General features: G+C 40.6%; 3 protein-coding genes across 11 annotated transcripts; all 3 read left to right on the forward strand.

Moving 5' to 3' along the window:
• The first annotated feature begins 2,616 nt into the window (after window positions 1-2,616).
• On the forward strand, window positions 2,617-25,545 carry hcfc1b (host cell factor C1b). Of its 7 annotated transcripts, none has more exons than XM_053625726.1 (28): window positions 2,617-2,723; window positions 5,239-5,443; window positions 8,353-8,501; window positions 8,593-8,753; window positions 8,935-9,143; window positions 9,525-9,609; window positions 9,963-10,069; window positions 10,163-10,342; window positions 10,548-10,874; window positions 11,900-12,051; window positions 12,203-12,397; window positions 13,014-13,238; window positions 13,532-13,633; window positions 13,730-13,955; window positions 14,081-14,217; window positions 14,604-14,742; window positions 14,895-15,100; window positions 15,209-16,160; window positions 16,629-16,768; window positions 17,417-17,662; window positions 18,023-18,269; window positions 18,403-18,708; window positions 18,953-19,071; window positions 19,191-19,328; window positions 19,442-19,627; window positions 19,768-20,065; window positions 20,445-20,508; window positions 23,409-25,545. In XM_053625726.1, the coding sequence occupies exons 2-28, from the start codon at window positions 5,245-5,247 to the stop codon at window positions 23,446-23,448; spliced, it is 5,535 nt and encodes a 1,844-aa protein (XP_053481701.1). In that variant the 5' UTR covers window positions 2,617-2,723; window positions 5,239-5,244; the 3' UTR covers window positions 23,449-25,545. The 7 variants fall into 7 exon arrangements, 5 of the variants coding, with proteins under 5 accessions (XP_053481701.1, XP_053481698.1, XP_053481696.1 ...); XR_008386015.1 differs by lacking the exon at window positions 2,617-2,723 and adding an exon at window positions 20,836-21,023 and having other exon boundaries at window positions 2,751-5,443; XR_008386016.1 differs by lacking the exon at window positions 2,617-2,723 and adding an exon at window positions 20,839-21,023 and having other exon boundaries at window positions 2,751-5,443.
• Window positions 25,546-25,696: 151 nt separating this feature from the next.
• Window positions 25,697-35,757, forward strand: cdk20 (cyclin-dependent kinase 20). 2 transcript variants are annotated; one of them, XM_053625727.1, is made up of 8 exons: window positions 25,697-26,156; window positions 28,035-28,148; window positions 28,502-28,690; window positions 29,446-29,567; window positions 29,775-29,837; window positions 32,182-32,305; window positions 34,601-34,756; window positions 35,272-35,757. In XM_053625727.1, the coding sequence occupies exons 1-8, from the start codon at window positions 26,082-26,084 to the stop codon at window positions 35,461-35,463; spliced, it is 1,035 nt and encodes a 344-aa protein (XP_053481702.1). In that variant the 5' UTR covers window positions 25,697-26,081; the 3' UTR covers window positions 35,464-35,757. The 2 variants fall into 2 exon arrangements, with proteins under 2 accessions (XP_053481702.1, XP_053481703.1); XM_053625728.1 differs by lacking the exon at window positions 29,775-29,837.
• A 5,320-nt stretch (window positions 35,758-41,077) lies between these two features.
• Window positions 41,078-48,072, forward strand: gata1b (GATA binding protein 1b). 2 transcript variants are annotated; one of them, XM_053625730.1, is made up of 6 exons: window positions 41,078-41,223; window positions 42,733-42,970; window positions 44,768-45,262; window positions 45,904-46,049; window positions 46,216-46,341; window positions 47,353-48,072. In XM_053625730.1, exons 2-6 carry the CDS (start codon window positions 42,763-42,765, stop codon window positions 47,632-47,634), a joined length of 1,257 nt encoding a protein of 418 aa, XP_053481705.1. In that variant the 5' UTR covers window positions 41,078-41,223; window positions 42,733-42,762; the 3' UTR covers window positions 47,635-48,072. The 2 variants fall into 2 exon arrangements, with proteins under 2 accessions (XP_053481705.1, XP_053481704.1); XM_053625729.1 differs by having other exon boundaries at window positions 41,086-41,254.
• The last annotated feature ends 2,983 nt before the right edge of the window (window positions 48,073-51,055 follow it).

Raw genomic sequence — 51,055 nt, forward strand, 5'->3', positions numbered from 1 at the left:
AAATCTTCTGTCTGAATGTGGACGCCGGTACAGAACGAGTCAGACTGCATTGCTGGCGGTAATAACCGTGAAACTGTGATATGTTGAAATTTCAGAAAAGGCAAACGGTTTTAAAGCCAGGCCTTGACTGCTGTTAGGCTCGTTTTGGCAGCCTTTATAACTGTGACTACACTGGTTTCATATGAAAAGGTTTGTTGAAGTGAATGGTTTCTACATGTCTTAGTCTGAATTATTTTAAATGTTTTTTTTTGTTTGTTTGTTTTTTTTAAGATTACATTACACTCGAACAGGAAATATAATCTTTCCCGAGTGTGCTGTGATTTCAACACCATTCCTGTCATGAATGCCGTCTTTATGATTTAGCTGGATCACAAACTGGTAGTAAGACAGTTTAGTCTTTCTTTTTCCTTCAGACACTTCACACCACAGCTCAGCCTACAAACTGAAATCATCATTATAAAGTGCTGCATTATTTCGAGGGTACATTTACGGGGTTCACAAACTACACAAGGGATTTCATTTGTCATTAATAACTCTTAGTTCAACTCAGTTCAGTGTCATTTATTCCACATCCAAGTTTCACAGATAATGCTGACTTTGTCATTTCCTGCGTGTATGTGTGTGCTAGAAGTGGGTGATATGTCAGAAATATCATGTCATAATATTTCTATAATGCACAATATGCATCACAATATTTAGGTTTGTTAAACTGCAAACATCATTTTTTATTCTTTTTTTTTTAGCGGGGGGAGTAGAGTTTAAAAATATAAAAATATTTGTATTATTAACATTGAAAATTTTACTTTTTTTTTTTTTTTTTTACAAACCATCTAATCAGCTGCTTTCCATCAGTGTTATAAAGATCCTAATTATACTAACGTTATCTTAAAAATAAAAGCATTTTGTGACACTTTAATTATCACAGTATCAAAATTATATTGTCATATCGCTCAGCCCTAGTACCTTTGTATATCATGGTACGTTCTTGTTTGACTGTTGGGTTTTAGTGGATCTTGGTGAAGGGGAAAAAATAAAATATTAATGTATTATGTAAAATATCTGTCTGTATGTGTTGTGTGTGTGTGCGCTTGTTTTATTCTGATTGTTTTCTTGTTGGGTTTTTTTTTGCTTAATTTTATTTATCCATCAACATCAGGCAAGTTAGTATATTTCATTTTAGGGATTGGCAATATGGCAAAGATGTTGTACTGTGATTCTTGAAGACATTATTATACAGGGCATGTATCACAATATTTTGTTTTGCTTATATTTTCTTAACAGTAAAAAATACATACAAGTTTAGACATTTTATAAATGTAATTTACCAAAAAAAAGAATGGGGCTAAGGCGAGGAAATTAACAGATTGCTATACAAAAAGTGTTGGCACCCTAAGTTAATGGTTGTAATGAGTAACAGTTGAGTTTATTGATTATACACATGTTTAATGGTATAATCAATGGTATTGTTATATATCACAATAACAATACCATTGTCCAACCCAGTTTCAAACCATAAATGGATTTCTGAGCATACTGTAATATATTACTTGTGTAATAGTTACTAGTGAACAGATTCACTCATTTTAAATCCAAGCATCATCGCCAAAACAAATTTTCAGACTTTTGGATATCTTCCATCTGTAACTTTAATTTTTTAACACTATGTAAAAAGAAATCCACAATTCTTGACATAATTAATTTTTATACCAAGTATACTAGTTAAGTGAAGCCCCTAGAACAAGACAAATATAACAATCAGATTAAAATGTATATCACATTTCATTCTGTCAGTTATGAACATTATATCTATCTATCTATCTATCCATCCATACTGCTTATCCTACACAGGGAACCAAATGCCTATCCCAGGGAACTTGAGGCACAGGGCGGGGGACACCCTGGACGGGGTGGCAATGACACCGACGGACAATTTGAAAATGGCAATCAGCCTACAGTGTATGTTTTTGGACTGGGGGAGGAAACCCCTGCAGCACAGGGAGAACACGCAAACTACACACATGCAGGGCCGAGGCAGGATTTGAACCACCAACCCCGGAGGAATGAGGCAAAATGCTAAATACTAAGCCACCCTGCCCCCTGAACGTTATAGAAATAAGGAATAAGGAACAGTTATAGGAAAATAATCAAGGACTTATCAAAAACAGTCACCGTTACCATCCTGAAGTTAATTTTCAAATAACTGCATGTCCTGAAGTGTTTTATTACTTTCATACCATGACAATGTGCCAACATTATTTATGTATGTATGTATGTTTTCATACTTTTTATTTTGTTACATCAATGTAACAGCCGAAAACAGTCTTCTCTAACCAGCCTTTCTTTTTTTTTTCTTTTAATCTCACGAAGAGAAAAAACCCCCAAACCATCACAGAAATTCTAATGGTTTCCACTGCAAACACCCTTACAAACCATCAGCTGTTAACCGTTTAAAACCATCACCATTAGTGTTCCTTAATGGTATCCACTAGACATAACATGCCACCAGTAGAAGGCAACAAATTACCAGTAGACACCCATTTAAACCAAGACAAATTCTATGAGGGTTCTGGAACTGGAGACTCCTTCCACAAATGTTAAAGAAAGGTCTCCTTAGAGAAAACCTCAACATAACAACGACTACAGGGATGGATGGATGGATGGACATAAACAAGCCCATATTTGATGGACATATTTCCACAAGAACGTTTTAGTTGAGTTCTGATGTGAGTAAAAGGAAACACAACTAAGGTGAAGACAGGTGTAACGGTGCTCTTCATGTGGGAAACAAAACCGGATATTTGCACTCGTTTGACGTGCAGTAGGTGCTCCACATCTGGAGAATAAATAGATGCCGTTAGTTGATTGTTGTGAGTGAAATAGTTTGCGGAGGGAAGCGGAGCGCCGCTCACCGTCCGAGCTGCCGCACTGCCGGCGCTACTGAGGCACAAGCAGCCACGGCGCTTATTTACTGAAGGGGCTTGTCAAGAAGATGGCGGCTTCCTGGGCGGCATGAAAGGATGTAGAGTTAGCAACATCTACAGAAAACAAACACACACTCGGGGTTGAATTCGTTTAACTGAGTCTCTCCCTCGATTTTTTCGGTTTTAAAATAACAACTCGGAAGTCTCGAGTAAGTATTTGTTCACGCTTCGAGATTAGCGAGCGTGAATACTTTTGCACCATTCTGATGACGGCTAACGGTACCGTCCGCCATTTTTCTTAAGGGAATGCTAGCTAGCGATAAACGAGACAAACGAATATTTGAGGGAATTGCATAAATGCCTCTCTTTCATCATGAATAAAAACCCACTACAAATGAAGCATGTAATATTTCTCTGTCGTGCCGAAAAAAATATATTTCTGCACAGCCTTTCTGCTAAAAAAAAGTAAGCTATCGCCGTTTTATGCTAACGCTATAGCTTAGCTGTCGTACTAGCCATAAAGCCTAGAACTACCTCAGCTAGTCTGCTAACGTGACTCGTTAGCTATCTTAGCCTAAGCAAGTTAGCATTCGCTGTGCTTGTATTTTTACTTGTTTAACTCGCCGCGGTTGCAGTGTTTGGTTGGTAATAAATGTCATTTTAGTTGGAATTTTTGTATATTTAGCGACATGTTTGCACCTTGTAGGGGGGGGGAAGAAAGCGCTTAGCTTTGTGCTAGGTGGAGGAGCAAATGCGATTATTTGGTTTTGTTGTATCAAGATGGCGGCTCCCATAGAAAAAGGCTGCAACTGAACACTCGGGGGCGAAAAAAAAAAGATAATAAAATGCTCTACAAGAAATTCGAGAATAAATAAAACAATGAGTGTTTCTGCAGAGGTACTCAATTAGGGTCTTCAACGTGCAGAAAAATATTTTCAATTAATTAATCACTTAACTTTAACCCAAAAATATGGAAATTGAAGGGTGTTTTTTTTTTTTTTTTGTTCACCGCCCATTTTTAATTCTAACGTTAGCTCTCAGTAACTTAACCATAAAATCAGCTAAGCCATGTCCTTATTATTACCATTTATGTTACATAATGTGCACATCTGTTAAAATAATAATTAGCAAACATACATTGAATTTAGCTAGTTTTTTAGAGGGCTTCTATTTTTATTCGTATCTTGACGGTGGTTAGTTAGCTCGCTAGCTTAGCCTTTTAGCCAATCGGCTAAGCAGCATTATTATTCCCATTAGCCACCGGGTTTGCTAACCAAAGCTACAAGATGGCGGCACCCGATGGGAATTTGCACGGCTTTTCTCTCTCTTTCAGACATCTTTAACAGACAAGATGGGAACTTTATTTTTCGGATTATCAACGGAATGCGAGTGGAAATGATTTTGCATGAGATGCATTAGCATTTGCGGAAATTTAAAAAACAAACACGGCCCTCAAATTAATCTTTTTTTTTGCTTCACCCGGCGGGCTTGTTTTATTTTGTCGCAGAGCGTATGCCGCTAAAATGGCGGCTTCCATCAGATTCTAAGCTAAGCTAGCATCTTAGCTGGCTACATTTTGTACGGACTTAAAACGGCACTGTACTAAAAAAAACTTACACTTTACGAATTTACACTTCGATCACACTTTAATTTAGAGTTTTTCCCTCGAGTTAAATTTTTCTTAACGCTACAATGGCGGGTTGTGTGGCTTTTTAGATGAGCTACCAAAACGTAGCTGGCTACATATTTTTTTTGTGTGTGACGCGGCTAACGCGAAGCCTGAAGCTTTTATTATTATTACTACAGTTTTAAAACTGCTCAAGCGGAGCAGTAAACTTGGAATGGACTAGTTTTGTTGTTTTTTTTCCCTTTTTTTTTTTTTTAAAAAAAGAGAGATTTTTCTTGCATTAGGTAAACCATGCGATTATTTCTATCGTATTAGGCTTTATATATACGTCCTATATTTTGTTATTTTTACCTGTACATGCTAATCCAGTCGAAAGAATTAGCCCCTGCTTTGGCAAAAAAAACGGTTGCTAGATATTTATATAGAGAAAAATAGATATAAATATCTAAATTTAGTTAGTTAGGAGTAACTTCCAAAGTGATAGTTTAGCCTGGCCTGTGTATACGCGCGTTGTTTAATTTTCTTAGTGAAATAGATAAATATATTTTTACTCGCCGCCTTTTTTGGCGCTAGCTAGCGAGCTAGTTAGCATGCTAGCTCGCATACTTAGCCATCTAACATGCCTTCATTTTTTGTTTTGTTTTCATTTGTGAATTTTATTGAATGGTGTTTTCTTTTCATTTTGTGAAGGGGGAAATGGCTTCTTCTGGTACCAACACCACATCGAGCGCTTCGGGCTCCGTGTTGCAGCCGAGGTGGAAGCGGGTGCTCGGATGGTCCGGCCCAGTACCTCGGCCTCGTCACGGCCACCGCGCCGTCGCCATTAAAGAGCTGATGGTGGTTTTCGGCGGCGGCAACGAAGGAATCGTGGACGAACTTCATGTATACAACACAGGTAGTTATTATAATCATGCTATATATTTTTTCGATAGTAATTTGTTTCGGTGTGATTTGCATAAGTAAGTAGCGTAGTGCACTTGAGTAAGCTAGCTTTTTTGTGCTAACTTTTAACACGCTAACTCAGGCTAGCAATCAGAGCTCTGGTCTTAATGCACAACACAGGCGGCTAATGTTACCGAAAATATGCGATTATTTGTTTCCTGCACATTTTATTGTTGGTTTATAAAATATATCAGCTCACATTTGAGACGTTATTTTTAGTGTTAAATTGTGAATATATATGTATATGTTAAAATTTATATACATAGATGAACATTTCTGACTAATGTGTAAAAATGCTAACACAGGGGTTAGCGCTTTCAAAGCTTCAGCTAAGCAGCTAGTGCTTTAATGCTAGTGCGTGTGCGCGCGCGAGTGTTTGAGCTAGCCGTAAGAGTCAGTCTGCTGCCTTCTACACAACAGAGAATGGAGGGAAAAAAATGCAAACAGAAATGGCGGGATAATAGAGCATCTACGTCACCGCGCCGACAAACCACGCCCCTTTTATACATCCTCACGTTTCTCTGTAAATATTTACACACACAAAAAAAGCAAAGGTCAGAGTCACTAATACACACTTAATTGGTGAATAACTAATTAATTGAAGTAATTAATGCAACACCTTCATGCATTATAAAATGTGTATTACATGCATATAAACTCACATTTTATACACTCGAGTGCAAAAGGAGAAGTTTCATTCACAGCGAGACGTTCTTTAGTGTGATGTCTCTGTGAAGAACAACCTAAAATAGTATCACACACACGTTCTCTAATAATCGTGTGTTTGTGCTGTCTCATAAAGATGTTTCTATTGCTTTATCACAGGTTTTTATTTGTTTGTTTTTCTATATAAACCTGTTGGAAAGGTCATGTATTGATGGAGCAGTGAATAAAACCAGGAATTCTCTAGACATATTTACAAAAATGCATGGAATTAAAATTCAATAATGCACTTTTAATAGGTTAGAAACAAACTGAAGTAATTAATGCAACACCTTCATACGCTTTTGAATATATTTTTTTTTTACGTTATAAAGTTGAGCACAAAAGATAGCCGAAACTTTTTAACATAACAAGAAGCTATTTTAAAAAAAAGCTTAATCTTTAAGAAAAAAGCTAGTTATTTATAAACCGTTTTCAATATATTATGAATTAATAGAGAACAAATGTGACCAGTAATCCCCTGAACAAATTTACAAAAATGCTTGAACATAAGATGAACGATTACTGAGTTGATTAATAACTAATTGAAGTAATGAATGCAACGCTGTTTACGTCTTTTTAAAATCGATACGGATGTTGCTTTAGTGAAACTTAACCAAAACATAATTTCAGAGTTTTGCATTTGCCTTTCTGAAAATTCTCCAACATGTAGGTCTAATTCTCGTTAAGGTCTTCAAGATGAACATCTTAAAGATTTGGAAAGATTATTTTTAAAATAGTGTATAAATAATTTGCATTATATAATAGCGTGGAAAATGCAAGCAAAAATGGTGGGATGATGGTTCCGCGACGTCACTGCAACAGCAAACTCTCTGAATTTCATTTCGCTACAAATTTAAGATTAGTTTTTGCACAATTAGTTGATTGTTAAATAATTGCGCGAATGAATGCAACATGTTCATAAACTTACAGATGCCACATTGGTGTGTGTGTGTATATAAAACAAATACCTTGTGCCTAGTGCAAAATAAAACCTGCATACCTATAAGACGGCGATTCTCAAAATGAGGCCCAGGGATCCCCCAGATCCATGAACTAGTTACCTGCAGTGGTGAAAATCACAACCCATCGTTATTAAAGTTATCAGTTTTTTTTTCCCTTCAAGTACACTACCAGTCAAAAGTTTGTGGACACTTGACTGCAATGTTGCTCATGATGTTAAAAACCTTTTGATCTGAAGGTGTATGATTAAACGTGTGAAATCAGTGTCGTAGACAAATATAATTGCGCCGATGTATTTGTTTCTTTCATTAAAAAACTAACGTTTTATTTACCAAAAAAATTGCTTTTTAAACCAACGACTTGGATCGAAATATCCCAGAAAAGCAGCCGATAAGAGTCCAGCGTCGGTGTGAACTCCTTTAATACTGTTTTAAAAAGCATCTCAGGGAAATTTATCAAGAAATCGGTCGAGAAAACGCCAAGAATACAGTTCTGGAAATTCTAGGCAAAAGGGGCGTCTACTTTGAAGATGTGAAAATATTAAATTATTTTGATTTATTTTTGGGTTTTTCACAACATAATTCCTATAGTTCCATTTGTGTTACTCCAGAGTTTTGATTACTTATTATTATTATTAATAATAATAATAATAATAATAATAATAATCTAAAATGTGGGAAATAAATAATGAGTGTCTAAGCTTTTGACCCATAGTGTAGTAATTTGACTGGTGTCTTGAATTGAATGGATTTAATTTAACCGAAGCTCAACGACTCAGACAAGTCTCCCTATACATAATGGAAACTGGGACCTGATCTGTTTTGAGTTGAGGAATAACTGCAATGAAAGTCTGAGAGCCCTGTTCATAACGTACAAGGAAAGATGAACTTTCACTTGCATCAAGAAGCTTTTTTGTGTTTCTTTTGCCTTGCCTTTTTGCAGTAGTGTTAATTATCCTACAGACGTTTTAATTCAAAAGTAGATGTCGCAAGTACGTGATGTAAATCCACGTCTTCATACTTACTTGGGTTGCTTGAAATGGCGTCGTTAAGTCTACCTTTAGTCTGTTAGAATGATCATAGAAAGCTCTCGGTTGTACACGTTTCTCTGCTTTTCATCTGTCTAACGCTTCATTACTGCTAATCAGGATGTCGTTTTATTAAACGTCCTGTTTGTGATGTTTTTGTTCCCCTGTAGCAACTAATCAGTGGTTTATCCCGGCTGTCCGGGGCGACGTGCCACCCGGCTGTGCTGCATATGGATTTGTGTGTGACGGCACCCGCCTGTTGGTGTTCGGGGGAATGGTCGAATATGGAAAGTACAGCAACGATCTTTATGAACTACAGGTGGGTTTGTCGTATGTCGAGTAAGTTTAAAATTATGAATGATTTGGAAAAACAAAATTCAAGTATCATTTTGTTTTTTTTTCAAACACAGGCCAGTAGATGGGAGTGGAAACGGCTGAAGCCTAAAGCTCCAAAGAATGGCCCTCCTCCTTGTCCACGCCTGGGCCACAGCTTCTCCCTCGTGGGGAATAAATGCTACCTATTCGGCGGACTTGCCAACGACAGCGAAGATCCCAAAAACAATATTCCAAGGTTGGCAACTATACTTAACCATAATTAGTCGGTCACATTGTTGTGCACGCTTTGCAGCACCTTTCATGCTCTGTCTCTGTTTTCCTGAAGCGGCGTAGTAGATTTGGATTAATAAGACTGGATTTTCTTAATACCAGAAGTGTTTTCATACCCAGAGTGTTTTTCCTTCCCCCATGTACAGATACCTGAATGACCTGTACACACTCGAGCTGCGTCCGGGCTCCAGCGTGGCAGGCTGGGACATCCCCATCACATACGGCGTGCTTCCTCCTCCTCGCGAGAGCCACACAGCCGTAGTGTACACAGAGAAAACCTCAAAGAAGTCTCGCCTCGTTATCTACGGAGGCATGAGTGGCTGCCGCCTCGGAGACCTTTGGACGTTAGATATAGGTAAGAAATACAGGAAGGTTAAAGAAATGATGCCTCGATTGATAAGTGAATATTATTAGCGGATTTGCTCTACTGAACGTTTTGAGAACTTAGGAATTTTCCTCATTTTAGGAACATCCATTGAGAAGAGTTCAGTTATTTGTTTTTGTTTATTTATTTAGTAGTGTTACACAATATTGACTAAAACCGTGCGATTTAATTACAATGTAAACAAACTGCTAATCACGTGTTTAATTAATAAATAAAACAAATTTTAACGAAGCCAAATCCACTGTTATGATCAACTCGATATAACATACAGTTCTAGGTCTCGGTGCATTGTTCCTCCTGTGCCGAGAAGTTATGAACGATCATTTCATAAACAATTCTTGCCTCCTACAGACACACTGACTTGGAACAAGCCGGCAATCAGTGGCACTGCTCCGCTCCCTCGCAGTCTCCACTCTGCCACCACCATAACCAACAAGTGAGTGTCCTCAGGTCAAATTTATAAACGCTTATACAATGTGACCCTGACTTTACTGTACAGTGTGCAGACAGAGCCGGGCTGTATTGTTTGATTGTGCACATTTTAATCTAGGAGATTTAGTGCATCTCTTTATAATTTAATTGTGAATAGTAACAGTGGGTTAGGTCAAAGCTAGTGATCAGGAGGTTGTGAGTTTAATCCCAGGAATGCTAGAGAGCCACTGTTGGGCCTTTTTAATCCAAGCCCTTAATTGTGAGCAGCGTTCTATAACACGGCTGGGGTTTTGCGACGGTAACGCATGGTGAGTGCACCTGACTCATAAAACTTGTGCCATCACAATCTCTCTTGAGGATGTACGTGTTTGGCGGTTGGGTGCCCTTGGTGATGGATGACGTGAAAGTGGCTACACATGAAAAGGAATGGAAGTGTACAAACACACTGGCATGCCTAAATCTGGGTAAGTTTTAATAGTGGCTATACTTAGCCTCGTAATTCTGAAGAATACTTTAGGAATATGGATAAATGGAATTTCTCTCTCTCCGTCTCTCAGACACAATGACATGGGAGACTATTTTAATGGACACTCTGGAAGACAACATCCCGAGAGCCAGGGCAGGACATTGCTCCGTAGCCATCAACTCCCGACTGTATGTTTGGAGTGGCAGAGACGGCTACCGCAAAGCCTGGAACAACCAAGTGTGCTGCAAAGACCTCTGGTATTTGGAGACAGGTGAGGTTATTGGGTTTTAGTTTATTTTTTTTATATCTTATTAATTAATTATGCACCTGAACTATTTAGGCAAATAGAGTTGAAAGAACTTTTGTGTCTCTCCCTTCCATCTTGGTTTCCCAATTAAAAAATGAAGCCGTGGTAGTAAATCGTTATTTTGTGCTCTTTGTGTAAACATTTGACTTGACTTGCACGTTTTCTACAGACCGTCCTCTGGCGCCCTCTCGCGTGCAGTTGGTTCGTGCCAATACAAGTTCTCTGGAGGTGAGCTGGGGCGCTGTGCCCACCGCTGATGCCTACCTGCTGCAGCTGCAGAAATACGAAATTCCAGCAGCGACGACGGCCTCATCCCCCAGCGTCACTCCCACTTCCTCGCTGCCCTCCAACTCACCCAAGAGCCCGGCCCCAGCCGCTGCGGCCCCTGCCTCTCAGAGCGTGCCCGTCACAGGGGTAACCCTCATACCCCAGGTGCCCTCACCAACTGCGTCCATGCCTGTGAGCCCGCTCGCTGCAGCCTCACCGCGCGGTCCAGGTAAAAGTGGGTAGCGTCAGAGAAGTTATTTACAAAGCCGAGTTTGTGTGTGAAATTCGTACGACTCGTTTATGGTCTCCAGACAACTAAGCTGTGTTATGTGCAATATGTGCAAATTATCTAGAGAGGGAAGTACACCGCGCCACAAAATTAAAACTTGAGCAAACTGGGATTAAAAAAAAAAAAAAAAAGCTAAGCTTCTTGACTTTTAGAAAATGTTGTACAACAAAGCTGGGTAGCTAATGCTAGTGAAATTTTCTTGTATAGATATGAGTTAGCTAGCTGGATTTTTACCAAACTGCGAAGTCTGTTTTATTTTATATTTTTAAACAATTAAATATTGGAAATCAAACTATTATCAGTTTTACCAATAATATTTTTTTTCCATAATTGCTTATCGGTTTTTGTAATATTGGAAAACTGATAAATGGCGCCATCTTGTGGCCGCTTTACGTTTCGCTCAGCACTGCCATTGTAGCGCTGTATTTGAGAGGAGACGAGTCAACAACAGTGTGCACAGAAAGTATACTTGCTTTGCTTTAATTAATAAACTTTATTTAACATAACGCTTATTAATATACAAATTAGATATTACATAAACTCTTTATGTAGTTTAAGCATCTTGGCGCTAAGAAGTAGACACAAACTCCGTCATGTAATCTGTTTACCTCATCGGTGCTTTTATTTTTTTGGGGGGGGTGGACACACTTTGGTAACAGTGCACTTTTTTTGCACTCTTTCACACCCCTCTATTTATTGGTATATAAATAAGAGTTTTGTATGCAATGAGAGTGAAAATGACCAAATTATTATAAATAAAATGGTTTGTTCAGTTCAGTGGTGGTGTTATCGGTTCTGCATATCGGTTATCGGGCACATAAACATGCAAATCTCAGTATCGGTTATAAAAAATCAATATCGGTCGATCTCTCTCTATTAAATATTTGTGCTCATGTTATATATTGGTATTCAGTTACTACATATATATTGTCTTCCCTTCTTGAACCTTCTCTATGCTTTTGCAGCCATCCTGAAAGTGGCAGCACCTCAGTCCGCTGCTGGGACTTCTATTGTCACCGTGCGTCAGGCCAATCAAGTGGGAAAATCCCCGGTTACAGTTGCATCACTTCCTGCTGGAGTCCGAATGGTCGTTCCTGCACAGAGCGCACAAGGAACAGTAAGTTATTTATATTTCTGAGCAGCCCACAGGGGGGGAAAAGCAGTGTTTTCGGTCCAAGTTAACATTTTGTATTCGTTAGGGCTATTTACTTTTACCACGTTAATTTTTTAAAAACCTTTAGAGATAACTTCCCGCTTGTCCTCTCTAGCCGATCGGGAGCAGCCCTCAGATGAGTGGCATGGCCGCTCTGGCTGCAGCGGCGGCTGCCACACAGAAAATCCCTCCTTCGTCATCAGCCACTATGCTGAATGTTCCAGCAGGAGCCACCATCGTGAAAACTGTTGCTGTCACTCCAGGCTCCGCAGCTCTTCCTGCTACAGTGAAAGTAGCCTCGCCAGTGACGGTGAGTGCCATTTTACAGCCTTAATTCCGCCTAGGAATTTTAAAGTGACCGAATAAAATCTGATCTTCATAATAGCTGTAGTATAACTCATAAATCCTGTCTCCTTGTCACAATGATGAGGTTAATATTTATCCACATCACAGAGAACTTCAGTCAGATTAAGTATTCTCTATGGACGCGTTGACTTTGATTCTGTGTTTAAGTCGACAGACGTTAGCTTTTAAAAAAAAATAAAAATTATTATACCTTGTCTACTCCCCAGTATCTTAAAACAAATGCTAGGCTGCAATATAAACGTCTTGTATTAGTGAGTAATACTTCAGTATTTCAGGTCTAATAAGGCTTGAGGTAATAGTTGAACGTAAAATCTGAATAGTACCCGAGCCTACCAAACAGCTGAGAAACGACGACCGCCAAACCTGAGCACCGTTCAGTGCTTTATTATAGGTGATAATCTTAGACATGAAAAATTTACTTCAAATAGGTCTTTCTGATAAGGTTTAGAGCATTTTATTTTTTCTTTTAAGGGGCAGTTTCACCCGTCTCCTTTACCTGCTTCTGACCCTGTGTATACTGAAGTCTCACTGATTTATTTCCCTCCCTCCCCCCAATCAAGGTGAGCAACCCAGCCACCCGCATGCTAAAGACTGCTGCAGCTCAAGCTGGAACTTCTACCATCACGACCCCTAACACGCCAACACGTCCCATCATCACCGTGCACAAATCGGGCACGGTGACTGTGGCCCAGCAGGCTCAGGTGGTCACCACTGTGGTTGGAGGAGTCACTAAAACCATCACGCTTGTCAAGAGCCCACTCACTGTGGGCAGCGGCGGCACTCTGGTGAGGATCGAGCACTGAGAGAGTTGTCTTAGCTGGTCTGCTATTTCCATAGAGTAGAGTGACGTGTTATTGTGAAATAATAATCGAGTTGATGAGTGTTATAGGAGTACAAATGATGCATGTGATACTTGAGTGAAGTGGATCATGAAGTTAATTCCTATATCAATATGATGGACGGTATCATTGTGTGTTTGTGTGTTAAAATTGGTGTTTGCGCTTAGTTTTCCTTGATCATTTTGAATTATAATTCAGCGAATGTTCATAAAGTAAACTTTTGTGTGCTTTCTTCTCAGATCTCAAGCCTTGGGAAGGTGATGTCCATGGTCCAGACAAAACCAGTACAGACCGCTGCCGTGACAGGCCAGGCTGGCAGCCCTGTCACACAGATCATTCAGGTCAGCTTACCAGAATTAATTCATTTCTTACATTGGTTCTAGATCGGTTTTCAAAAGACCACGGAACAGATGACTGACTTGACGTTATTTTCCCAGACGAAGGGTCCTCTGCCTGCAGGCACCATACTGAAGCTAGTCACCTCAGCAGACGGCAAACCCACTACCATCATCACTACCACACAGGGGGGTGGTACTGGCACAAAACCAACCATTCTGGGCATCTCCCCTACCACCACTAACAAGCCTGGCACCACCATCATCAAGACCATACCGATGTCTGCCATTCAGCAGGGAGCTGCAGGTTTGTCTTACCGCAAGTTCGGTGAGCTATAACTCTTGCCACAGGTTGGGTTGGTCTGGTTCTTGTTGTGCTGAATTAAATGTTTTTCTTTATGCTTTAAAGATGTGCTTTCTGTAGTGATTTCCCCCCGACCCTATTTTTGACAGGTGCTACCAGTAGCACAGGTATAAAGTCTCCTATCACGATCATTACGACCAAAATGATGACGCCTGGAACACCAGGAAAAATAATCACAGCAGTACCAAAACTGGCTACTGGAACTGCACAGCAGGGAGTGACTCAGGTAAGGTCCTCTTGAACCTATGTCCTCGTAGCCAAGGGAAATAAAACTAAAACATACACTAATGGTCAAAAGTTTGTGGACACTCGACTGAAATGTTTCTCAAGGGTTATGATTAAATGTTTGAAATCGGTGTTGTAGACAAAATTATAATCGTGCCAAACATATTAATTTCTTTCATTAGGAAACTAACATTTTATTTACAAAAAATATATATTTTGTTATAATGAGATGCTGATTAGTCCGGCCAAGTGGTGGTGTAGTACAGTAATAATTAGTGTCAGTAAGGATTCTCTTACTGTAAGTGTGACCTGCTGGGATGAGTTTAAAAAAAAAAAGAAAAGTATTTACTTATTTTTGTGTTCTTTTTTTAATTTTTTTTCCCCCAGGTGGTCCTGAAGGGGGCGCCAGGGCAGCCTGGCACCATTCTTCGCACTGTGCCCATGGGCGGTGTGCGTCTCGTTTCTCCTGGTACCGTTTCTGCTGTCAAGCCCACAGTTACCACACTAGTAGTTAAAGGCACCACAGGTAACACAAGGCTATTAACATATTAAATAGCAAAAACATATTACTGCATATTTATAATGCCGTACTTCCTATAATGCGATTACTGGCCCTCTTTGGAATTTTTTTTCTCTAATTAATGGGATTTCTAACGTTCTCGCCCCGTGTCTGTGTAGGAGTAACTACTCTCGGCACTGTGACCGGAACAATCTCAACCAGCCTGGCAGGGGGCAATGTTCCCACTGCTAATGCTAGCCTGGCTACTCCCATAACCACCCTGGGCACCATCGCCACACTCTCCAGCCAGGTGATCAGCCCTACAGCTATCACTGTGTCTGCAGCCCAGACAAACCTGACTACTGCACCTACAGTGGCTATACAGGTACTGCACATGCATGCTGTTCAGTCTGTCAAGTTAAATCCTTTAATCTGTCATAGTTCTAATATTAATCTGAATGATTATGATGATGATTTTCTTCCCCTCTTGTAGGCAGCTACACAGCCCACTCAGGTGACGCTGATAAGCACCCCCAGTGGTGTTGAGGCCCAGCAGGACCTCCCCGTGTCCATCCTGGCCTCTCCCACCTCTGAGCAGCCCTCCACCACAGGTGCTGAAGCAGGCGACACCCCAGGTGAAGTGACTCTGGTCTGCTCCAACCCACCGTGCGAGACCCACGAAACCGGTACCACCAACACGGCCACCACAGCTTCCGCCAAGATCGGAACCGAGCGCGTGTGCTCTAACCCACCTTGCGAGACACACGTGACCGGAACAACCAACACGACAACCACGGCATCATCCGACATGGGCCGTGTGCAGCAAGTATGCAGCAACCCGCCGTGCGAAACACATGAAACGGGCACTACAAACACATCTACGCAGGCGTCCTCCAACATGGGCAGTGCAGAGACCAACACGGTACAGAGAGTGTGTTCTAACCCGCCATGTGAGACCCATGAAACCGGCACCACCAACACCGCTACGCAGGCATCTTCGAGTATGGGCAGTGGGGAGACTAACACTGTACAGAGAGTGTGTTCCAACCCACCTCATGAAACCCACGAAACGGGTACCACCAACACCGCTACGCAGGCATCTTTGAGTATGGGCAGTGGGGAGACTAACACTGTACAGAGAGTGTGTTCCAACCCACCTCATGAAACCCACGAAACGGGTACCACCAACACCGCTACACAGGCATCTTCGAGTATGGGCAGTGGGGAGACCAACACGGTACAGAGAGTGTGTTCCAACCCACCATGTGAGACCCACGAAACCGGCACCACTAATACACCTACACAGGCTTCATCCACCATCGGATCAGGGCAGAATGGCACGGTGCAGAGAGTGTGTTCCAACCCACCATGTGAGACTCATGAGACCGGCACCACCAACACGGCTACTACCGCCACCAGCAGCCTCGAGTCAGCCGAAGGAACAGGTATAGCTGATTATCTCTCTCGGGTTCCTAGGAAATGTTGATATGTTGGCTAGCCAAATTGAAGTCAAAAGCCTTTTAAGAGCCAAGTACTGCACTTATATTCTATAGTTTAGGCTTAATTATTATAGTTAATGCCTGTCACACACTGGACTTCCCATTTTGATTGGCCCTTTCCAACAGATTTTAAGATTGGTTTGCAAATCTCCTGTTTGTTTTAGGCACAGATGATCTACAAGTGGTGTTTAGCACAAATAGGTTGATCTTGTTTTTGATCAGTTTTTCAAGGTGGTGCTTGGTTTATTGGGAAAATATTGCGTATCCTGAACTTTTGCTGCAGGATTATCTGCATTTTTGCAGACGTGCTGATGGTCAAGATTTAATTTTTTTTCCCCTAGTTGCTTACAAATTATAAACATTATGTTTGTGTGTATAATGATCAGCTTTGCGGGACTGTGGTTTGTCTTGCAGCGCAACAGAGTGGTAACGGACAAGACGCTGGCACCAGTGCAGAGGCAACTTCGTCGACAGAACCTGCCAATCCCCCGATTCAGAGCAGAGCCATCACCACAGTGACTCAGGCCACGCCCACCCCAGGACCCTCCGTTCCGGTAAGTCTTTGTTTCAACTCGTTTTAACTAGAGGTCGACCGATATTGATTAAAAAAAAAGACACCACTGAACTGAACGCACCTTTTTATTTATAACAATTGTGGCAATTTCACTTCCTCCTTGCATACAAAACAAACATCTTGTATATACATCAAGCAAGTATATTTTACCTGTGTACGCGGTTGTTCAGTGGACTCTCTTCAGATTTAGTGCTCCTGCACGCAATTCTCAAAACGCTCACAAGGTGGCAGCATTCATCGGTGGATCCGATATTACAAAACTGACATCTGATAATGGAAAAATGCTTAAATGTCGGAAAATATTGGCAAAACCGATTATCGGTCGAGCTCTGGTTTTAACTTTTACTCGGACAGTGTTCATCTGTTCAGTGACTACAGTGAACTCGTTAAATTAAGGGTTTTGGTGCAGGAAGTAAAGTCCTTTCTTTTCTTAGTTTGCACAATTTTGCCATCTAGATTATCTGAATGCTAATCAAAATTTGTTACGCTGCCCTTTTACTGTACCATGATTGTGGAGGTTCAATACTTATCCCACTATATATATTAATACGGATGGGATGACCATAAACAGACCTGACTCGTGCCGTTTTTATTGATATACTTATTTCACCCCCCGCTGCCCCTGCAGGAAATCTCATCCATGGCAGGCTCCGTTGCTGTAGTGGAGGGCTCTGGTGAAGCTGAGGCAATGGAGCAGGGAGACTCTGAGGCAGTAGCGATGGGTGAGGAGCCCATGCAAACCGAGGGCGAACTGGGTGAAGACGGAGCTGTCCGAGTCGTTGCTATTGAGGAGGGTGCTGCCGGTGAGGCGGGCACCATGCTGCAGGTTCATGTTGCCATGGAAGCACAGCCGGGTCAGGGAGAGCAAGCTGAGGTAGGGATGGGCGTGCTCGCCAGAACGTATTGCAGTACAGATGTTTAGGTTTGCTAAAAACGAGCAAAATAGTAGCGCCATGATTAAAAAAGAAAATTAAAAATCCAAAAGTTATATAAAATCTACAAAAACAGTGAAAAGGAGAAATTGAACAGTGTTGACTTTTAATATCTTTTAATGTCCAATCAGATTTTTTATTTACCAAATGTTACGAGTAAATGAGTTATTCGGGAAATATAATATAATGAACTTGACTGTATGATTACTACATCGTACAGATCACTGTACTACTGCAACAATGATCGTTTTATTTATGTATTTGTTTGTTTATTTAATGAATATAATTGATCATGTCTGCAGATGGAGCAGGGCGGTGAGGGCGCGGAGGCCGTAGCTCTGGCAGGGCAAGACTCCGAGGCCTTGGCGCTGCCTCAGGAACTGATGTCAGCTGAGGGGCAGCAGACCACGCTGATGGTGACAGGACTGACCCCGGAGGAACTGGCTGTCACTGCTGCAGCAGAAGCTGCTGCTCAGGCTGCAGCCACAGAAGAGGCCCAGGCGCTCGCCATACAGGCCGTGCTACAGGCAGCCCAACAGGCCGTGCTCAGTGAGTCATCATCTTACAGCCTAAGCTTTAACAGGATGCTCACTACGAGAGTCGAGTTGGTGGAAACAGCATTGGAGCTAAATTTGTATTTTTATTTATTTTATTAACACCCCCCCACTCTTTCTTCTCTCAGATGAAGGAGACTCTGGACAGGACGGTCAGCAGACCACCACCATTCCCATCGTACTGACGCAACAGGAACTGGCTGCTCTGGTCCACCAACAGCAGCAACTCCAGGAGGCTCAAGCAGCTGCTGCAGCTGCAGCAGCCGCTGCCCAGCAGCTGGCGGCCGATTCTGGCACAGCGACTTTACCCACCGAGGGCCTGGCACCCGCAGACAGCCTCAACGACCCCATGACCGAGAGCAACGGCCATGAGATGGCCGCCGCAGCAGTAACCGCAGCTGTGGCTCAGCTTCTCCCCAGCACTTCTGCAGAGAGTGAGGAAAACAAAACATGCAATCAAAACCATAGTGTACCAGTATTAGCTGCTTCTTTCTTTCCAACTAAGCAGGGGTACACCTGAGACCTCTTGTTTAATCAGTTTCTTACTCTTTAAACATGTCTGTAACGGATACAAGGATAAAACTAATGGCCTTAAGAAGAAATTTGAACGTCCTGCACCTTTTATGCCATAGCAAAGAATAAAATGTCCGTATTTACAAATGCTTGCTTTTCACGCAGCTTTGGCTCCATCGAGTACACTTGCCCCGTCCCAACCCATGGTGGTTGCCAGCCCTGCAAAGATACAGGCCGCCACTACGCTTGCTGAGGTGGCCAATGGCATTGAGTCTGCAGCTGGGGTGAGCTGACTAATCCCCCCCACATACACTTTCACTATTCTATATCATTAAGTGTTTCAGAAGTATGTGCTGGTCATTTAAGTGCTTGAGTTTCTTTCTCTTTTGTCTGATATCAACAGAAGCCAGGAGTGCCCCCTGCAGTCGTGAAACCGCCAGTGAAGAAAGAAAATCAGTGGTTTGATGTCGGAATCGTCAAGGTGACCAACACGGTCGTCACACACTATTACGTCCCAGCAGACGATTCAGAGGTTACTGATGTGAGTCGGATTTTTCTCTCCTGCTGTGAATGACAGATTTGTCTCACTATCATATATTATATCGTGAGCCATGTGTGAACAGCCGTGTGAGTGAGGTTGCCTTTATTTTGCAGGATGATTCTGGGGCCATACCAGACTACAGTCAAATGAAGAAAGTGGAGCTCTCTCCCGGCACCGCGTACAAGTTCCGTGTGGCCGGAATCAACGCTTGTGGCCGTGGAACGTTTTCTGAAGTTTCGGCGTTCAAGACCTGCTTGCCTGGCTTCCCAGGAGCACCGTGTGCCATTAAAATCAGCAAGGTGAGCTGCTTTTTTTTAAATTATTTTTTTAAAATAGACACTTAAATATTCATGCCTTCTCTGTTCTTTCTTTCACATTTTCATTCATTGCACATTGTGGTGTGTCCCTCCCCTCTTTCCCTTACCCCCCTCCTAATCAGAGCCCTGATGGTGCTCACCTCACCTGGGAACCTCCGTCTGTGACGTCAGGGAAGATCATAGAGTACTCCGTCTACCTGGCCATCCAGAGCTCTCAGACGACCGAGGCAAAAGCATCTGCCCCGGCTCAGCTGGCCTTCATGCGGGTGTACTGTGGCCCAAATCCCTCCTGCCTAGTCCAGACCTCCAGCCTGTCCAACGCCCACATCGACTACACCACCAAACCAGCCATCATCTTCCGCATTGCCGCTCGCAACGAGAAGGGCTACGGCCCTGCTACGCAAGTCAGGTGGCTACAAGGTGAGTCGACATAATGTAGTAGTTATTGTTGTTAATAATAATAACGTATGCCACAGAATGCCAATAAAGTATTTTGTGGTTTTGATTTGCTAAATGATAACTAGTTGTATCGTTTGACAAGTTAAAAACACACCTGATGCATCACATATTGCCCAGCCCTACTGTTTATCTTAGTATTACACATTTTACACCTTATTTTAGAAATACTTACTTCAGTTGTTCCAGAGCAACAGTTTTGCTTGCTACGGTTTATTTAGTACTTCGTAGTGGTGACATTGGACAAAGAAAATTATATTTTGTTTAAATATGTTGTATGTTTGAGAGAATACGGAGAAGTGTACTGTGTTTGTAAGCCTGGAATGTGTGTGATCTTTTCTAGAAACCAGTAAAGATGGATCTGCTGCCAAACCTGCAGCGAAGAGACCGGTCTCATCTCCTGATACGTGAGTATTTCATTGAAATACCATGAATACGTACATGGGTTAAACACTATCTAGGGTTCAATTCAGTTTTATTTGTATAGGGCTTTTTACAATAGACATTGTCTCAAAGCAGCTTTACAGAAATATATAAACACGGTATACAGATATTAAAAGTGCGAATTTATCCCAATTGAGCAAGCCGGTGGCATGGAAAAACTCCCTGAGCTGAATAAGAGGAAGAAACCTTGAGAGGAACCAGACTCCTAAGGGAACCCGTCCTCATCTGGGTAACAACAGATAGTGTGAAAAAGTTCATTATGGTTTTATATGAAGTCTGTTTGGCCTTAGAAGCAGCCGTAGTCCCAGCAATCTGGAATTGGAATAGATGAGAGCTCCATCCAGAGGTAGGACATCCGAAACGGATCAGGCATGTCCGGAGAGCAGAAAGGATCGGGATCTCTAGTATCTCCATAAAATCGTGTCTGGCTCGACAGAAGGAGAGAGGGAGAGAAAAGATTATTAGGACTGTGCTTAAGGTAACAAAGTCTAGTCATGGTAGGCTTGAGTAAACAAATACGTTTTAAGCCTAGACTTAAACACTGGGACTGTGTCTGAGTCCCGAACACTAATTGGAAGACTGTTCCATAACTGTGGGGCTCTATAAGAGAAAGCTCTTCCCCCTGCTGTAGCCTTCGCTATTCGAGGTACCGTCAAATAGCCTGCATCTTTTGATCTAAGTAGGTGTGGCGGATCATAGAAAACCAAAAGGTAGCTTAGATACTGTGGCGTGAGACCATTTAGTGCTTTATAGGTTAATAATAGTATTTTATAACTAATGCGAGATTTCACTGGGAGCCAATGCAGTGGTGTTAAGATAGGGGTGATGTGGTTGTATCTTCTGGTTCTAGTGAGGACTCTAGCAGCTGCATTCTGGACTAACTGGAGTTTTGTTTATGCACCTACTGGAACATCCATGGGTCTATCCTAAAATGTGATTCAGTGGCGAATAAATTGGTGTAATAGAGCCGAAAATATCTTTTGGGCCAGGGTGAACAGGCTCGCACAGATGCACAGTGAGGAAATTTAGGAGCCAGCAAAAGTCATTGCAATTTAATGAAGCGTTTTCTTTTGAGTGATTAAACGTTACCATTCTGTTTTAAACAGGGATGAACGAACAATTAAAAGGGTTTTTATATTAAGTTGTGTTTTTAAGGGGCAATTTACATGACTGTGTTTTCGACTAAAAACGGGAAACTTTGTACGCGTTTTGGCTGTTCGTTTACACGACGATGGCGTTTTGGGGCCTGAAAACGCACACTTTTGAAAATCGGGTTTCAAAGTGCAAGTTTTTGAAAACGATGCCGTTATCGTCTCTGTGTGAACGTATAAAAACGAGAATTTGTGAAAGCGACGACGTCATGCGCACGTATATTATGTGTTCAGTCTATAGGCGTGTGCGCTAGGACTTCAAAACAATGGCGGACTACAGGACTGTGTTTGTGCTGCTGGAGATTTTGAGTGTATTGACGCTTTTCCAGCAAAGTGTAGATTTACCACATCACTACTACGACCAGCGGAGACGCTTTTGTTACATACGCCACATTATTAACCCACGTCTACACTGACGAAGGGGTATTCAAAACCTTATCATTATCTTTAAGATTCTGTTTTGGAGTATGTGTCCTTTTATTGCTAATAAAATATAGAAAGCAGTTGGACTGCCTGTGTCTCACCATTTGATTCGTATTTGCCGATTTTGGTACAACGATGGTCAATTACTAATACTTAAAGATGCACTATATATATATAAATATAAAAAAAAAAAAATTTCAGTATTTAAAAATGAACAAGCTTTAACAGAATTCTGACCTGGACCACAAGAAAAGATTCAGTTGAAGACAGAAAAGCCATTTCCACTATGGGGGGGAGCACTTCATGCACATTTCATGTACATTACATTACATTAGGGACGTCTCGGCATTTATTAACCAAGAAGAATAAGCCGCATCCATGCTTGACGAGCATGCCTTGAAGCACGCTGCGTTATTTGATGTGTTGACGGAATTTCCACTGAAACAGGGAGTCAGGGTGTGGCATATCAAGTGGCTCCGCCCCCTTTTTAAATAGCCAGTAGCGTTTAGCTTACCTCACAGCTCGGGCTAAGCCGTACTTGACAAATTTTAATTGAAAAAATCAAAAGTGAATGAATTCAAGCCGTTTCCTTTTTAACAGACTTGCAGTCGGAAAACGGAATAAAATGCACGCGTTCGATCAGCCAAAGACATGTTTATGAGCCTTGCGTGATTTTCATCTCTCAACTTCGGCAAGGTGATTTATAATTTGTGGGCGGGACACTTCAGATTCTACAGAGTGTTCGATTGGACAGAAGATCTGATGAGCTCAACATTGTTAATCCGTATCGGTGGTAGAGAGACGGACTGAAAATTTTGCACTCGCATATCTTCTAAATGCGGATTTTGTCATTGTTTGAGTGCACTAGCTTATAGATAACCTTTAAGGCTTATTAAACATTCATACTAAGAGCCACAAAACATCAATTTAGATTTCATGGGGACTTTTATGGGGATGAATGGCTTGAGAAGTACGCTTTTAGTCTAATCACTTCTGACTTGTCACCCTTTCAAACAGCTATCATGAAATGATGACCACTTCTTCAGATTGTCTTGTTTTATTGCCATAAACTACTACGTGATAATCACTAGTGATTAAGTGCTTATGCTGACCTTTGTAAGCAAGGAATTTGATGGATGAAACTGGGCCTTCAGAATTATTTATTATGTTTTTATTTAAATAACCCTGTTTTAGATTTCTCAGTTTCTACCAAAAGAAATGATCTGAAAATGTCTTGTAAAATGTACCCCCCCCCCCCCCCCCTTTCTTTTTTTCCCCACTCTCTACAGGAAAGGTACCGGTCCAAAAAAGGCCAGAGCCGACCAGTGAGAGATTTTGATGTGCCCCTCCCCCTTTGAGACCAAGACCCCTGACCGAAATCCTTCCTGCTGAATGCCCTCCCCAGCCTTATTAAACCCACATCCCCCTACCACTTCCAACTTAACATGAAATGACAGCGGGGGGGGGGAAAAAAAGGAGAAAGATCAAGATAATCTGTTTGTGCCCTACCCCAATCATCACTGGACATCCTGGTGCCATGGACGCCTTATCGCTTCGACTGTGTTAAAATGAAACCGTATTATAAATGTTTCTTCACACAAACAGTTAAAAGCACATTCTTTTTGCTTTGTCCTGGAAGTTTCGTGTGATAAATTTCCAATGGCAGCATTCAGTCAAGTTAACTGTCTTGTTTTTCTGTAGTTCGTTTTTTTTTTTTCCTCCTTCCTTCATGTTCTTTTATTTTATCTTACAAGCAATAGATAAAAAAACAAAAACAAAACAAAAACACAACTTTTGCTCTTCAGCCAGTTTTTTTTATTTTTTATTTTCAAGTCTGTATATTTCAGTTGGACACAGACAGACGTTTGATGGTAACTGAAGAGGGAGAAATCCGACAATGAAGCTACACCTGGAAATCCATTGAAGGATGGATGGATGGATGGATGGATGGATGGGAGGGGGGGGGGAAAGCAACAACACAGCACTTGGTGATGCTTCTGAAGACAAAAAACTTTTTCATTTTAAGACATCTGTAATTGTATATTCAATCCGAGTCCAGTAGCCTGTTATTACATCACTGTGTTTTTTCATTCATAGCGAAGAGGGAATTGGAGAACTGTATTTTGTAACGAAGCTATAAGGACTCCGATCCTTGTAGAGGGGGAGGCGTATGCCTTTTTTTTTTTGTTTTTTTTTTTTTTTAAATTGCATTGAAATGCATCTTGTATAAAGAAGGGGAGGGGGGGATCCCATAAATAGTAAGAAGTGATGCAGAAGCTCGCTGTGTGTGGTTTATTTTTGTATTTTTTTCTTCTTTTTTTTAAGCAGAGAAAAATGTTCCCTTTATTGTGTACGTGTGCATTTGCTCCGTTTTAAAAACGCGTTTCCTGCTCATTCCTATAGTCCGAGTGTCACGTGGGATCCCGTGGCCGATTGTCCTGTGTGCCACGGAATTTTCTCCATCCCACCTTTAAGGAATATTTCAAAATGATGATTCAGAAATTAAAGATTGACGTGAACTTTTTCTACTCACTTTGGAGAAAGACTATCCATTTAAACCATGCTTTAGCATACTGAACATAGGTTTTTCATTCTTTGTTTCTTTATGCATTTTTTTTTTTTCTTCCCCTTCCAACTTGTATATTGTTGATCATTTAAAGGAGTGTGTTGCTGGAAGGCTGTTTGTTCTTTTTGTTTTTTTCTCTACCTGTTAACCTTTTCACTAGTCCATAGTTTATGTAAACTTTGCTTTTTAAAAAAAAAAAAAAATTTTTTTTAAAAGCATTTGTGGAATTTTTTTTTTTCTTTTCCCCCCTCCCATGCTTGTTTGTGAGCTGGTTTAGAAGTAAAAAGCAAACTTGGGATTCTTCTCATCGTGGGGAAAATGTCGCAAGCATTTTCATTCATCTTGGGACGGTTGACTTTTATTTTTCTCCCTCCTTTTTTTTTTTTTTTTTTTTTTTTTTTTTTTTGGCAGATGGTTTCGGCGTGCAGGGTACAGATGGATTACCAGTGTCGGATTGAGAGTGCTGATACGGGATGAGTTTTTGTTCATTGTGTTCAGTTGGATAGCTCAATTCCGATCCTGGACCAGCATACTCGCTCTGAAACGTGATTTTGCATTACGACCCCCCAGTTTCTAGAATGATGTTTGACTGACTGAAAAGTGCACCGATAATGTGTCTGAATGGGGAAATGGAGAGAAAAAAAACAAAACATTGGTTTGCTTTTCTGACAATTTTGTGGGAAAATAATGGATTATTGGCACAGCCAGCGGTTGAACTCAGTTGTAAATTAGTTCTTTCACGTAGCAAGAAGTAAAACAAAACTCCGCCTTTTTATATAATTATCTGTAACAAATGTTTTTACATGTTGTCATCTATTGATTGCTTTTGTGTCTTGACATATAAAAGTAATGGAAATCTGTCTCTGTGTTCATTTGTGTCATGTTGCTTGACATTGATGAGTTTTGTTTTTTTTTCCTGTGGGTGTTAGAGGTTTCTTTGGATTATGTACAATTAATATAAAAGACCAGCAAGAATATTAAGTGTACTTTGTAATCAGAAATAGAAAGGGGGGGACTGCGCTAGGGTTTTAACGCTGTTTATGCACACATGCCTACTTTCCAGCGATAATAAAACATTTTAGAGAATACTGAACACTGGTTTATGGAGTTGGCTCGTCGTCTATAATATAAAACGCAAATCCTGTGGGTTGGGCCTTCTGAGTTGCCGTAGCGCTATGCTTCTGTCTCCATGGAAACGCTGCGAACTCGTTAGCGCGAGATTAGCTGCTTGTTTTGCACTGACTATTTAGTTTGGTTAGTAAAGTATAACGTCGGGTTAGCATGTATTTTATATGTGTGTATTTATAGTATCGACTTTTATTTAAATAAAACACGAAGTCTTATTTGGTGAACGAAGCAAGTTAGCTTTACGGGTTAGCTGCTTTGGGCTCGTGCCATGGATCAGTACAGTATTCTCGGTAGGATTGGCGAAGGAGCGCATGGAATTGTGTTCAAGGCCAAACATATCGAGGTAAACACGATGCACAGTTTTATAAATGATTTCTTCGCTTTTAAGGGTTGCTACTGTAACTAGCATTCTCTGTTCAAGCCGTTTGGAAAAATACCCAGCTGACGCGCTGGAGTGACGTCATCTCTATGCGCCTGCCATAGTCTTCAATACAGTTTCTGACTGTATCCAGTGTGGTGTTATCAATGTTTTTTGTTGTTGTTGTTGTTGTTTTAATCACAGTGAGGTTCTCCTCCCTGTTCTGGACGTACCCCCCATGTAATCAGGGTTTTACAGGTCTCCAGCAAAATCTCCATATTTTTGTGATATTTTTCTAATTTTCTTTCTTTTTACCATGGTGTGCACATATTTCTTTGGGGTGTCTTTGATTCGGCGAATAATAATACAAATCATTGCTTGGGAAACAAGTTCACTGTGGTGCGCATGCGTTTCTTCTGATATCTGCAATCGGGGTGGCACCACTACTCCTCCTACTACCCCACCCCCCACCCCCCGGACACACACACATTTTATCATAATAATAAAGTCATCAAAACTCTGGAGTAACACAAATGGAACTATGGGAATTATGTTGTGATTTTAAAAAAATCCAAAAGAAATCAAAATAATTAAATATTTTAGCATCTTCAAAGTCAACGCCCTTTTTGACTAGAATTTCCAGAAATGTATTCTTGGTGTTTTCTCGAGCGATTTCTTGAGGAATTTCCCTGAGATGCTTTTTAAACAGTATGAAAGGAGTTCCCATCTACTCTGGACACTTATCGGATGCTTTTCGGAATATTTACCCCCACCCCCCGAGTCGTCCGTTTAAAAAGTTTTTTTTGGTAAATAAAATGTTCTTTTTCTAATGAAAGAAACGAATACTTCGGCATGATTATATTTTGTGTCTACAACACCGATTTCACACGTTTAATCACACACCTTCATATCAAAAGGTTTTTGACATCATGAGAAACATGTCAGTCGAGTGTCCACAAACTTTTGACCGGTAGTGTAGTTCACGAAGTTAGATAGATAAAACTTGCTTTAAAAATCGAAGACGATCACGTTCCGCACTAGGTTGTTTGTCACTGTAGGAACTGTCTGTTTTGCTAAACATTTTCCCAGCAAGCCTTACTTACTTTATTCGCAGAATAACATTCGTTTGAGGAATGTTCCTGTAATCGAATTCAGAATGCAAAATATTGAAACGTTAGCGATACTGTTTCGACACACAATTATCAAAATGGCGGTGAGTGCGAAAGCGTGGTTTTACCCTTTATCGCTTATAGGAGATCCCCTTTAGGAGAAATGTTACACCCTCCCACTTGAATTGGAGGTTTTAATTGGTTTTTCAACTGAGTCAGACCCATCTCTTATTACCTGAAGTGCTGGGTCGCCACCCCAGCAGTTTGAAAAGCACCAGGTCCAATGCCAGCTCGCCCCGTTGGTCCGCCCGACCTGTCTGCGATACGACCCTTATCCACTCCTTTTCCCTCTCCCAATCCTTGCAACATATCAACAGGAACGGTTCTGTACATTGTAGATCCTACCCATACTTCACTCACCCTTTGTTTACCGTATCCAGTGTTTACGGAAAATTGATTAGATTCGGATTCTTTTCTTTAAAACAAGCTCTAGGTGGAAGTGACTTGCTTTTCCTCCACGCACCGTGGAGCCAAAGCTATTCCCATTTGCCATAAAGGAAATAAACCAAACCAAATAAATAAAACAACCCTGCCTGTTCGGCATGATTCTCCTACAGCGGCAAGCCCCAGGTGTTTTATTCCTTACCTGTCTCATGCCATTTATCTATCCGTTAAATACCTACTGTTATTTAATTCTGCAGTTCATTAGCTTTTTCTTCCTCGCTTGTGTTTTTTTTTTTGTGTGTATGTCTAGACAGGAGAGACGGTGGCACTGAAGAAAGTGGCCCTACGAAAGCTAGAAGACGGGATTCCCAACCAAGCACTGAGAGAAATTAAAGCACTTCAGGAAATTGAAGATAACCCATACGTGAGTGTGTTTAAAACCTTAAAAGATTTGGCTTTTTTTTTTTTAAATACACATATTTCTGGTTCAAAAACTTTCCATCTCTACAGAATGAAAAGGTGTCAGTCTAGGTCAGTTTAGCGCCTCTTAACATATGGGTCTAGCGCTTGATTACGTTTTTGTTTTACGATATCTGATTAGTTTCTTGGTGTAAATTGAATGATCACTGAATAAATGTAGCTGCTGGGTAGCTCCACATTCTCAGGACTTGGTTAAAATATGTACAGTGATATCTACAGTGATGATTTAAATGAACATGAAGTAGAAGATGATCAAGAAAAACCTCTCAAAGGCCACGGCTTTGCTTTCCTCCCCAGGTAGTAAAGCTGAAGGATGTGTTCCCACACGGTACCGGCTTTGTGCTGGTCTTCGAGTACATGCTCTCGGATCTGTCGGAGGTTATCCGGAACTCTCAGAGACCCCTGACTGAATCTCAGGTCAAGGGCTACATGATGATGTTACTCAAAGGGGTGGCTTTCTGTCATGAGAACTCCATCATGCACAGGGTATGATTGCAGCTTCACTTTTTTTTTTTGGGGGGGGGCTTAATGTTGTCATCTCAGAAACCAGGCATTCGGAGAGATTAGATTTAGATTAGATTTAATAGTAATAATAGACGTGTAATGATTCTGATTGAACTAAAATCTAATCGTACCACAGTGCTGCTGAATTGTCTCGTCTGATTGGTCAGAATTTCCTACAACAGCATGTCTGATGGTAATTCCAGCTGCAAGACACGTCTAATACGTTGTCGTTTCTATAGTAACGACTTATGCAGGGACTTGTCTGACAGACGCATTAGAAACGTGTGTACATGTTGACATGTTGGAATTTTTCTGTAAGGAGACATTTTATTTAACATTTTTGGAAGGAGTCTCCAGTGTCAGCGCTTTGTATAGCTGTTCCTTAACGTTTTCAGACGTGTGAAAGTGTTTACGAGGGAAGACTTGTTTCGGGGACGTTCCACAATGTTAAATGTAACTATAAACTGATTTAAAAAAAAAAAAAAGTACGTGGCGCCATTCTTGAATCAATAATGATGGTAAATTGTTGGCAGATTTCTGTGGCGTAAGAGGAATAAACCACTTCCGTGCTACCTGTTAGTGGAAAATAAGAGTAGCACTGCTTGGTCTCACCACCCTGTCGTTGATTATTTTCCTATAACAGCACATCCAGAGAGTGTTTTAGTCCTCTCTTGTGTCTGTGTTGTTTCTCCACGTAATAAAACACATTATGTTATGTACATACTGTTTATATGCAGGATCTGAAGCCTGCAAACCTTCTAATCAGCTCGACAGGTCATTTGAAGATTGCTGATTTTGGTCTGGCCAGGCTTTTTTCCAATGAAGGAGAGAGGCTTTACAGCCATCAGGTGGCCACAAGGTGAGTATTATTTACTAGTTTAGTTTTAACCTAACACTTTTACCAAGCGAATTCCTTCTACTGGTTGTTAGTAGAAGGAATAGAGCCACTCAAAAACACTTCCAGCCTCTCGGTGTTGTCTTTGCCAAGTGGTTCCTTGTTCCTGTGTGTGAACCAGCACATGAAAGCTGAAAACAGATTCTTTTGTTGTGAAAAATTGTGTTGCAGGTGGTACAGAGCTCCAGAGCTTCTATACGGTGCTCGGAAATATGACGAAGGAGTAGATCTCTGGTATGATACGTCACTGCTCCGTCTCACGGTTGTACATGTTTAACAACAAAAGATGGTTTTCAAGAATATATGAGTATAAATGAAAAAGAGAAGCTCACCGTCCGTATGGTTCAGGTGATTTACGTTTGCTTTAATCTTACAGGATGATGGATTCGATTGCTTGGTTTATAATTCCAGCAGAAAAACACGCATTAAAGGAGCAGTTTGTAATTTTTAGACCTCTGTTGCCAGGTTATAATTCCACCAGAAAAAGTAAGATTAATTATAATTTTAAAAAATATATATAGCTGCAAGCAGAGATTAAAGGGGCCAAGCACCAAAGGCGCAGCAAGAGCAATGTGGAGCCCAAAGATCACAAAGAGGAGAAATAGAAATGTACATGAATGAATAAAAGATAGATTCAGAAGCACAGCTGAGAATAAGATTGAACAGGAAATGAACAGATCGGAGGTATTTATTTGCATGCCAAGAGGTTGAAAGGTTAGTGCAATGCTGAGCCACGAAAGAAAGGAACCGAATGATTGCGCACACTTTTAAGAACGTGCACCGAACGGGAATCGAACCCAGGACCGTTAGAATCGGTGCTTATCGCTGATCACAGTGCGCCACACAGGTGATACGCGTGAAACTTGATGTTCACGAGAGCTTCCAAGGTGAGAATGAGCACACAAAACCATTAGTTAGAATGTTTACAAATATGAATATCAAACTTCTGTTCTGCCATTTTCGTGCGGCTCTGTCCACTGATCCTCAGGTAAGAACTGGACCAAATTTGAACGAGGCGTAGCGAACAAAAAAAGAATACTGTACATTTCAAAATGGTGACTACTGTAATGGGTGGAATCTTAATCTAAGATATGGATTGTGATCAGCATGAGGAGAGTAATCTGACGAGCTCAATTTCTTTTCTCTAGGACAAAGTGTTCAACAATTATAACCATTTGAATAGTGAATATTTGAACTAGTGGTGGCTCTATAGAGTTGGTCCTAGAGAGCCCATAATTGGTCCAGATACCATTCATGGTCATATCTATGAGTGTGCCAAATTTCATCATTTTCCTACTTACGGTTCATAGGGCTGCCACAGACTCCCATTGAGGAAGAAGAAATAATAAGAAGAAAACTAACGGATACAATGGGTGCCTAACACCTTCAGTGCTTGGCCCCTAAAAAAAAAAAAAAACATGTTAAAAGAACAGCTGATCATTTTTAGAACTCACTTTTCGGATGTAATGCTTTTGCTAAGGTCATTTTGAAATTGTATCATTGTTATACATCTGGGAACACTTAAATATTACAAACTGCACCTCTAATGTATTAATAAAGTTTCAGGCACATGCAAAGAAATGCTGTAGAGCAAAGATGCCTTAATAAAATAATGAAATTAAATGTCTCAACGTTAAAAAAATTAAAAAAATCTGTAAAGAGCAGTAAACAGTAGTAAATGAAACAAAGTCAATATTTAAGATCAAAATAAAAATAGTAGTCCTTGTGTGTTAGTGCAGTTTTATAAGGAAATGAGCTGTAAGTGTTATCGAGCGTCTTGCAGAACCAGACACGGTTCTTCTGGAGACTTTGACTGTCACACTCTTCTTATTTTTGTAGCAAAACCCAGCAGCCTTCATTGTGTTTTTTTTTTGTTGTCTGAAAAGTGTCTCTTACATAATACGCTTCTGTCTTTACTGACATACAAACATTTTTCTTTAACATTTCATTTTGTCCTAGAAAACTAATGTTTGGGACTCTAAAATGTTTTTTGTACTGACTCGATAATGTAAAGTCATAAAATAAAAATTGATAAAGTTTGTACTAAAAAAAAAATAAAAAAAAAATAGGGTGCCTAAAACTTTTGTACAGTATATGAAAGGTAAATTTTTAAGGGTAATAATTAGAATTATTATTAGACGAGAGTCCACAAGAACTAGTTCTGATGCCGAGATAGGGGGATTGCATAAAGTACAAATGATTTAATAATAAAAAATATCTTAGAATAATCCACTCAGTGTGTTTTCAGTGTAACATTAATCTAATTAAGCACAAAGACTTTTTTTTTGGCCCATCCATACCAAGGGTGCCAATATTTTTTTAATTAAAAAAATCTGATTGTAAGCTCATTTATTAATTAATTTGAGGTGATACAGATTTGCTTCTAACAACCTTCCCCAGCACACACCTTGGTGATGTCTTTTTTTTTTTAATCTGTATTCTCTAAAGTGACCACTAGGTGGGGACAGTTTCACAAACGCTGCAAAATACCCACAGGAGCTGTTAGGCAGTTAGTAATCAGGGTGGTGCTGTTGGTTTCTAACCCCTGACCTGTGGTTTTGGCGTGTGCTTATTCCAGGGCAGTGGGCTGTATTTTTGGGGAGCTGTTGAATAACTCTCCTCTGTTCCCTGGAGAGAATGACATCGAGCAGCTGTGCTGCGTGCTCCGTGTCCTGGGAACTCCCAACCAGAAAGTGTGGCCGGTGAGCTTTTCCATCCATTTTCAGTCCCTGTACGGTTTCGGCTCATGAGTTTAAGCAGACGGAGACACTGTGTTTTAAACCAGCTATGCCATATATGAGATCTTATACCAGTGTTGTTTTGCCTAAAGAATGACACACCTGGGACAAACCGAGTGCAAAATAATTGCCATTAACCTGGATTGGTTTAGTCAGGATTGGGTTGCAGCTATGTATCAACCATGGATCTCCTCTTTCAAGACAATACAATCCACACCCAAATAGAGTTGCAATCAAAATTATTCAACCCCCCATTGCAAATCGGGTTTATTGTCAAAATTGACAGACTTTCAGCTGTTTGCGATGAACGAATCAAACAAAAGCAACTGAAATAGTTCAACACGATGAATGCTTTAAGTGGTTTCCCCAAATTCAACTGAAAATGCAACTTATAATGACTTCTCCAGTTTCAAAATTATTCACCCCCCTGAATAGAATCCCTCACAACAGCACAAATATGCAAAACAGGTGTTGTCTCGAGCACACCTGATACAACTAATCAAGAGCTTCATTGGTTTCACCAGGTGTGCTTGAGCTGGAACACATGAAATACCGGAACTGGCTAGGGGTAGAAAATGGATGAAATACCTGGACGGGGCAGAAAAAGGAAGCTATCGACGACTGCAAGCAGATTTCTGAGAAGGCAGGTTGTGAAAAACCCTCGACTGCAAAAGACCTGTGGCAAGACTGGGTGCAACAGGCCCTGAGGTTTCAGTGAGCACAGTAAGGAACGTACTAAACGCTGCAGGTTTCCATGCCAGAACTCCAAGACGTTCACCACTACTGACCAAAAGCACACGAAAAGTCGCTCAAAATCATATAAATAAGCCACAGAAGTTTTGGGAGCGATGAAACAAAACTGGAACTTTTCGGCACGATGGATCAGCGGTATGTCTGGAGGAAGAAGAATGAAGAAAGAACACTCTGTACACAGTCAAGCATGGCGGAGGCTCGGTGATGCTCTGGGGCTGCTTTGCATCCTCTGGCACTGGAAACCTGCATCGCGTGGAAGGCAAGATGGATTCATTGAAGTATCAGGAAATCCTAGGAGAAAACATCATGCCGTCTGTGAGGAACAACAGGACAATGATCCCATGCGTACCTCAAATTCCACCAAGGCTTGCTTGTAGAAGAAGTCCTGGAAGATTCTACAGGGCCATCACAGTCACCTGACTTCAACCCTGTAGAAAATCTCTGGTGGGATTTGAAGAAGGCGGTTGCAGCACACAAACCCAAGAATATTACTGAACTGGAGGCCGTCGCTCATGAGGAACGGGTGAAGATTCCTCAGGAACGCTGCCAGAAGCTCTGCATCTCATTTGCAGTGGGTCATAACAGCAACAGTGTTCTCTACTAAGTACTAAAGATGCTCGCCATGAAGGGGCTGAAAAATTTTGAAACTGGAGAAGTCATCATAAGTTGCATTTTCAGTTGAATTTGGAGGAAACCACTTATTCGTTATGTTGAACTATTTCAATTGCTTTTGTTTGATTTGTTCATCACAAACAGCTGAAAGTCTGTCCATTTTGACAATAAACCTGATTGGCAATAGGGGTTGGATCATTTTGATTGCAACTGTATTTCATCATCGATCAGATATATGAAGGTGATACAAAATTCGAGCCATTTTGATATATTCCAGTGCATTGTTTAGACACTGCACAAAGAAAATACAAGCTACGCCTCCTTCATTGTAACTGACAGCGCTTTGTAACAGTCAGAGGTAAAGCTATAAGTTTTCCAACAGGAGAAAGTCCATTTAAATAGAGTCTATTATAAATAACAAATAACATTTTTTTATAATGTATTTATATAAAATGCTTTTAACAATAGACATAGTCACGAAGCAGCTTTACAGAAATTCACATGTAGATTGAGCAAGCTGACAGTGGAAAGAAAAAAATTCTACAACGCAACTATAAATGGATAAAAAAAAACCCTACAATGTCATTCTTTAATCAATACAAAGTTTAATTTTTGGCAAATTGCTGTTGGGTAAGAGGAAAAAAACCACTTCAGGATATGCTGTTATAAGAAAATAATCAATTTTCCGGTGGTAACAGGGACTCCATTAACCGTTGTTGAATATTTCTCTATAACAGCGCGCCCAGAAGTGTTTTATTCATTACATAATAATTCTAATAACAGTTTTGAAGGAGAGCTGTGCATGTAATATAACTTATAGTGATGTTATATCTGTTTCTAATAAAGGATATGTTGTATCATATATATATATATTTTGGGGTTTTTTAAATACAGGAGATCACAGAGTTGCCAGATTACAACAAGATCACGTTTAAAGATAACCCGCCGATCCCTCTGGAGGAAATCGTGCCTGACACGTCCCCTCAGGCCATTGACCTGCTGAAGAAATTTCTCGTGTATCCGTCCAAGCAGAGGATTAATGCCAGACAGGTGCGACCACACAAACCATCTCACTCTAACGTCTTTACCTGAAGGAGCTCCGCCCCTATAGCGGCTCTACGTAGACATATAAACGTGTATGTAGAGCTAATAAACACTGCTGCGTAGTACACGAGCTGTCCGGAGATACAATAATATGTACAGTATATGAAGAACACCAGAAGAGGCTTGTCTCACTGTATGGAGTTTTGCTAAGACACATCAACAGCAATGAACGTAGCATTAATAACATGTTTGACATAGCTGTTGCTATGGTAGCAGTGAAATGAGGAAACTTAAGTAACCCAATGAGTAAAAGTTATATTTAAAAATCCACTATTTTATATATCAACCGGTTTCACCTTTTACACCTTTAGTAGCATTTTTGTTGAACATCAAATGTCTAAAAAAAAAAAAAAAAAAAAAAAGTTTTTTTTTTGTTGTTGAAACTTTATGTACTTTTTAATATCTCCCACATTTATTTCTGAAGGACTCTGTCGCTTCCTTCTGTTTCTTTCTCTCTGCAGGCTTTACTGCATCCCTACTTCTTCACAGACCCGCTCCCTGCCCATCACTCGGAGCTGCCCATTCCTCAGCGCGGGGGGAAACACTCTCGCCAGCGACTGCAGCCCCCCTACGAGTTCTCGGTGGAACGGCCTTTGCATGAGAGCCTGGTGGATCCCGGTCTGATCCAACCACACGCATGGGGGTGTTTATAAACCCTGCTTCACTCATCATGGCTTCTTTCCACGGTAGCAGGTCTCTGAAGCGGACTGTGCGTTAGTGTTTAGCATTCTTCAAATATTCGTGAATATATAATATCGTAAGTGAGGTCTAAAAATGAGTGCTATTTATTTCCTGACTGGAATAATACGAATTCAGGATCTTATATCAAATATTGTGTTTTTTCTTCACTAGGGAATGGCCATAGTTGTTGTAAAGTCATTTAGATCATTCTAGACCTGTGATCTTATTCTTTAGAGCACATTTGAATAAACCAAAGTGGTTCAGGACTACTGATTTGAATTTTGCGCTTATCTTCCTGTAAATAGACCTGCCAGCTCTGCCTCTGTTTATTTATTTATTTATTTATTTATTTATTTATTTCTTCTTTTTCAGCTGTGCATTCACTTCATAATATTAACTGCATGAGTTGTTGAACCAAAGGCAGTGTTTCATAATAATCCTCAGTAGAGGTGGCTCATGGGATTCGAGCGACGCCTTAGATAACAGCAAACAGCCACCACATGACTGAAACCACACCCTGTTTACTATATAGTGCACTGTCATCTCTAAAAACTTGACGGAGAAGGTCCAGTACTCTCATGTAAAACTGAACAAAAGGACCTCAATGCAACTGAGTAACGTCCAGCGCCTTTGCTGAGTGTGCTTTGAGTTTATCTCCTCCGATCATTCGCCTTTCTTGTTGCAAACATAACTATAATTAAATGTTTGTTTTTTTTTGTTGAAGTTTTTAAAAAAAATTCAGTTTCATTTTGCCTGTCCTCATCTGATTTGGGAATACCAGCAGTAAACGGTCTAATTTCTGCCAATAACGGCCACAGCACATGTCAAAGGTGCAGATTGCAATTTATATAAGTGGTGTTAATTGAATTTTAAATCTACTTTAATTGGCATGATTCCCATGTGATGTATCCCATGTGTAGTCTCTTCGTTCTAGGCTCCTGATACTGATTTTTTTTCAAACCCAGATCCAGCAGAGCAGGCAATAGAAGGCACTAAATATTACAAAATGCTACTTTAGCACAACGTCGTATCACTTTGGTTATTCTTACGAGAGAAATCACACAAAGACCGACTTTGCACAACAAAATGTTGTTTAAGTCACGGGTTCATTAAAGAAAACAAACAAAACAAGAGTGTTCCATCGTCTGGGGAAAAAAAGCACACTTTGGCTTGGGTTAAAAAAAATAAAAAAATTGTACGTCACAAACCTTTAAAAATATCTAGCAGTAGTTCTGAATATGGTACGCTCACACTTCTACTTCAGTCAGTATAGAAGAGATACTTTACCTGCAGAGAACTTCCTCTGGTAACAATCATTATGCTATTTTGTAGTCAGCTACGAATAAATTGATTATGATATAATATATACCGTATATTGTTTATTTGACATTATATATTTACTAAGTATACGGTCGGGCCCGTAAGTACTTGCACGGTGACACAATTTTCAATGATGGATTTGATGCAAATGGAACAATTCGAGATGGGATCGAAGTGTAGACTTTCAGCTTTAATTCAAGGGGTTTAACAAAAATATCGCATTAACCGTTTACGAATCACAGCTATTTATATATATATATTTTTACACAGGCTCAAAAGTAATCGGACAATCGACTTATAAGCAGTTTCATGGCCGGGTGTGGCCTGTTTCCTCGTTATTTCACGACAAATTAAGGAGATAAATGGAGGTCAAATTACGAAAATTGCGCCGCTGTCCAAATACTTATGGACCTGACTGCATGTGTATCTACTATACCATCCACCCCTTTCAGATCCAGCCCTGTTTATTCTTTGACTAACCCTTCTATAACCCATTTCCACGTGCACGATCTCTGAAACTGTGGCTATTATGTGGTCTTTTTCTCAGAATTTTTTGACTTTCCTCATTTCGTTTCATGAAATTATATGTAAATATTTCTTCTAATGGATTGCCTCAGACAAGCCATAATAAAGGCTTACTGTTTCAAGCTGTTCTTTGCTGTTTTTGTGTGTATTTAAACTGTGGGTCATTTTGACCCATAACGTAATGGATGTACCTTATTTGTCTTCTTATGTGTTGAAAAAGTGTGACAACTTACTGACTTTCAGGGGTTCCTACACGCTTCTGAGCAAAACACCCCAAATGTACATTATGAATTGTCTAGCACCCTACGTTTAAAAAAAAAAAAAAAAAGCATTTTAAATTTCAGATTTATAACTTAGGACTAGTGCAACATTTGAACATTTTATTATATCTGTAACGTGTATAACATAAGTTAAAACTTACCAAGCTAGTGGGAAGGATAAATTGTTTTCCTTGCACGTTTTTTCCGCTGTCACATCCAGCTTCGAGTGATACATAAGGAATAAAACACAATGCTTTGCATACTGTTATAGCAAAATAGCGTAAAGCAGAAGAGCCTGTTTTATACCTGACACGTGACTTTGCCTGTGTATTTAACAGCCAAGGCTATGTGAGCGGCATTATTCACCCACTCGCCTGCATATCTTATGTACATCTGGCAGATTAAATGCGCCGTTCACTAGACGGCACGTCAGAATCAAAAACGTCCCTGTCCGGCAGGTTTCCAAGAACTCTAAAACGTAAACGTTTCACGCACAGCGACGTTAAAACACAATGCCAAGCTCTTAACGTTTCTCTCGAAACTTTCCACCGTCGTCGTGACTGTCGCCGTGAGCCGTGTCTCAAATCGAACACTCTGAGCTTACGTTAAAAAACGTATTTACTGATCTGGAAAACAAAGAAGACTGGCACACCATACAGACGTGTCAGTAGGTTTGAAGGTTTTTAAAATCCAAACTCCAACTGTAATAGGAAAACTGTAACCGGTTAGTGTTAGTACTCAGTAACACAACGCGTCACGTGACGTCATCACGATGTGCATTCAGCCAAAACCGTCTTCGGTTCACGTGTATCGGACACGAGTACAGCTGAAAGGTCTTGTTTACCAACAAACATCACTGCGAAACAATTCTGTGCGATTGCGATTCCAACAATGCGAGTAGTTTTCCGCAAAAAAAAAAAAAAAGCGTTAACAAAACTCTGCGAAATCCTGTATGGACTGGATATTAATTAATTAATTAATTCTGTATAACCAATCAAGGCCAAGAAAAGTAAGAACCACTGAAAGTTGTGACAACATGCCCCACTCCCCCCTACACGTAAGGACTCCTTTTAGTGTCGGTGAAATTGTAAAATACTCGCTGGTGATAAGAGTAAACTTGGAGCTGATGAACGAAGCAAACATGTGCATGATTATATCTGAGCGATATGAAGTCCGTATTGTAAATAATCTTTGGGTAATTTAACTCAAACCGAGAAACGTTACAATAGTACCGTTTTATTTTTCCCTCACGGGAGTAGCACTGCGAGAAATGTCAAACTATTATTACATATTTACGCTTTACTGAGAAACGTGAACTGCGCTAATAAAGTAAGATCCAGCAGTATGCACTAGCAGACCTGATGTACTCCCAGGTGAGAGGGAATTGATCAAATCAAGCAGCCCTATTCATAGTAACTGGCCGCAACCAAATTGGTGGCATTATGCATTGCACAGATAACAGGGGGCCGTTTCCTCCAAGGCTTTTGAACAATGTAACGTTTAGGACGGGATGTTAAGTTTTTTGGGGTTTTTTTGGGTGTTGCTGAACACACAAGACCTTAATTGATACTGGTCTCGTCAATGTGGAGGATCCAGAGAGAACATCCTGAGTGAATTTTTGCTGGATCATTGTAGAAATCTGCAGCTTGTATACACTGCTAATAACAAACCCTGAAACTACTCTTAGTTCATTTAAAAAGCAGGAATTTAAACGAGGCGATATACTTCACAGCCTGTTGCCCCGAACAACTGATGCTTGAGGTGTTGTGTTGTGATTATGTTTACAATTAATATGATAACAGTCCTGCCCTATGTTTCAGCTTTGCCACAGCTATCCCTCTGTCCTTTCTCTAATTTCCCTGAAAACTGAATGAACAAAGGAAGCTGGAGCAGTTCGCTTTGATTAACAAATCACCTGTTCAATGTGTGAGCTGTGTCGATGTGGCCTGGCTATCTCTCCACGTGATTGCTGCCTTTCTCACCATTTGCATCTCAAACTCTCATCTTAACTGCTTCAGTTGCGGTACATAGAAAGCTCTGTTTTGCATCTTTTATCAGAATTTGGTGACGCAAACATCTTTTTCTTTTTTTTTCCGCTCGGTATCTCTGGCCCGGTGTTTGGATTGTCTAGGTTGGTTTTGGTTGACATTATTTCCTCCCGCTCGTGGCTGAAACCGTGTTGGCCTTGTCTCATGATTGTGACTCACTTGTGACTACGAACACCTTCAAAAAGTATTTGACTGCTTTGTGTTATCGCTTGTAGTCGCGATCCGGGCCTTCCACTTATTTCTCGGCTAGAAACCAACTAGAAAGAGCTGTTTGAACCCTTTCTTGCGTAAATGATTATAAAACATATCAAGATATAATTACATGCAACTAAATGTTGCCTTTTTTTTTTTCTTCCTAAAAGTCAATAAATAACTACAGTTGGCAATCATCCAAGGTGAATAAACTGGGTAAAGACGTTGCTGGAAAAATCCTAATGTGTTTGTAAAATCATGTACTAACTTTTTACATCTAGAATATTACACAACATTATTATTTTTTTTTTTGTTTAAAATCATCATTTTAAGAGGATTTATATATGCAGTGTAGGTTTGAAGTTATGACATCATATTAAAAAAAAAAAAAGATTTAGATTGTTTGTTACAGTCTAAGACAGTTTTTTTTTCTTTTGTATTTGATTAGACCTTATTGTGTAGAAAGTTTAGACACAAATACCAGAGACATACTGCATATATTACTGTCAGCCAGTATTATTAAGGAGCAACACTTAATAATGGAGGAATAAAAACGAGAATAATGGTGTATATAACAACTGGCCTGGTTTGGAGGTGATTTACATGTTATATTATTCTAAAAAAACAGCCTTAAAAAATGAACGGTCTAATACAGCGTACATCATACACGAATGGTTAAATGTATCGTTTCCGTTCACCACATATCCCACCGTGCAAGAACAACCACGACTCAGCGTTAATGAGTTCATATCTCAGGCGTGAGAAGGACCCGGACTACCATTTTCAGCCCAGAACAAGACCCGGCTTAGGCGTGTTTGGTTGGCGTCTTCGGTCCTTGTTCCGATTGCGTTAAAAGTACAATATATGCGTGTGCTTACAGCTCGGTTTTTTTTTAGGCCCCGCAATACATTTTTCCATTGCTTTAACTGAAACTCATGCACCTAAAGTCAGCCATACTTGATCTGCTGTGTTTGTGTTTACTCGGTTCTTCGATCCCAGTGCTAAAACGAAGCAGCGTCTGCAGATCGTCTCGCACGGAAGAGACCCGTCTGCTGAGTTGCACAATCATTTACATGAATACTGAATAATAAGTTATGATAGCAGAGTGAATTTAACTCTGTCACTTCCCTCTGAAGTACTAACTGGTGTCGGAGGTGTGTCTTCAGCAGAAGAGCATTTTCTAAAATTACCTCCTACACCATGACCCCTCCCTCCTTTCCTTTCTGACCCTCACCCCCACCGCTCCCACCAACACACCACCCTCACTTTCTCTTATCGGACCAGCAGCACTTCAGAGCAACGCCTTGCTGTAGCTCTTAACTGTAGCTCTTTCACCTCTCTCGCTCACCTGGAGGCACGGAGATCATCCGCACCAAACTACTGCCAGGTAAGAAGCACCAACCGCACGGATGCAGCAGGTGAGCCGAATTATTTTATTTTTGCTCCCTGTCATACCTCATTTTGGCTTTGCTGTTTGTAACATGTCGAATTATTCCACGGTTAAATCTAGGCTTAAAAAAAATTGATAAGAACTTAATCTAAGACCTAAACAAAGAACCAAGTTATACCTACAGGACTATCATACTGCTGTACACTCTTGATATAATGATGTTTTTATGCTCTATTTATTATTCGCATTATAATATCAGTTGCTATAGTTTACCCAGACACTCATCCGACACTATTAACCATTAGTGAATATTTATTACTATTGATATTGTGTGAATAAATACAGTGGCTGTTGAGTAATTATAGTAAAAGACATGATGAAAATGCATGGTTAGAGTGACAAGTTTCTGCACTATGTATGCACCAGGCGTGTAATGGCTCAAACTGCAAAAAAAAAAAAAAAAAAATGATATCATGTGACAATACCCAGAATGAGATCACAGTAAAACGAATATTTCTGTCATGATTATTAAACGCATTTCTGGACAAGCTAGAAATGACTTTTCCCACGTGGCTCGATCTGTTTTATCGTCGTCGCAGAATTAAGGAAGAAAACATGACGAGTGCGTCGTGTTATATAAATATCAACTGGGTGAAATGGTGCAATGAGTTACTGTTCCCACCCTGAAGATTATGTTCCCATAACAGCCCATTCTGAAGAGTTTTATTCCTCTTATACCGCAACAATCCGCCAATAATTAAAACGTTTTATTAATTAAAGAACGTCACGTCGTACTTTTGATCCGTTTAGTTACGTTTAACGTTGTGGAATATGAAGAGAAACAAGTTAGCTCTGTTACAGCAGCTATAAACAGTCCCTCCCATGCCAGCCTCTCTCTCTCTCTCTCTCTCTCTCTTTTTTCTCTCTTGAAGTTAATCAGACAAGAAAATGCAGCCTGGCATGTTAGCAAGAAAAACCACAAAGCCCTCTGTCTTGACGACTTTCCTGTGTTGGAAAACTTACAGAGTCTCCTCATAGAAAACTTCATTATATCAGTAATTACACACTTAGTATACTGTAAGCCCCAGTGTAAGTGGTTATTATAGAAAAGATAATATATTAGAATGACTGGATTTGTAGGAGAACTACTGTCAGAGATGATGTTATAGAAACCTTCTGACCAATCAGAATTCAGAATTCAACAGCGCTGTGGTATAATGAGAAAATATAAGATAGATTTGATATATTCCTGATATTTGATTTGCCTATTATATATATATATATATATATATATATATATATATATATATATACACACATGTACACACATATATATATATATATATATATATATATATATATATATATATATATATATATATATATATATATATATGTATGTGTATATTACATATATATTTATATATATGTATGTGTGTGTATATATATATATATATATATATATATACACACATACATATATATAAATATGCATATATTTTACAGTTTAGGAGTGAAGCTGAAGGACTTTTGGCCATGGAGGCAACTGTAGAGTCTCGCTGGGCTTCCTCATCACTATTGCCATCCGAGGTGCTGCCCACTTACCCGTCTGACTCCAGCTTTGTATCTCACACCGAGGACGATTCGACGTTCTCCAGTATAGAGGCCGAATGTAGTGGCCTGCCTTCCCTCTTCTCCAACGCCGTCCAGAGCCGCAGTGCGCCGACATACAGACACAGCCCAGGTCAGTGCTAGACACACACACAAAAAAAAACAACGACTTTATTCTTGTCTTTCATGGTAAATAAAAGTGTCTTGTGGAACAACAGACAAGAGAGTATAGCGTTATTTATTCATTTAAATTTGACATATACTTTTATTCTACAGTTGAGGCAGGATACAATTAAAGCTAAGCATTTGAGAGTTTCTTCTTCTATGGTCCGACAGTGGCTCTATGGCAATAGTGGGATTGGAACTCATAACCAAACCTGTACAGTTTCGCTCTGCATATAGTGTTTTATTTACATTAAAGCTGCGAAGGAGATCAACGGAAACACCTGCTCTGCCTGTAGACAGTTTATTAATACCTCTACGATGGTTTTAGCTTGGCGGTATTCTTAGATAATTTTCATACTTCTTGCTCTGTTTATGACTCAGCATGATTTTCCACATTTGGTCATTTTCAGTGTCCCAAGTGGTCTCAGATCGACTCAGCATTTTTTTGTGTGTGCAAACGTGATCACAACAAATAAGCTCAGAGCTCTCTAAGGGTGCTTTCACATACAGTTCTTTTTAAAGTCACCCTTCTCGGTCCTGTGAAAGTGAACACGAAAGACAGCTAGCTGCAAACGACCTCAGTGCTTTAAGTGTTCATAATATAAGTGGAATGGAAAGGGAATACAGTTTGTCTTTCTGGACGTTTTACTGAAACCACTGAGACCACTTGTCTAACTTCTTTAGACCTCAGATCCCAGGTGCGCAACACTGAATTATGAGTGAAAATGGCTCAAAGGCAGAATTATATTGAAATACCAGAAAAAGAAAACAACAAGGAGAAGGAATTTTGTTAGAAGAAACATCAAATCATCAAATTATGCTTCATACCATAGACCTATTTGTGACTCTCAAGTAAGTGGTTGGCAGATAAAATACACACATACACACTCCATGTATCACCAGGGCTGGAAAAAGTATAGAGAAAGTGTGCTTAAGCAAAAATAAGTGTAACGTAATTTAAAGAAATGAGAAATATAAAGCCAAAAATCTACTTGTGGGAAAGTGAAAAATTATCTGCTGAAGCATGATGAAATATTTCATCATTAACTGATCAAAAGAACTGAGAAGAGTTTTTAATATCCCAGTTGGGATGAACTCTAAGGCACACAACTTTACATTAACAATGCAAGCAAAACTTAACTAGCTAGCTAATTTAACTAGCCAAATTACACAACTTAACTAGCTAGCTAATTTAACTAGCCAAATTACACAACTTAACTAGCTAGCTAATTTAACTAGCCAAATTACACAACTTAACTAGCTAGCTAATTTAACTAACTAAATTACAAAACTAGCTAATTTGCTCAACTTTAAAGTTAACATACTTCTCTAGCTTTGATTTCATTTTTTACATCCTGTATGAATCAGTAACTCCCAAAAAAAAAAAAAAGACATCTTTTTAAGAAAAAAAAAACAAAACATCAAACCACAGCTTAGGTTTCTTCCTCCCAAGACGTAGATCAGTGTACGATCCTGTTTCGTCGGCCATCGTTATGGTAAAAAAACCCCAGCTGATTTAAACAAGATACAACAGTGCACATGCATGAAATACGATATCAAAATGGAATATATTCCATTTCATTTTTAATTATTTTTAACGTCATTCGCTCTCTCTTTCTCTCTCACTCTCTTTCCTCATCGCCTTTTCTCTATTTCATTCTCTCTCTTACTCACTTTCTCTCTCTCTCTCTCTCTCTGGCTGTCTCTCTCTCCCGGTCTCTCTTTCTCTGTTTCATTCTCTCTCACTCTCTCTCCCTCTATGCAGTGCGACAGGTTTACTCCTCTCCTTTTCTAAGTGGCCTGTCATGGCTGGAGGGCTCCGGTGCTCACTCCCTCTCTAGCCCGTACCCATCACCCCCATCCTCCTGGCATGGCGGTACGTTCAGCAGGACCCCGGTGCTCCCCCACAGCTCCTCCACCTCCTCTCCTTTTCATCCATCCCTCCCTCTGTCCTCCATCAGAGCCCCTCGCTCTGAGCTCCACCCACCCGGCCTGGACTGCAAGGACAGTTTGAAAGGCGAGAGGGTCAGTCCTGCAGCGGGCACTGAGGGCGTTGGGGGAGTTTACACCATCAACCACGTCGCCGGCGGTAGTGTATATCCACACGATCACGGGCCGCCACAGCCGCACACACACACTCACACACATTCTCTAGGACACTACAGCTCCTACAGCAGCCCAGCTCAGGACTTCAGCAGCGTTGGTCTCTACTCGCCATCCTACGAGAAACTACGAGGCAAGATGACTCTCTCTCCCACAGGTGAGGACTGTTTCAATCACACACACACAGACACGCACACACACTTGTGTTGGAAGTGACTTATGTCAACGTGTATTGTACAGGGGGTCCTTGTTCTTTCCTTTAGTTTTAAAAATATTTTATATCACAGTGATGTTGAATTCTCAAATCTGATTGGTCAGAAGTTAATTGTGTATAACAGCGGCCCTGGCAGTAGTTATGGCTGCAAGTAAAATCACAGGGTTACATTAATGCGTTGTTCCAATTATTGTTTCTATAGTAACTAACTAACTTACATCTTTCATTAAATGTAATGTTTTGTTTATCGATAAATAAAAAATTCATAACCGTCGGCAAATTGCTACGGTATAAGAGGAATAAAACACTTCGGTGTGTGCATTTCTTTTTGAAGAACAATCAACTTTGTGGTGTAACAGTAACTCCGTTTCATCAGGCCACATCACGCCGCCCCATTGTTGATTATTTTCCTGTAACATCCCCAAGAGTTTTATTCTTTCTTTAGACTGTTGTACAACAGTTGAATAAACTGATCCATTGGTGCAGAGAAAAGTCCATTTTTAAAAAAAATAAATACATAAATGTACTTATTTTTATTACTCTGACACCAAAAGCGTCCTAAGAAACTGTGTTTTTGGTCTCAGAAACGCGGGAGTGTGTGAACTGTGGAGCCACTGCTACCCCTCTCTGGAGGCGCGATGGTACGGGCCATTACCTCTGCAATGCCTGCGGACTGTACCACAAGATGAACGGACAAAACAGACCCCTGATCCGGCCTAGAAAAAGACTGGTACGGCTTCCGAATCCTAAATTAACAGAGGACGGGGCGCTAATTGCAGGCAACACATCAGCCATTTCGATATTGAGTTCAAAATGATGTCATTTAAAAAAAAAATAAAAAAAATTGTGGTTTCTTTGTTCATTCTTATATCTATCTTCTCTCCTCACCTCTGTAGGTTGTGAGTAAGAGGGCAGGGACTCAGTGTGCCAACTGCCAGACGAGCACCACAACACTGTGGAGACGTAACTCCAGCGGGGAACCCGTGTGCAACGCCTGTGGGCTTTACTTTAAACTACACAATGTGAGAGCTCCTTTCTTTTACACTTATTTTTTTTTTAATGACAAATGTAGCCTTACACACCAACATCCTAGATTTCTAACTTTGTATGGATGTATCAAGTGGAAAAGTTGAAAAAAAAGAAGAAAAAAAAAGAGATGATTTGGAGGAATCATTTAAGAAGATAAAGATGAGAATTAGTTTGTGTTCATGTATACTATAGAGTTCTGCATGAGTTGGCACGGTATTGAGGTAATACTAATCGCAATGATTGAAAGGAAATGTGAGATACTTTTACACCATCACTGTTATACAATAGCAATATAGGTTATGTCACAAAATTCTCTAGATATTCCAGAAAAAAATATCAAAAAAAACAACGTCTACATTGTTCTGATAACATATTCAAAGTTCATGCCAATCGGCTCACGAGTGGCATAAAAAAAAAGCGTTCGCCCGCGAGTTCAAATCCTGCTGATGCCACAGCCGTCTGTGGCTGGGAGTCGAGGAAGCAAAGCTGGCTGTGCTCTCTGGGTGGGAGGGATGACATACTCTCTCCCCTGTCAATCACAGCAACACTAGCCAATCACGAGTGTCTGCATGTGGAAACGAGCAAATATCCCTTTCCTTTGTGAAAAAGAATGAGGTTGGTTGACTTCACATGGGGCAATGGTATCTCTGTAGTTAAGACATTGGCCTAATAAATGGAAGGTTGTGAGCTCAAATCCCAACACTGCTATCCTGCCATCGCTGGGCATTTGAGCAAGGCCCTTAACCCTCAACTGCTCAATTGTATAAATGTAAACGTAAGTTGTTCTGCATGAAGGAGTCTGCCAAATGCCATAAACGCAAATGTCCACCTGTCTCTGAGGACGCACGTGTTATCCTTCGCCCTACCTGTTTGGTGGATGTATTTTGATAGCGGGAAACTTTCACGTTAACCTTTTCGACAGTGTGAACTCAAACCCTCCAGATACGAAAAGCCCCGGTGTTTGTCCGCTGATATTAAACGTTTCTTACCTGCAACCTCCTCAGGTAAACAGACCCCTCACTATGAAGAAGGAGGGAATTCAGACACGCAACCGGAAGGTGTCGAGTAAGAGCAGGAAGGGCCGGAGGAACGCCGCTATGGAGCTCGATTCGTTCTCTGAGCCCTTGAAGGGCCCCGGGTCTGAGCAGCCTATCGACGCCTTTTCGCTGGGACCCTACAGCCACAGTGTCCACCCCGCAGGCACCTCCACTTCACTCCACGCCCCATCTCACCTTTCCTACCCATACCACCCTGCTGCTGCAGCACTCTTTTCCGGCATGGTGTGACAGAATAGAAAAGTACATTTGATTGTTTCCAAGAGCTCTCTCTCTCTCTCTCTTTTTTTTTTTAAATAGCATGTATCATGTTTTATATTCATATAAGTGGATAAATGTGAGAAAATAAAGAGTGTTCTGTTTTTATTCATATTTGTATGCGGTGTAAAACCATTTCGTTCCTATACTTTTATTCATTGGCTAGTTTGCCGTTTACTGGCTAACCCTTGTGATGGTGTGAATAAATTGTACAAATAAATACGCATTTTATTTCTGTAATTCATCATGCAAATACTTGCTCCGTGGTTTTTTTTCTCTCTCTCTCTCTCTCTCCTTTTTTCCTTCATACATGCACACTGACAAATCACTTTCAGGATTGGACATAATATAATCAAATGCACCTGGCGCAACCAGGCGGAGATTTAAATAAAACTGTGTTGCTGAACATGACCCCACTTCCAACGCTTTTTTTTTCCCCCTTTGTGGTTAGGACTGTCAGTAGCTCCATTGTCTATGCAGAAACTCTAATTGTCCGGACTGTGGGTGGCGAACGGTGCGTACGCAAATCTGTCGCTTTCCATACTGTGGAGGTGTAAGCCTGAATGATACGTCAAACCAGATTCAAATCTGTGGCTTTATGGAAACAGTGAGCGAGTCAAAAGATCCATTTAGGGAAGCGCCGTGCATGATCCAGTCCGGTCAGTACGCGAAAACAAACACCTTTTCATGTAAATGCCATGACAAGTTATAACATCTGGATACGTCAGAACAAAAGCCACATTTTACTGCATGAGGGTCGATGATAAATTTTCATATCGCGTTAACTGCCTAACCTTCGTCACGATTCGGGCACGACGTTGTGAAAATCCTCTCATCAGCTTCATATGTTTCGTGTGTTGTTTCTTTAACAGCAATGACTTGCTAGCTTCTCGGCTTCGAGTGAACATGAAATGGCCCGAGAGTCGTGATTTGATGCTGTGTTGACGTGCTTCCTTTTGAAACAGGAAGTCAGGGAGGGAGCGTTTCGAAGGGCTTGACTGATTTTCAAGATAAGCTGCATCTACCACTATCTAAAGACGCTGGTATAATAAATGGAGACAGCTGTGCAGGATTTCTCATGGTCGATTCCGACCAGTCCTGTCAGGTCACGCGGTTATTTTGGTAATATTTTCTAACAAACTTAGTTGATTATATTTCTCAAAATATTAACAATTTATTCAGTGTCCCTGACTTGAATAAAAGATTTACTTGGATAAAGGATTAAATGTAGTAAACACACTGTGCAGCACCACATGAGCAACCTCGCACACGTTCAATACGCTCCTGTGTTCATCAGCGTGGCCCTTCTTAGTCTCTCAAGCTTCATATGTAAAGACTACCTGCTCTTGTGACTTTTTTTTCGAGGGCCCCGGTATCCTACATCAGAGGCTTCCAACTATAGCGTGTCTCCGATTGGTAGCGTTCCATGGCTTGTCTGTTCACCTCGGCGGTTTGTTCCTCACCCCTGCAGCAGTGAGAGTATTAAGCTGTCCACCTGTGGAGAGGGAAATGATAGCAGTGATGATTATCTACACAGCTCACAATAATAATGTCCGACGTGCTTAATATTGCGACATACTGTCTAATCAATTATCAGCAGATGTCCACGTGTAGCTTTGTTTGTTATAATGTAGAATACAATGTGTCATTTATATAGTTTCACTTCTACTATGCAGTGGAGTAAAAATAAAATGTATTTTTTGATTGGAAAGGCATACAGGCAAATTAATTTGTGGTTTCCATATATTTATAGTTCCCCGATGAGGCTTTCACTGTGCATTAGGATAGATCCTCCATCCTGTACAAATACACCATTTTTTTTTTAAATGACCATGCACCACAGGATAAAGACCAGCATAGAACATGCAAATAATATTACAGGAAGTAATATTAATCCTGTACTGGACTTATCCACTGGATGGTTGAGTGGTTGGTTAAAATAGTTAAAGGCCAGCTGGTTAAGTAATACCTGAATCTGCAAACCGGATAAAGATACACACTAGGTCTTCATGCAGATTCTTGAGAGGTTTTTCACAACCTAGCTTGTTTTCTTTGTTCTAGTTTCTTAGAACCAAGGAAAAGTCACAGATGTCCCATGGAGGTCAAAGAGTAGGACTTGTCAACGGTAGTGGGGAAGATCTTGTGTCCTAGTTCTACCGTTTGCACGGCACTGCATTTTCTGTCAATTTTTTCTTTTCTTTTTTTTGCTTATCCAGTACTGACATTCTGACACCCTGGTTGGCTGATCTGGTAGATGTCTGGGATGATCCGATAGTGTACACTCTCTTCAAGGTTATCAAGAATTTGCAGCTTGGGTTGAGCTTGAAGACCAGGAATCAGTTATCTTGCTGAAACATATGCTGGTTGTGGGTTGTAGAAGGCCAGTGAAGCCTGTCCCCTGTGCTCCACTCAGAAGGTGGAAGTGCACCAGGTGTACAATAGTGTAAATCGTTGAAATCTTTGAGTGGGGCAAAATGGGCAGTAATATAAGAAGCCCTGGTGAGAAAATAATCGTTTATCAGAGACCTTATCGTTTATCATTCAGGCTTCTTCTTAAATTATAAGGACTTGGTTGCAGCATTTTGAATCCAACCTTCACTAGAACTTGCCCCTTTTATTCAGTCTTTGGAGTCGACCTCCTGTCCCATTTGGTTCCAGAACAGGACGGGCTCTGGTCCACCAGTGCAGTCTGGGCCAGTTAGGTACGGTCACAAACAGCGTGTTGAAGTCAGGAAAATGATGTCCTATGGGGACAGGAAGTGGGGAATGGGATACAACATAGATCACCATTGGCTAGACTCTAGTGGGGTCTCTATATTAGTACCCACTAGGTACCACTGGGCACCTGTGGGTGTCTCACAAGGTGGACACAAGCCACCTTAAGCGTCCCATTAGGTGGTTGCTGTCCTTGGTCCTGAACTCGCTGCAGTTGTACCTGTTAATGGGGTCCAAACCCCGATGTTTGCTACTCTCTCCTCACATCCTTGCAACCAAAAAACGTTAACCACTGACAAATAAGCATGTTTGAGCTGGGGTGTGGGAGAGGGACCAGGTACAGGTAAGTGTGTCGGCTGCTTTTGGAAACTTCTCAAATCACATCATATTTGAGAGAATTCTAGACTAAACTGCTAAACAGAGAGGAAGATTGGCCTAGGACGTAAAATCTGCTTTTAATCCCGTTTCAATTGCCCGACTTCTCCTCTCTAGGCTTTCCATCTTAAACAGTTCCAGCAAGTTCCACCAGGTGTGTAGCATCCCTGACTCCATGGACAAAAGGGACAAAAGTATAAACAACCTATTTACAATATAAAACCCTGGTTTGATACAACAGCACCCCCATCCCCCACCCCCACACCCTCACCCTCCATCTGTTTTACTCTTTCAGCAACAACCA

Source organism: Ictalurus furcatus, chromosome 5, assembly GCF_023375685.1.
Source record: "Ictalurus furcatus strain D&B chromosome 5, Billie_1.0, whole genome shotgun sequence".
NCBI lineage: Eukaryota > Metazoa > Chordata > Actinopteri > Siluriformes > Ictaluridae > Ictalurus > Ictalurus furcatus.

What these genes read in the sequence shown, in the direction of transcription:
- hcfc1b (XM_053625721.1), top strand. Translation starts at nt 5,212, where the DNA reads ATGGTGTTTTCTTTTCATTTTGTGAAGGGGGAAATGGCTTCTTCTGGT. An exon ending in CGAGTCAGCCGAAGGAACAG is followed by an intron (nt 16,161 to 16,628) that starts GTATAGCTGATT and finishes TTTGTCTTGCAG; the next exon opens with CGCAACAGAGTGGTAACGGA. An exon ending in AGCCCAACAGGCCGTGCTCA is followed by an intron (nt 18,270 to 18,402) that starts GTGAGTCATCAT and finishes TTCTTCTCTCAG; the next exon opens with ATGAAGGAGACTCTGGACAG.
- gata1b (XM_053625729.1), top strand. An exon ending in GACATACAGACACAGCCCAG is followed by an intron (nt 42,971 to 44,767) that starts GTCAGTGCTAGA and finishes CCCTCTATGCAG; the next exon opens with TGCGACAGGTTTACTCCTCT. An exon ending in TCCGGCCTAGAAAAAGACTG is followed by an intron (nt 46,050 to 46,215) that starts GTACGGCTTCCG and finishes TCACCTCTGTAG; the next exon opens with GTTGTGAGTAAGAGGGCAGG.
- cdk20 (XM_053625727.1), top strand. Translation starts at nt 26,082, where the DNA reads ATGGATCAGTACAGTATTCTCGGTAGGATTGGCGAAGGAGCGCATGGA. An exon ending in AGAACTCCATCATGCACAGG is followed by an intron (nt 28,691 to 29,445) that starts GTATGATTGCAG and finishes GTTTATATGCAG; the next exon opens with GATCTGAAGCCTGCAAACCT. An exon ending in AGAGGATTAATGCCAGACAG is followed by an intron (nt 34,757 to 35,271) that starts GTGCGACCACAC and finishes TTCTCTCTGCAG; the next exon opens with GCTTTACTGCATCCCTACTT.